Source organism: Hakea prostrata, chromosome 10 (genome assembly GCF_041222555.1).
Source record: "Hakea prostrata isolate BN-2017 chromosome 10, UWA_Hpros_2, whole genome shotgun sequence".
Lineage (NCBI taxonomy): Eukaryota > Viridiplantae > Streptophyta > Magnoliopsida > Proteales > Proteaceae > Hakea > Hakea prostrata.
Window position 1 is genome coordinate 12,886,837 of NC_142609.1, and position 72,089 is coordinate 12,958,925.

Sequence of the window (72,089 nt, forward strand, 5' to 3'; positions counted from 1 at the left end):
CCCCCACTTAAAGTAGCCACCAATAGAAAACTCTAAAATCTATCAATTCTAGACTGGTTTGGTCCAACCCATTAGTGGCTCTTTACCTCGAACCAAATGGACCAAACCATTAACCTCGACTATATATTGGGGGGATGGGGGTGTAGTTTTATAAATATTTAAATATACGACTATGGGCGGAGCTATATTAGGGACAAATTTTTAACAACTAAAATAATAGGTGAAAATTCATTGTGGTTTATGTAAAATATCAACACTTGGTCCCTCCCGAGGTTAAATCCTAGCCCCACCCTTGTATATGACAATGCTTTGTTTGGGCTTGAAAGAAATTTAAACTTTTGATATCATACCATGAGACATTAGTTTTTGTCAACTGACCCAAACATTCACATCACCGATTTTTGATAACTGAGAAATTGATTTAATCTTCACAAGCACAATGAGATTGTTCCATAAAGAAAGAAAGAAGGGAAGGAAGGAAGAAGATGAAGAAGAAGATGAAGAAGAAGAAGAAAGAAATAAAAATGTAAAAAGAAAAGCTGCTTGAAGCAAGCGCAAGATAGATCAAGAGAGATCATTCTACATTTTTCTAAATTTAATTCTTCTGGTTAATGATCATTAGAAATTCAGAAACCATGCTTGCATAAAGTCTAAAGCTGAGGATTGAATCTCTCCATGCCAGAACTTTTGCAGTACCAAGCATATCTAATACAATAATGAATCCACTATAGCAGTTAATAAAGGGTAAATTTGCAGAACAAAAACATTTCATTTCAATGAATTTAAGGATCCTTAAGCAAATAATTCACACACAAAAAAAAAACAAAATGAAATTATCATTCTTACTAGTTTCTCGAGGCCTTTGAATCTGAAGCTCTCTCTGTTGAACTTAAGATTCATCAAAACAATTCTGAAAGTCTGGATATCTCAACTTCAACTCTGCATTCATCTGAAGTGAAATTGGAAGAAGTCGAGAGATTTTAAAGAACACAACAAGAAGTGCCCTTCTTTCCTGTTTCGATCAAAGATGTATGTTAGTTGGCACTTGGCAGTTGAAGTATTTCTTTGATGTAACCGTTTGTTTGTCAACCAAGTTTTCTATTGATACCACGTCCTCCATTAGTTGGGCAGCTGACCATATTTTTATTAGAATACAAAAATATATGATGAATGCATCAATTTTAAAAGAAGTTTTCTCTACGTGATCATCTAGTTTTGCACCACCTTCATTAATCCATTGCTTTAACCACCTTTCACCTGTCAATTTGGAGATCTCATAGGTGTGGAATGATGTGTTCAGTTTTATTTGTTTGATTCAGGTTTTGGATTTGTCACCTATTGTTATTTATTGAGTGAATTCACGGATTCACATCGTCTGTAATTCCTTTCCTTACAATTCCCTGTAATTCTCTCATAGGATTGTGCCATCTGGCATTTAAGTAATCCAATGGTTATCCAATTTAAACTAAATTTGTATTTTATTTAAACTCACCCATAAATTTGAATTTTATTTCAACTCTAGTTTGTTGGATAACATTTGGATTACTTAAATACCACATGGCACAATCCTATGAGAGAATTACAGGGAATTGCAGGGAAAGGAATTACAGACTATGTAAATCCGTGAATTCACATTCGATTCTCTCAAAAAATTTAAATTTTTATCTTTTCTTCGCCCTTAATGTTTTTAGTTACCCAAGTTACCTCTTCATTCTTTTAATTTAGTTGGTTTTTCTCTTTTTTATTTTTGAGTCTGATTAATATTATTTGATTCAAAATTATTACTTGAACCATCAAAACTATCTTTCTAGTGTAAAGAGTGGGAATTGTATGCTAGAACACGCTAATGATGTAATGGATAACCTGAATTCTTGTTTCCGTCTTTGAACCAAATAATGTGAACCAACTGAATTTAAGAGAGAAACCCACCTGGTTAAAAAAGTTTAAGGGTAATTAGGTATTTACAAATTAGCGGAGAAGCCGAAAAGGAGAGGTGAAAATTTGATTTTTTTTTTTGGGGTTGGGAGAATTATTAGATGTGAAAGTTTGTATATGGGAGTTTTAGTAAATAGTCAATGGGAGTGATAAAAATTTTCTTGACTATTTTGTTGGACTTTAATCACAATATTTTTAAGGAAAAATTTCAGGACATCTTAACATAATTGACAAAAAGCATAAATGTGAAAAACTATGCCAAAATTGGCAGTCATCTCCATTTCCATTAGAACCCTTAGTTGATTAGAGAAAATGATGAAGATGCCCTTAGTCGGGGTAAAAATCGTCTGCGGCCTAACTTCCAACGGCCATCCAGCGACCGTGCTGGATGACCGCCATGCTGGATAACCGCCATGTGTCAGCGGCTGAAATCTCAGCCGCTAACACCTAATTGGTGGTTTATGTCAGTTAAATGAGAAAACCATCATTGGATCAGTTTGGTTCGGTCCATTGTTTTTTTAATTTTTCAAAATAAAATAAAATATAAAACCTAAATCAGCGTTTCTATTCATTCGACTAAACGGAACCGAACTTTCTGAATCATCTTCTCCGGTCATCTTTTCCATTGAACGACTGAGACCAAGACGGCACGAAGATACTTCTCTACATTGTCTCCGGCGAAGGATTGCAATCAAATCGATTTCTTCTCTACATCGTCTTCCATCGAATATAAATCGATTTCTTCTTCAATCTAACCTGAGATCTAAGTTCTCTGCGTCTTTTTCTATACTCCATTGTTCTATTTAAACCCACAGCTGTCGACAAAGACTCAACGAAGGAGATTGCGACCAAGACAGCACGATTGAATTTTTTGTTCGAGCTTACCTTTGCTAAACTTATTGACTTTGTCTAGCTCTAGGCAAACAAGACGGCAAGAACCGATTGAATTGTTTGCTCGAAGGTACTTCTCGATTGAATTTTTTCTTTGACCTTATCTTTGCTAAAGTTATTGAGTGGTAAAATTTCCCCATATGATTTCTTTTGATGCTCAACTGAATTTGGTGATTTTTCTTCTATCTTGAATATGACGATTTTTCTTCTAGCTTGAGTATTTAAAATTTAAGATTCACCTTGTTAAATTATCATGTTCCATGGCTAATTGCATCCATAAACATACAAGGACGACGATTCAGAAAGTTCGGTTTTTTACTTCTGTTCCGTCGAATGAATAGAAACGCTGATTTAGGTTTTATATTTTATTTTGAAATTTTTTTAAGAAACAATGGACCGAACCAAATCGGTCCAATGATGATTTTCACATTTAAGCAACCTAAACCACCAATTAAGTGTCAGTGGCTGAGATTTCAGCCGCTGGATGGCCGCTGGAAGTTAGGCCGCAGACGATTTAATTCCCCTTAGTCGGACTATTCTTTCGTATAATATAAAATAACAAATGGAGGAATAAAAATAAATTCATGGAGAAGTTAAAAATATGAAATTTAGAATATATTTCACTAATGTTAACACTGTAAATTCACAGGAGATTTAAGGGCCTGTTTGGTTACATGAGTCTGGAGATTTCAAATCTATGGAGTTATAATTTATAAAATTAGATGTTTGGTTGTGGAATGAAATATGTGGATTCATCCTAAAAAAGTATTTGATCGACGTGATTTTTGTGAATGTGCGAATGTATAGCTTTTTTGAAATCTCTGGATTTCACCCCTTACCTATAAATCTACAGATTCATATTTTTAGTGTAAAAAGGTGAATCTCTAGATTTCATGAATCTAGAGATTTTTACAACCAAACGGGTATAATTCTCAGATTCATGAATCCAGAGATTTCAATTCAGAGATTTGAAATCTCTGGATTCATGTAACCAAACAGGCCCTAAGGCACTTTAAAAAATTATGAAAATATCTAACAATGACTAAGCTTTACGAAGTATGCTATTGTACAAATCTAAGAAATACTCTTGGGAGTGATTGTCGATTTAACATTGTTATAGAAGATTTATACTCTTTCCTATTATCTCCGTATTATCGTTGACTTTTTTTTCTTCCTATTTTTTAAGATATTGGAAGTTACCCTAATTTGATGTTATTGTGAATTGATTACTTTAAACATATTTGATTGGACAGATTTTTTTATTAAATGATGATGTAGATAATATGTTCATCATTTTTATACATCAACAAAACTTCCAGGGATGGATTTTTGGACTGATTCAAGATTAGACTCTCTCAACAAACCAACATATGAAATACATATTATGAAATTTAAATTAATTAACATTTTTTTTTTTGATTAATAACTTCTTATGTATCGGGATGTGAATGAGAATATTAATGCCGCAAATTGGGTGTGAATCCAAGACCTCCTCGTGAGAGATTGGACCTTTAACCGCTTTACTAACCTACCATTGACAAATTAATTAACATTTTCAAGCTAATATTTGTTAAACTTCTAACTTGAGGTGTTTTTTCTTTTTTTCTTTTAAAATATATTATTAGAAGGATCCCTAAATTTTAATCCTTATAATAATCAAAATTACCAGTGCATCATCTAACTTGCTGCCATTCTAATGTGCAAAGTGAGAATTGCATATTGAAACACACTAATGATGTTATGTGTAATTTGAATTTTTGTGCCCAATTTGAATATGAATCTGCATAATTTGATGGAATGACCCATGTTTGAAATCTGTGATAGAAACAAAGGTTTGTGCGAAGCACATCATTGATCTTGTCTTTAATGGGGGCGTTGACCTATGGAATGGTACAACCCGGCCGACTGATTTTGGGTGAGATTTTTTGTAACGCTATTTTGGCAATTTGGTTGAGAGATTTTCTTATCTTCTTCTTACATGGTAATACTTCATTTTTTTTTGGGCCTATGGACTTAACATCATATTGATATATAAACCATGAATCTCTGCATTATTTTTTATTTGTTTGAATTTTTCACCTATGCCCGCCTTAAGTGGGGAGTCCAGATCCTCACCCCGTCGGGGGAGCACAGACTGCTTCCCGACGGCTTCCCAACCACACAAACACGTGGTGCCCACATGTGAAAATTTGAAATTTTTTTTAATTTTTTTCTTTCAAAAAGTGTTTTTCACCTGTGGGCCCCACATATTTGTGTGGTTGGGAAGCGGTCGGGGAGCAGTCTGTGCTCCCCCGACGGGGTGAGGATCCGGACTCTTAATTGGGGGGGGTGAAGCTCTGGTCTCCCTCCTTAAGTGGGAAGAATTATTAATGATCCACTTTTGAAATTTGAAGTTTTTTTTTTTTTTACTAATGATCCACTTTTTAAAAAAATCAGCCCAGATGTTTTCTAACTTAGCAATATGCTTTTGCTTGGGCTGCTAATCTCATGCCCATATTTTCCCTATGCGACCTCCCCTATTAGTAGATTCATCCCAAGAATCTATCAGTGAAATCTGAAACACATTATTTATCCCTTGATGCTCCATTTGCTTGTTGGTTTAGCTCATGTTGCTGAATTGGTGTATTAAGTCTATGCATTGAATCCTGCTCAGCCGAATGTGGTTCCTCTTTGCTTTGTTGTAATGAATCCATGGACACCTAATAAATTAGAAAATTGTGTCAATTATCTGTGAAGAAATGAGTATTTCCCTTAAAAAATAAATTCATTTCTTGCTCTCTCTCCATATTACCCAACTCATGCCTGAGTGAATCCATCATATATATATTACTATCTGTGAATTGGTTTGCATCCAAACCAAATGGGAAAGCTTTCCAGCATTGTTGAGCATGACTACACTTGAAAGAATGTGCACCACAGATTCACAAGAAGCGATGCATAACTGTTATCGAATGTTAGTCTTTCAGTACAACATGAAGACTAACAGTCTTAAGCATTGTAAAGTAAGCATGCATTTTCTTAGTGGCTGTAGAGGTCCTCACCGCACTGTCTGCCCTTTCTTTTGGTCATGTGGCAAGATCTGGTGTGACTCAGAAAAAAGTTCAAGAACAAAATGAGAAGAGAGAAGTGAAGAACTGCTGAATATTTTAGAGAGAAGAAAATCACAAGTACATTTTTTTTAGGCATTTCTTACAAATTCACCTTATAGTACTGGAAATCTGTTTGCATGGGGAGATTACCAAGTATGGTCCAAAAACAGCTAGGCTGTATGGTTTATTAAGAAATCAGTGTTACATAAATTTACAAATTCACCTTATAAATAGTACTTGAATGCTCTCACCAGGCTTCTCCAGGAACAGCTTTTATCCTTCATGAGACCATAGAATCCAGGCTTGTTTGCCCTGCATGGTTTTATTGGCTCTATTGTTTCCTTTATGTCTTGGTAAGAGTATCTTCGCTGTTAGATCATTTAGAATTGCTATGATTTTCCCCAGCACAAATATTATTTTCATAAAAAAAAAAAGAATTCATCCTGCATAGGTAGCTATATCTTGTACAAGGCATTGTAAGACAATGTGTGGAATTTTAAGTACAATTCTTGGGAGAAAGTACTGTACATAATCAATATTTGAAAAATCAGAGATACAAATACAGATTTCGTATGCATTTAGTCTGATTTTTTTCAGTTTTATCAAAAGGAAATTTGTTTTATGTTCTCTAAGGAAACTCTCTAGAAGGCAGTGAAAGAGTGAGTGGTCTACAAGAAAGAAAGCAAAAAAGAGAAGGGGGTTGGAGGTTGGGTACAGCTACTAGACTTTAGAAATAGAAAATTTGAGAGGCACTGTAGCTGAAAAGTCTGAATAGAGATTGCAAGACCTATTACATGGAAATTGCTTCAGTCTTGTGCATTTGTCATGCGAAATTTTGGTCAAGATTTTGATCCGACAGCCAAAAATGTTTGGTTTGACAGTCCTGCGCATTCGCAAGGTCTGTCTGTGACGAGATCCCGAGCGGCATTAGTGGTGATCCTGTAGTGAGAAGAGGGAAGGGAATGAGAGCTGGGATTAGCAGATGATAATTGAAATGGAGGGATTTCTGCTGGTGAATCTGTGTCAGCAGTATGTTGTATTTGCTGAATTTCAACCATTAACCTGAAAATGTATTCATGGTTTTTGGCAGAGTGAGGGCAGAGCAGTGCCGAATTCCTGTTCTTCCAGTTCTTCCAAATGATCCAACAAAGTGCACTAGACATTTGAGTCCACAAGATCCAATCCATCATAGCTATTAAGTAAAGAATGTATAAAGTCAATCCAATCCAACACAGAGTCAGTCATCTGCAAAAGAACTAACATTGACCCTCAATGGGGAGCCTCTCAATGCTCCTGAGCATGCACACAAGTAAATAGGGCATGGCAGAAAGACTCAGACACCATTTGGTAATGCATTATGAAGAGCTCTCCATGTTGATTTTGGTTAAGAGTTCGGATTTTCCAAAATGGGGAGTATGTGGAAGCTTTGTTCCTCTGTCACCTTGCATCAGATAAGTTCAGTAGAGAATAGTGGGCTGATTTGAATTTACCGTTCTTCTTCGTGACAGACAAGATTCAAGAATCCTTTGTTAATGGTAGCCAAGTTTTCAGGGTAAATCCTCGTGGTGACACCATTCTCTATCACTTCTGTTACTGCAGTTAGAAGAACATCTCTACCTGCAAGGATGCTCCTCCATCCCCATGAAGCACCTCTAGTTAATTGGATTTGCAATAAGGACTAGTTGTGCAGATATCTCTCATGCATGATCTTGCCTCACAAAGAATTTGGGTTAGATATTAACCTCCAACATTGCTTTACTAGAAGGGCCCCCTCTTGAAGATATGCAAGTTCCTGAAACTCAAACCATCTGATTTTAGTTAATCCCACTTCCTTTCCACCAGATTTTCTAATTTGCTTGTTTAATTTATTGTAGATCTCTTTAGGAAATAAAAAACTTGACATGGCATAAGAGAGCATGGCAGTGGTAACTGCCCTGTTTAGTACTTCCTTAGAATGCATCTAGTTTGATTGATAGTGCATTTGATCAGCACCACATCACTAAAATCTTCTCATTTCAGAACCAGATGCAAATTTGGAGACAGAAAAGAGTCACTACTGGGCTGCAACATGACCAAATTGGGCTGGGCTCTTTAAAACCCTGACCTCGGACCATAATCCTACAAGGCCGAGCCAAGACGATCAGGTTAGGTGAGACAGGACATGACGTTGAACCAAATCTTAACCACAAAACAATAAAACCACGTGTAACTCCATATTGTTATTCATTTTATCAAAAATAACCTACAATGTGGTAGGGTCAGCCTAGCCTAACCTTAGGGGCAAAAACTCAACCTTGACTATATGCTATTTAAGCTTAAGATGAATTTGAGACATTAAAGTCAAACTTGCATCTTCAGTATAACATATACATAAATATTTTGTACAATTTTTACCCAAAAAAAAGAAGTTTGTATGATATTGAGGTGCATAATAAAACAAAGACATTGAATAAACATTTTCGGTTTTTACTTTTTTGGGTTAAAATTCTTTAGAGCCTTGGGCAAGGTTTTAAAGTATTGATGTCAAGTGTCATATCCGTCTAGTAATCTTAAAGAGATGTACCGTTTCATATTGAGTATTGTATCATAATAGTAGGGTGTCAACGATGTGGTTTGGGACGGTTTTGGGCTGAAAAACATCTAGCCCAAACACGGCCCATTAGAAAAATAACAGTTTCGGGCCGGTTTCGGTTTGGTGCGGTTTGGGTTCGGACTAATTAACAGTTTGGATTAACAGTTTAGATTTGGGTTGACTAACGGTTTATGGTGTGTAAGAAAAAGAACAAGAATAAACAATTGAGCATCCTACACCAAAAGCAAAAATTATATGAAAAACAAAGTTACTATTGGTCAATTTAAATTAAAAAAAAGTCCACCCATCTTAGGTAGTAAAATGACTATTTGATCTTTGAATTCATGTCTAATTTTTTTAATTGTCTATACCAACTATCTAATGGTAATATAATGATTCAAATACTATTTAAGTAAAATTACAAATGGGTTGTAAAACGGGTTATAACGGGTTGTGGTTTGGTTTCGGGTTGGTGCGGGCTCTACAACCCTTAGCCCAATTACGGCCCATTAAGGTTCGGTTCGGGCTATAACGGGCTGGTGCAGTTCTGTTTTAACGGTTCGGGCTATAAATTGACACCCCCTACATAATAGTCCATACATTCTGGTATAATTCAACAAGTGTTTTTATTTTTTTTCATATTAAAACTAAAAATGTGCCTTTTAAGAATTAATAAAGAAAGAGTAAGACGTATCAATTTGTATGGCTAAAGTGTAGCTAAAGGGACGTGTGAATAGGTTAGCTTGAATGACTCTTAATATTTACTGATCGATTTGTTAAATTAAATTTGAATCGTCCAATAAAATTCATATTTTTCCTCCTATTATTTATGGGTCAATTATTTAACCTAATATCACTAGTTGTCGATTCTCTTTGGCGGTAACATCTCTTTCTTCTTCTTCTGTTCGTTCTATGATATAGCTCTTCTAGAGCTTCAACCCAACTGATTTTCTGGAGAGACTTAGAGGAAAAATGCTAGGTTTTGTGGGAGATTCACTTAATAGAAATATGTGGAAATTTCTTCTTTGTATCCTTCAAAATAGAATTAGAAACAACAAAAGAGTTTATGAGATCTCAGAGAAGATTAAATTTTTTTTTCACTTCTTCAAGAGAATAACAAAAGAACTACTGCAATCAAAGGGTTCAAACTAATGAATGCAAATGAAAAAGTTTTCACTGAAGCCGATTGAGATGGAACAGAAGAAGGAAGAGAGGAAGAAGAAAGAGACATTACTATAACCGCAAATTTAATCGGTGATAAAAGATTATCTTAACTAACCCATAAATAGATTCGATTTAATTAATAGATCCGATTTGTAGAAATTCTGATCGTTCACACGTCCATTCATCTAATGCCTTCCCGCCAATGGAGGGGTAGTAGGATGGTTAGGAACCTGACTTCTCAGTGGAGAGATCATGGGTTCAACCATTACTGGCGTCATATGTAATATCCCTATCCCCAATTTCCCTATATATAAAAAGCGAATTTGTATCGAAAAAAATCTAACGCCTTCCCAATTTATATTATTATTATTTTAGAATAGACGTGTTGGAATTTTCTGGTAATTCAATTCAAGAATGGATGACTTTTATTCATACTCGATTTCGAAGTTCTTCTAATATGAAATGGGTGGACACATTATGGTCTTCCTTATGCTGGTTCATCTGGAAAAGCAGGAACATCTTCATATTTCAAGGGGAAATCCCCTATTTTAATAAAACTCTAATCCAATTTTCAAGTTTAATTGCGGGAATGCTCTGGTGTTTTCTTCTTCACCCTCCCCCTCCCCCTCTAGTCAGGTTTCTTCTACAACTGTGGAGGATGTTCACTCTCACCTCATTTTCACCGATGCTGCTTGGGATGCCCACGCTTCTCAAGGAGGTCGAGGCTGCATTATTTAGACTCCATCTGGTTCTTTTATAATGGCAAAATCTGTTGCCTGCTACAGTACTTCTGCTGCCCGCTTGAATTAGAAGTTATTAGGGATGCAATTCTGCTTGCTGTGAACCTTGGAATTCAACGAGTTCGTATTCACACTGATTTCAAGCCTGTGGTTTTTGCACTTGCTGAAGGAAATTACAGTTTTGATTGGTTATGCATAGGTCTTTTTCATGAAATTTCAGTCCTTAGTACCTATTTTGATCTGTTTAAAGTTGTATATATTAATAGACAGCAAAATTACCTTGCTGATTTCCTTGCTTTAGGTGCAAAGAAACTATCTTTGTCACGAGTCTGGTGGTCGTCCCCACCCTTCTTCATTATCGACCAATCGCTTGTTCTGACCAGATCTCCTGGAACTCTTTTATATGATATGATATTTCATTTGGTTAATAAAATTTTTAAAAAATAATTATTTTAAATAATAAATAATTTTTTATAATTAGCTAATATATATTATATCGATTGTATTGACTAGTGTCATATCGTACATTCGTAACTGAGATACTTTAAAGTTCAAACCCATGGGCCATGGCATCAGGCGCATAGCGGGCCAGGTGCGACGCGTTAGGGACTCAGCGCTGAAGTTTCGTTTTCAGGCACACCATCATTCAATGAACAACAATTTAACAACTGGGGCAAGTCTGAAAGCAGTTTTGATAAAATCGAAAAAAAGGTAATAACTGGTAACACTGCGCCGTCAGCATTGGTTGTTGCCGTCGTCAGCGTTAGTTGTCGCCGTCGCACTTTTTTTAATTGCTGGTAGATGAGTAGATCTTCCCATTTGTCAAATCTCTTGGCAAAGCCCGTTTTCTAAATCATCTCTCTTGTCTTCTACTTTCTTTACTCTTTCTTGTTTCACACTTCCAATTATTGTTCAAAGAGTTTGATCGGATTTGTTTTAGCCTATACGCAAATCGCAACCCTCGTCATCTTTTCTGCAGTTTGAATTCAAGAATCTCGGCGTCTCCTCCTTCTCCTCCTCAAAAGCTCCAATTAGGGATTGCAGAGAGATTCCGTAGATAGATGGTTTTGCTGTTTTCAGGTTGTTTTCGAAGTTTGAACATTGAATCTCAATTTTCTCAGCTTCAAACCTCTGGTTTTACATAAGAATTGAATCTGTGAAGGACTTACCAAAAAAAAGAATCTGTGGAGGAGCGTTAATGGAAGTGAAGCAGAGAACGGCTCAATCTCTGGTGAAGAGACTAACTTCGGCTTCAGAGGAAACCAGAATCTCAGCTCTTTGTGAACTCCGCCTCATGTCCAAGCACGATCCAGATAGCCGTTCCTTCATAGCCGAAGCAGGTGCGGTTCCTCACCTCATCGAAACCCTATATTCCTCGTCAAAATTCGCTCAAGAAAACGCCGTGGCTACGCTTCTCAACATCTCAATCGCCAATCGCGAGTTCCTGATGTTGAATCACGGCCTCCTCGATGCTCTCTCCCACCTCCTCCGCCTCCCCTGGGCAACCGCCGCCACCATCCAAAACACCGCTGCAACCATCTACAGCCTCCTTCTCGACGAAGACAACAGACCCATCATCGGATCCAAACTCGACATCGTCGAATCCCTGATTAACATCGTTCGTGACCCTTCCGCTTCTGCAAGATCCGTCAAAGATGCCCTCAAAGCCCTCTTTGGCATCACACTTTGTCCTCTCAACCGTCCAACCATAATCGAATTGGGTGCAATACCTGCACTCTTCTCGCTCGTAGTGAAGGATGGGCGAACTGGGCTTGTGGAGGATGCAACAGCGGTGATTGCGCAGGTCGCTGGGTGTGGTGAGAGTGGAGATGCCTTCAGGAAGGTGTCTGGTGTTAGGGTTTTGGTGGATTCTTTTTACCCATCGACGGTATCGAGTGTTAGGGTGAGAGAGAATGCCGTTTCGGCGTTGCTGAATTTGGTGCAGAATGGAGGAGAGAGGACTGTTTCAGAAGTTAAAGAGATGTGTTCGGGAGTTGTTCATGGGATTATGGATGTTGCAGAGACAGGGAGTGCCAAAGCCAAGAGTAAAGCGACTGAGCTTTTGAGATTTCTTGAAGAAGGAAATGAAGATGAAGAAGAAGCAGAAGAGAGTAATCCAAGATTTGATTTTATCTTGGATAGGTAGCCCAAGTCACCTTAACTTTAAACTGTACAGAGATTTCAAATTCTTTTGTTAGGGTGTTCTTGGTATTGTATTCAGATTTGAGCTTGAGAACCTCTACAAATCAATGATGTCTGCCTTCAATTTTGAGAAAAAAATTGTATATCAGTGATTCTGGCATTTGATTCATTCCCCTTTTCAATCTCCCTTTGTAAAGACTCATCACTGAGATATTTAACAGATGAATTATCCTCCAAGATCAGATTCGTTTGAATGGGGTTGCCATTTTAAGATTTCTTGCCTAAGTAAGGTATCAAAGAGTTTCTTAGATTCCTTTGTACAAAGGGATTTTATTAAGCGGGATGGGATATTAATATACCTCAGCAAGAATCAAACCCACGACCTATTCACTAAGAAGTGTAGGTTTCATCACTTGAACAGCTTGCGTTGGCCTTGAACTCTAAATCTATTGAAAGCGGGATGCCAATTTTATTCAACAGAATTATTATTTATGTTGAAAATTAAATTTGGAGTCTCAATCCTTTAACTATATGGAGAGAAAAATTTTCAAACATATGCTTGACTTCTCGAAACACGTCTAATTTTAAAGTAATATTTTAAAAAATAATATTAAACTCATCAAGTTTTATTTTAGCTAATTTATTGTTAGAAAATTAGAGATTTTTTTTCAAGTTACCCATTATAATCCGGGTGAAATTCTAGATATCTCATTTTAGTGACCTAAATTACTGGTTGTTTGTTGAACTTTTATCTAATTATATTGATTGAAAAATTTACTCTTTCATGTGAATAAATTTTTTTTTTTTTTTGGATAAAACGTAAATGAAAGATTCAAACTCATGAATTTTCTGTAATTTGTATTCAATATGACTATCAAAAATCTTAATGCCGTAGAGGACAAGAAACTACTAAGACCATTTTTATTTTTAAGGTAAACTACAAGACTTTCAGGCAAGTCACATTGAAAGACTTTCAGGCAAGTCATATTGAAGTTCATCCACTTTTAAGTCTCTTTATTTTCAAAACATATGATTCCAGATTTGTATAAATTCTGCTGGTGGAACACCAACTCTGCCACTAGTAGAACACAAGTCAAATAAAGGGCACTACAATATTGGAGACCTGGTCCTTGCATAAACTTTAAGCCGTAAGAAATGGCAAGAACTCAAAAGAGACAACATATCCAGGAGAACGAGGTTGAGTATGATTTGCTTCAACAAATACAAATAGAGAGACCAATAAATGTTGACTTTAAGTAGACTTGAAAACGGATCGGATTCGGTTTGGATACACCGATATTCGAATCCAAATCCGATTAGCAAAACAAATTTAGAGAAGGCATCCGAATTCGAATCCGGAATTTTATCCGATATTCGATAATAATTCGATCCGAGAAGACATCCGAATTCGAATCCGGAATTTTATCCGATATTCGATAATAATTCAATCCGAGAAGACATCCGAATTCGAATCCGGAATTTTATCCGATATTCGATAATAATCCGATCCGATAAAATATCCGATTATTGATTGATGATTGTCATATATATATATATATATATATATATATAATATATATATATATATATATATATATATATTATTTATTTACAATTTCCGGTTACTGATTACCTGTATCCGAATCCGATTATCAACCATTTTTTGTGAAAAATGTTTAATACTTTACTTTAACGGGATAATTTTTTATTTCTGATTATCGAATACCGGTTTCCGAATTCGATTATCATCCATTTTTAGAAAAAAAAATGTTGAATACTTTACTCTATCCGAATATTATCCGATCTGATTAGCAATTATCCGAATCTGCTTAATGGACGGATACAAATATTTTCCTATAAGAAAAAATTTCGGAAATGAACACCCTTAAACCAATACGAATGCGAATTCGAGGCGGATTTCGGCTATCCATTTACGGGTCTAACTTTAAGAATGGATGTGCAGTAAATTCTAGCTTCTAAGATTAATCGAGGATAGAGTTAATTATGGTGGATCTGAATTTGAATTTGAATTTAGAGACTTATCCTTTACATACCCATCATCGTTTGAGAGGATAATTTATCAACCTGATCAATCATTATCAATGATTCAACTGTTGGTGAATTTGAGTGTAGACTCTCTACCCATCTCTTAGTACTGACAAAATAAATTAAAAATGGAATACCATGTGAACCCCCACCACTATTATAAGGTGAAGACGTGTGAAGGGACCATAGACCTTCTCTAATGGATAGAGGATTTGGACCTGATGGATTGCATCACAATAAATAAATGTAAAAATATTGAACTTCGAAAAAAACACTCATATGTTTCCAATCCTCCAAATTACAACTTTGATATGACAACTGATAGCATAGTTGCTTCATGCTTTATCAATAAAATACAAAGTTTATAAACTCTTAGATGTCATAGGTGTTAGAAAAGCGACATTGAAGCACACACAAAATGAGATCTACGTGGTTCATCTGAAGGCAATGTCCATGATCATGCTGAAATGGAATTTCACAATGAGAAGAAAAAGAACAGAGCACAATTTTAGCTGTTTTTCTATCCTCCTTAACTTTTTTTTTTTTGGGTAAACATACTTTTAGTTAGTATAAGGGCAAGAAAAACCCAAGACATCCTGATTATAAGCTTCAAGAAGCCAAGGAATAGAATTAGACCAGACAGTCCTACTTGCCATGGACCAGGCCTTCCTAGCTAGGGAATCGGCTATAAAATTAGCCCACCTAGAGACATATTGAACCGACCAAGTTGGTTCAAGAGAAAGCAACCTTCTCACATCCTCTACCACACGAATAGCATCCTTTTGAGGGTTTACATATAAGAATAGGTGAGAACTCTACTTCAAGGGAAAAAAGACCAAAATGTCCCATTTCCTTATCATGTAGGACTAAATGGGAACTCTCCTCCGCTTGGTTAACTTTATATACTTTTGACAACTTTAACTGTTCTTCTTCTTCTAATACATAGACCTTTTTTATTAAAAAAAAAGAAAATCTATTTTAATTTGTATTGATATTGTTTTGGCTCAAACATAGGTTTTCTTTGGCATAATTTATATTTATATTTATGACTTACTTATGAATAATTGATTATAATAATAGGGTGTGAATTATAAATAACAGTGGTTTGGCTACTAGCAGATATAATAGGTTAAATTATGAAAGATAGGTTTGGTATATTAATTACACAAATTGTTCATATATGTGTGTTTTTTTTTTTTTGTGCCAGTTGAAAACCTTTCAAATACTGTTTATTATAGGGATATTTTTTAAAATAAACAGTAATTTAACTGTTTTTAGTGATAAATTTGATAAATATATTCAATGAAAATCCAATTTTGAGATTTCTGTTTTTTAAACATAAAATATTAAAATGGGGTGTCAGTGCTTTAAGGCCTCCATTTTAGGGTGCCAGTGCAATTTGCTCTAATTAATAAATAAAAAGCCCAAAATAGCGAGGTGTCTCTTTTAAAAAAAAGTTAATTGGTGTCTCTTTTAAAAAAAGTTAATTTAGCATAAAACAAATAAAGCGTTGTGTATCGTTACATTAACTCTTGAACAATACGACACATGAGACATCCCTTTTATGTTAAAAGAAATTTATGGAACCCCTTTGATAATTTTAGGGGTGTAAATGAATAATCAATATTCGCTTCGGAATTCACATCTGCATTGTTTAGGGATATTTGAATCCGTCTGATTACTAATAGGATGTGGATATGTTTTACCCATTTCTTATCAATTATTATTCGTGTGATAAAATTATTACTTCTCCATGATGTGGATATATGATTTTTTCCAGATTTTTTTACTAAAATAACTAACAAAGTTGCTAAATTCTTAACTTTCAAACTTATTCGTCACAAATAAATTGCTAAAGATGTCAATAGGTAATTGAAAACTCGTGTTCAGTTTGTATTCATACAAATTTAGAAGAATCTACTTAGAGAAAATAACTATCCGACTAAAATCCGAATCCAACTAAATCTGTCCGATAACCAATAGGATATTATTCGAAGCCGTCCGAATATATGGTATTACCACTATCCTATCCATTTACACCCCTAGATAATTTACTGGAAAACAGTTTTTCGTGTATTTTTTTTATTCGAAAGCAGATAAATTAGCTAAAAATCATTCGATAAAATCGCTCTGTTTCACATGATTTTTACAACATAAATAAATAAAAATAATTAGAAGTTAGAAAAAATAAAAATAAAAATAATTAGAAGTTAAAACCCGAAAACCCTCCTCCACCTTCTCCGTCTACATCCTCAGTTACTGCAGCGGCGGTCGGCATGTCTGCATGAAAGGGTATTAAGACCCTCCCTGTTCATCTTCCCCGTCTCCGTTCTAATCGTTACCAGCGCCGAGTCCCTTCTCTGTAAGTATCTCCCCTCTTCCCTAGTTACCTAGAAAAGCTTGCCATGTTTGGGCGTCCTGTTCTCAAGCAATATATGATCATTTTCCCACTCTCACCCCTCATTTCACGAGAAACCTTCACAATTATGTTCATTTGGGTGAAATTTCCAGTTGAGATAGAGATTGGTTTGCAAATCTTTTACTTTATGGAGTGTCGTTTGTTAATTTCAAGGAGAATATCATGGTTAGTTCTATGAAATTCATGCGTAGTTTAAATCTATGTTTTTCAATTGGTCACAAACCAAACTCTTCAACACTGCGGCAGGATTGTGATGTTCTGATCCGTTTGCTGACAGTAGACTGTCATACTTTTAGGATTGTATAAGGGGGGGGGGGGGGCGCTTGATCTCGCCAGGTTAGAGTCTTGGTAACATGTTTGGGAGTTCTTAGTTCTAATTAAGCATCTTGTGTTCTTCATGGAATACTCTCAAAAGTGGTTCCTCTATATATAGAATTTAAGACAATCTAGGTGTAGTGATCTCATAGCTGGGAAATCTGAATCAGGCATCTGTAAGTCTTGGATAGGGCTGTCATGTTCCTAATGACATAATGCAGCATTCTTAGAATTCAATATTAATGTCTGTTTTGTATGGTTTCCTTTAATTTTACCCATTTGGTGATTCTTTTGTCATCCATCCACATAAATTTTCCCGACTTGTAAAATTTCATATTCTGTAATTTTGTATTTCTCCAGGCCAAGAGATCTCTGCCTCATTGTGCAGTAGTATAATGTGGGATTTTTTTAAAATTTTTTTATTTCATGGGACAGATTTGTAATTTTGCATGCTCTTGTGTCCAGACCGCCGTCTGCCATTGTATCCATATTTAATCCCCCTGGCTCTCCTGTTTACCTCTCAGTAGGATTGCAAATTGCACCATCACTAATGACAAAGTCATTGCCTCAGGTTCTTAACCAAGTAGGAACCTCCAAATCATTACTCAACCATCTGCTGCTATCATCTCCAAATCCAGCCATTTCCCAATTATACCAGGGAAAGCCTAATTTTAACCTATTCAAACCTGTGATGGATCCATAGGTGATCCCCTTCAATCTAGGGCTACATTGGAGGAAATATGGGAGTGAAATATTTTCAGAAATTTGATTATTTTCCCTCTGGGTATTGTATTTAATAGACCCTAAAGGTCAGAATATGTGTAGCTGGAATCCAAATATTTCCTATAATCTCATCCATGTGTGATTTAAAGAATGCAGATTGAAAACCACTATCAATCGTATGACACATTCTCAAACACTTCCACAATCACATTAAAAGCACTGCTTGGAATTTGAAGAGGGCAAGGAAATTTTTTTTTGCAGTTATTCTGGTAAAATATTCAAACTGAGTTGAACATTTGTTGTAGAGGGAACTTATAACTTTTCAGGGTTGATTTGGCCAAAGAGTTATATGGGGCTTGACAATGTGATATTTAACCAGAAGAAGCTTTATCCCAACTAAATGGGGTTAGCTGCATGGATCCTTACCTTCCGATCAACTCTTTAAGGCCATACAAGATACAAGGCCTAAGCTATGCATATCCCTTCTCACCACTCCTCGTAAGTTTATCTTAGGTTTGCCCCTTTGCTCGTCTAGTACCTTCAATCTGAACTAAATCACTTCTCCACACACGATCATCTAAGGCCTCCTTTGAACGCAGTCGTGGCACCTCAATCGACTTGTCGTAGCTTATCATTTATTAGAGCTACTTGCAGACCAGCTTTAATATGATCATTCCTAACCTTATTTATCCTAGTCTTGTCATTCATCTATAGCGTCCTCCTTTTTGCTACACTTAGTTTATCTATATGATGCTTCTTTAGCATGGTTTGAGATCTTGATTGCAATAGGGATTTTAGTTCCTATAAAAATTGACATCTTGTGTGATTTCGGCCAAGATTTGGTAAAAATCCTTGGTCAACTTGCCCTAACTCGAGGGCCCATCTGGATGGGTATTGGGGCTCAATTTGGGCTAGAATTTGGTATTGATCCTATTTTAGGCTTCTAGACACATTAGTGGCCTTAGATTTGTGAGGAAACAATTGTATATATGAGTTCTTACGATTCTAACTTTGAAACTGGTACATTGAAGGAGTGAACATGCAAACTTGTAAAACATTAAATAACAACCGTTACTTGATATGAATGAAAATATAAAGGTCTAAAGTCAAATAATACATTAAACGTGTTTCATTGTTCGCATTTTCACATATAACATTGGTGTACTTTTAAGTTATACAACAAGAGTACTAGAGTTAAATCGATGACTAAGCAACTCCTCCAACTTTTGCTCCACTAGCATCAACAACATCTTCATCAGTGTAGAACGTAGTTTTTGAAAAAAATGAAGCTTGGGAAAAACTCACTTTGCTTTAAGTTTGGCTTCAAAATCAGTATATCTTTGTTCTAGAGCTAAATAGTTTGTTAATGTAGCCTAGGTAGATACAACCAATTTTTGGTAAAAAATTTGGTCAAAACACCAAAACTAGCAAAGGCAGAAGGAGTGTTAAGACATGTTGAGATCGAGATATCTTGACTCGTCACGATTGAAGTGTGGTTTTTTTAAAAATTGGGTAGAACCGAGATCTTATGAAATACATTCGAGGTCTTGATTCAATTGAGATCCTAGCCAAGATCTTGTATTTTTTGTGATCATCTTGATTTGCATAAGGTCTCGTCTCGAGGTCTCAAAAAAAGGAGATCTTGGGTCGAGATCTTAGCAAGATCTCATGATACCTCAAACTATGTTCTTAACAACCTAACACCCTAGACCATACATCATAGCTGGTTGTATGACAGTCTATAGAATTTTTATTTGAGCTTTAATAGCGTCGATCACATAAGACCCCAGAAGCAGCTCTCTACTTCATCCACCTATTGTAATTCTTTGAGAAATGTCATTCTTTGTATCTCCTCCTTTATTTATTTATGATGGACTAAGGTACTACTTTATGGAATCTCCTTCTCATCAAGCTTCACCAACTCATCGTCCGTCCAAGCACGACCAAGGTTATAAACTAAATGTTTTTTCTTTGTTCTGCTTAGTTCAAAGCCTTTTGATTCCAAAGTTGTTCCTCATGATTATAACTTGGTATTAACCCTTATGTCTTATCTATCAAAACAATATCATCAGCAAGAAGCATACACCAAGGAACCTCGTCTTGAATGTCTTGGTTAAATCATCCATCATAAGTGCAAATAGATGTGGACTTAAAGTTGATCCTTGATGTAGCCCAACTGTAATTGGGATGATGAATTCACGTTTGTCCCCAAATCCACTTTGCTGATAATGCCAGTATGCAGAAACCTTTCTTATGTGCATCTCCATCAACAGGCTTTCCAGTTTTTCTTATCTCAATATTTTACTTTGGACTTGGTTTTTTTGAACATACTAATCTGAACGTTGACAGCAGTTTAGTTGGACCTCCAATAAAAAAAAATTATGTGATCTCCATGAACTGGCTTTCCGGTTTTTCTTCAGCAGTGTTAAAAATTTTAGAGTTTAGCATAAGCGAAGGACATATTTAAGTTTCTACCGTTTATAGGGAAAGAGCATTTTGATAAATCCACTCGGCTGATATACCAGTATGCAGAAACCTATGTTACCTGGATACATCATGAACACATCAATCTGAGGTTTCCAGTAGGAATTTTGCTTTAGACAGTACTCATGACCCATTTGAGGTACTTTTGGTGATGTGAGGACAAATGAAATTACATTCATTTTCCATGCAGAGCATAAGAAAAAGCCTCCTATATGAGGCAAATTCAGAGAAGGCACCAATTACTGCTGTTTATGGGTTATCAAAGCATAAAAGAAATGAAAATAAAGGAGAAAGGTGTCAGCCTAATCAGGATGCGAGTTAGAAACTCTGCCGATAGTTGCCAGGTTTTATTATTCAATCATGCCTTTCCCTTGATGCAGCCTGGAATTCTCAATTTGAAACTCTGCCGATAGTTGCCAGGTTTTATTATTCAATCATGCCTTTCCCTTGATGCAGCCTGGAATTCTCAATTTGAATCTCAGATGCAAGCAGGCCCACCAAATCAAATCTATGAGCAGATTTGAGATAAGGGAAGCAACTGCATCTTGCTTTGGATTCTAAACATGTTTAAGCTGGTTCAGCAATAGTTGATATACATCAGGAAGTCAACTAGTCTCCTTTGGTTTCCTGGTACATGTGTGTTTGTGTATTTTTCACAAACGAGGAAGCACCAACTTTTGCTATTGATGTTTCACATGATGGTCTCTCAGTCAACAAGTAGGCACACTGAGGGTGATGCATAATATTTAGTTGTTTGTATTCCCACTGCTTTTATGTTTTCAATTTTCTTTCCTCTATTTTGGTTCATAATTCCCCCCCTCTCTTTCTTTTCTAGTGCAAGGTGGTGTTCCCAACATATTTTTCTTGTTTTATATTTTTGTTGCTACCTGACTGTTTCCTTCATTCTATATGTCAACTATTTGCCCTTGACAGGCTAGTTGAGAGAGCAGATTTCATTAAGCTTCTTTCGTCATGATGGGGTGGCAGAGGCATTTGCAGTCTATAATTCGTCATGTTGGCAGAAGAAAGGCGCAAGAGAGTACATCCTTAAGTTTATCTGGTGCCCGTAAAATTTCCTCCTATTTATCAGGTAAATGAACTTACGTTCTTTTTGTAAAAAAAGTCAATGATGGGTATTTATGAGAAAGTGATTCCTTTCATGCATGCCAGTCATTAGGTATTGAAATTTGTTAGTTGTAAATGGACTTCTTTTGCAGGTGAATTTCCATATCAACCAAGAATGTTACAATACACAAATATTCCAAGACCTCTTCATCAATATTTACAGCAGTTGGTAATGGCAATATGTTTGTTCTGTATCAAGATTTGAATTGGTCAATATTACCAACCTAATGTTTTTTAGCTTCTCTGTTACTGATCTTTTACGAATAATTACTTCTTTTGTTGGTGTTCGAAGCATTTACATGAGGTTCGTCTTTCTCAGGGAAACCTCTCCCTGCTGCGAACCTGTGTACTAAAACTTACAAACTATCAAGCAGTTGTCTTCTTGTTTGAGGCAGAGCCCCAATAGCAGACCGGGGGGGGGGGTGCATTCATCTATTGTTTCACCTGGTTTTTCATCTGTTTTATATACCTTGTATATTTAGGTTAGAATGATGAATTTTCAATCACTCAAATATTTTCTCCTGGCATGTCAGTTGAATAGCAAAGCCAATAGAATTGGTTAGACATTGCAGGTTATAGGGCATGTCGAGGTAATGATCCTCAGGTCTATCGAATACTCCCTATGTCATGTTCCCAATCAAATGAACATATGGAGTACATTCCTAAATCAATTGTTCTTAGGTTTCAGGGTTGGTTTCTTTTCTGCATTCATCTATTGCTTAGGTGTTAAGATTGGTTTATGTCTGTCACTGTTGTTGCAGGGCATCTCAAGTACGAGGAAGTTACTTGCAGATTCATCATCTGATACAACACCCGTTTCTTCGCCATTGATACCCATCTCAGCACCAAACAGTGGGAACACTGAAACCCAGGCTGTTGTTTCCAAGCCTTCAAAAGTTCAAGCAGTTTTGAAGGGCATTAAACAGGTTCGTTGACATCTCTAATTGCATCATTGTTCTTATCTATGTATGCAAAGGACAATCACGTACATAGATATTAGCCCTTCACTTTCTGCACGTACCATATCGGTTTATCTTTATTATTTCAAAGTTTTATGTCCTGTGGTTCTCTTTCAAGGGCATTTAGTTGGTGGGGTGCCAGTTAGATATGTTGATATATACATTTATGTTGTCCTTCCCTAACACTTCAAGCTTTTAGTTGAAGCGTAGTGATCATGATGTCGTAGTAGGGAGGTCATGTGTTTGACCTGTGGGAGATGCATCCAAATTCTTTATTCCCCAATATTTCTTCTCTTTGGGTGCCATAGAATCTTGGCCATGTGCAAGGACCATGTGATCTTGGCATGCAAGTGCGGAGGAGTGTTGATGCTTTTTACTAACAATTCAAACTTTTAGGCGAAGCAGTAGCAGACAAAGAGAACGGAAAAACCTAGAAGAAATTAGAGTTGCAAGGGAGGAGAACGACGCATAAGAAGAGGCGTAGTGGGAAGGGGGAAGAAGAGTACACAGGCATATCCACGTAGGCTCTCAAATCATAGTACTTAATTCATCTTTTCTAGTCTGTCTTTAATGATGGGGGAATCATATAATTTATGAAGAGAAACAAAAGGCTTCTTAGAATAAGATTAACCCTCTAGCTAAGAAACTAGAACTGGGAACCTTGGAGACATTTTTTTCTCAAATAATATAAATTCCTAAAAGCCTAGGAGATCCAAAAACTCAAACTGAATCCCTTTCATCTTGTTTATCTGCATCAATTCTCTTGCTGTCGATTCTCTTTCATGAGTTTTCTAATATAAGAAGATCAGTACCATTTGATTGATGTCCACAGATATGGACTTTAATGGGGGCAATAATGTAGTCTATCTCATGATCATCCATCAGGATCTTCTGATTGTTTTTACCAAAGATTGCCTCTTCAATGGGGAATCTTATTGTGGGGTTTCACAGTTGAAATTGGACCAGTGAACAATTCTTCAATTGCAACCTTGATCAAACCATCAATTTCAGTTTGCTTCTACTGAAAAGATAAACTCTATTTCGGTTTTGATCATTACTTTCATTGTTCATAGTTTCTTCCACAGTTGATCCTCCTTTTGACTTTTATCATGGTTGAAATCCTGTCACAGGAGAAGTTGTTAAAAGTTGGTTATCAAACCAGAAACTTCTGTCTGCTGTTTATGGAACCCATCACTAATTGGAAGGAGTAAATTGCATTCATTGATCTTCATGATGTAGTAGGTTTATATATAGTGGCAGAATTGTAAATAAAATTAATTTAAGTTAGAGAAGGGAACAAATTCTACGAGTGTTAATCAGAGGGTACACTTGGAAAAACTTGAGTTCAAATGGAATAGAGAGTGGGTACAGAGGCACTATGGTAAATAAAATAACTGAAGGACCCTAAGGGGCTAAGGTTAGGGGCAATGTTTTTCCCCTTCTTTTTTTTTTTTTTTGGGGGGGGGGGGGGGTTGTTTGAGGCAGGAGTGCGTTGGAGGAGAGGAAGGAGTGAGGAAAGTCTTAAAAGAGGATAATTTGTCGTGAGAGCAATGAAGCAGTGGACAGGTAGGGGTAATCAGAGAAGAAAACAGCAACAGATGCTGTGTGTTATGACAGCAGGGAAAGGTGGACCAGGACTTTGACTGCGATGGAGGGTGCCAATATGGGGAATCAACGGCAGTGATGAGTCTTGAACCAGTTACTGGAGTTTTTTTCTCTCCCCTCCTCTTCCTTCTTTTTAATCTGTTCTGTCTCACCCAGCTTTTCTTCATTCTTCTTTTGATTCTGGCTTTCTATCCCTTAATATCTATATTCTTCTTCACTCCTTTCCTCTCTCTCTCTCTCTCTTTTTGGTTGGGGGGGGGGGAGAAAATTGCATTTAACCTCCCCCTTTACCTAGACTAATACCAGTTACCTTCGTTCTTAGCTGGAAAATACTATTTTATCTCCCCTCTTACCTTCAAAACATTGCAACCGTACCCGAACTGTTAAGTTTTCTTTAATGAAAAAACACTACCAGAATTTTAGAAACCCCAGAATGCCCTCACGTTGAGTGCTGAAGAATTGAATCAACAGAAGGCTCCTTCTTCGGCTCTTCTGTTTCACCAGAGAAATTTCTTGGCATTTCCTGTAGAAGAACTTGAATGCCTTCTTGATTTGGTTTACCATTGCTGAGTGAAGCACTCAATGTCATCACATAACAACAAATACATCATCTACGACCCTCTAGCTGAGACTAGGAAAAATAATCTTGAAATCAGCCTCCATCCGAGTTTTTGAGTGTTTTGTTGAGGAATACACAAGGACACCAAGGAGGACTTTGGGAATCAAGGTTTATTCCAGATTTCTTGACATGAGGCTTAGCTTGGTGCCAAAAAAAAAAGAACACATGAGGCTTACGGCTTTACTGCTGCTTCTTTAAGCTTTGTGGGCATTTGGACCTGTGCTGGTCATGGGCCTTAGGTCTTATGTATAACGTGAATTCTCACCTCAAGCGACCTTGTTCATCTTTCCAGTATTCCTGATGTTAGAACCCTCTTTTCTCAAGAGGTATTCCCCGAGAGAAGATGAATAAGATTTCATTTACATAATCAAGATGAAGAAGAAGAATTGGAAGGAAAGTTTATTAACTGGTTCTCTATTATAATTTTCTGTTTTCCTACACTATAATTTGGTTGAGTTGGATAGTTTCTTTCTATTGATTCCTATATGGAATTTTCATTCATTAGAGATTCAAGAAAAAAGAAAAAAAAGAGATGAAATTCAGCACCTAGTTCGCATATTTCCTGTTGCAACAATCTTAGGGTTGATAGATATAGGTGTTGGCCTTCGTTTGTTATGTTCATGCAATCATGTGCATACTCTACACTCTACAAAAGTTCAGCATCTAGTCCAAGTATGAAAATAAGTTTATTAGTTTAATTGGTCTGGTTATGTAAATTCTGCCCAATATAAGTTATAAGGGCAGAATAGTTTTTTTCTTATTTTTTATTTCAGTTTTTACAGTATAAGTCAGTCAATTTCAATTTTCCTAGTTTAAGTTAGTTTCTAAGTCCTAATTTGACGAGGACTTCTTATGTAATGCTATAAATAGCCCCCCCAACCTATTAGATTAGACTTGAGTTCAAAATTTCAGATTATTAACAAAATCAACTATTGCAGCCTGTGTGGTTGTTATCTGAGAAGAACATGCTCCAGCATTGGTAAGGTATCTCCAGGTACTCGAGCAAAAGGATCTCTAGTCAAGTCAGGCTGTGATTTGCATACAGCTGTGGATTTAGCCTGCCTTTAGTTTTGTTCACCATCATCACAGCTCTCCACAAGGCTTTGTTTTTTCAAAAGATTTGGTAAGCTAGCAATCTCCCATCCCCCTTCCATCTTGTATTTTTATTTTATATTTCCGGAATTTTTGGATTCGCTTGGACACCAAAATTACAAGTCAAATCTATGCCAATCTGACTCTTGGAATTGACTCAAACTTGGAGGAACCTCTATCCTGTATTAGGTCTCCCCAAGTTACAGCTCCATTCAAATCCTTCAGACCCATTAATCATAGAAGTCCTATTAACTACCAAATTTAGGACTCTCAAATCAGCGATCGGATTTAGCCAATTTTCACACCATATCCTCTTTAGGACATGCTAACCAATCCCTTACTAGTTTTATTTAAATCCAACTGTTAGAAATACCCAATATTCCTCTCTACAGCCTAGTTCGATGATTTTGGGTTGATTCATTGAAGATCTTGAAAGAACTGGCCTCGTTCAATTGAGGCTACATCAAGGAGATCCCTTTCCCCTGATAAGTTTGACCTTCATGAGCGTTGCCGCCTTGACTGTACCAATGATATAATTTTTTGAGGGGTACATAAACGTGGTTAGGGAGCCGAAGAAAGAACAACTAAGCAGTGGCAGAGCCTGGATAATCTGCCTGAAGGGTCTCCTCTAACTCAAGTGGGGGATCTATAAAGAAAGTCAAAGAACTTCACATCATCAGAGGCAACGTCAACATCCAATCAGTGGCGGCGTTCTTGTCTCTATGGATGTGATTTATTTGGATATGCCCATTAGAATTCAAGAACAATCTAATGTCGTCTACTATCCTGGTTGGCCTATCATGAAGTGCACAACCAGTGGAGAGTTGTGATACCTCCTCTAGCAAGTCTGGCTCCACATATAGAGGACCAAGACCCTTCTCTATGGCCAATAAAATACCTTCCTTGATGCCAAGTAGTTTTGCTTCCAGGATCCAGCACATGTTTATCCTTTTCGCAAGTCCTCCTTTAAAGGAACCTAAATGGTCCCTATATACTCCTCCAGCTGAGTGAAGTTGTTTTGTTCATTGACTGCAGCATCCACTTTGAGCTTAATGCTCCCTTTTGAAGGTGCTATCTAGGCTGGCTTCCCCAAACTTCTCACAGGCCAAGCTGTCACCACAGAATATGTCGACCAACTTTTATCACCAAAGCCACATACTTTCTGACTAATACCCCACCATCCCCAAGCTTGCTCTAATCCTCCCCCATGTGGATCCTTATTCCTCCACTGTCACAACAAATATATAGAACATGCAAAGATCACTGGCCAATGGTTCACTCCTACCAATTGATGATCAAAGATTTGCTTGCACCCACTCCGTAAATTTTCTAGCATTAAACCAAGCTCGACAATGAGGAGGCACCACTTTGTATCAAATGCCTTTGGTATGGTTGCACTCCCTCACATGGCTTTGATCTTCATGTCTAGTGAGACAAAAGCTGCAAAACTTGTGCTTCATGAGATGCAACTTCTTCCGGGAGTTTGTCAACAACCTGTCATGACATTCCAACCATAGGAAGTGGCAAATGCGACGAGAAACTTTGAGTTTCCATATGGATTTCCACAATATTGTATCACCCACCTCATCCAGTTGATTAGTCAAATCATTCGATTGCTCCTCATAGGCCGAATGGAGAACGTGCCATCCTTATTAAGGTAACCAAAACAAAACATTTCTGCCACCAAGCAGTGAAGGTGGGCTACACCTTGCAATTCTCAAACAAGCTTCATGGGGAAAGAATAAGCTGAAATGGTGCCACCACCTTTCCCTACTTGAGTGACATAGTTACTAACCTTCTGCAACCTCATGTTGCTTGCAATAGGGAGGACTGCCACTGAGGCAAGCTCATTAGTTTGGAGGAATTATCAAGCCAGAAGAGAGTCGAATTCCCATCTCCAGTTTACACCCTGCAATTAAAAATCACCCTTGGGGCTACATAAAATAAAGCCTTCTACAGTGGAGAAACTGAATTGCAAGCATGAGAAGTTGTTTGCCTTCTCGATGGTCTATATTTACTTCTAACTCGGCCAAAATATGCTTTTAGTACAGAATCCCCCAAAGCAATTTCCATCATGAAAGCCTTATTCAACTTGGCTAAGCCTCTGAAACCCAAACCCCCATGCTCCTTGGCTTGCAAAAAAATCTCTAACCAAATGCATCTTCTTCTTGGTTATGGTGTCTCCCCAAATAAAGTATCTACATGCTTCCTCCACTTCAAAAAGCAGTTTGTGTAGAGTAAAGGGGGATACTCATGATGACATATTTGGCCAATGTGGCTCTACCAGCTAAAGAGAGGGAGTTTGCCTTCCAACTAGCTATCTGATCTTTCACCTTGGTAACAATATAACCATAGGTACTCTTCTTAACTCTCGCACTCCAAATAGGGACACTAAGGAAGTGCCCTATTTCCATGGTTTTCGCAAAGCCACTAGCCTAGGTAATCACTCTCCTTTTTGCCAATCAACATTCTTGGAAAAGAAGATTTTAGTTTGCTCTGTACTCCCTTTGCCTCCAGAAGCACCACAAAAAATTATTCATCTAGTCTAACATTGTGCTCATCTGTTCCAACGAGGATTCTGCAAACAAAACCACGTCATCTGCAAAAGATTAGAGAATAGCCACTCCACTCCTTCCAACTCAAATAGGTTTCCCAGTCCCTGTTGGTAATTGTGTCTTGGATGCAATGGGATAACCTCTCCATACAGAGCATAAAGATATAGGGAGAGAGGGGATCTCCTTGTCAAACAACTCTCGAAAGATGAAAGCTCTCAGTGACCTCCCCATTCCAAAGGATGCTCAAGCTAGAAGTTGTAATACACAACATGATCACATTAATCAAAGAGTGTAAGGTACCTATTAAATGGAGAGTTTCACTGATCAACTCCCCATTTCACTCTTTTTAAGCCTTCTCCAAGTCAATTTTAATTGTCATGAGCCCTTTCTTCCCTGTTTTCCTTCTCATTGAATGGAATACCTCTTGTGCTATGATTATGATCTCTTAGATATGGCGGCCTGGCACAAAACTGACCTGATTGGGCGATGCTAAACTGGGCATGATCTCTTTGAGCCTGTTAGTGATCACCTTCATGATGATCTTAAAACTGACATTGCAGAGGGTTAAAACTGTGACATGTGGACTGGCTTCTTCACTTCACGAATTAAGTAGATAAGAGTATCATTCAACTTCTTATCCATCTCCCCTGAAAAAGCTTCCTGGACCTTTCTTATAAGTAAGCTTCCTCTGATGCCCCAAGAGTGCTGACAAAAGGTTGCAGGGAACCCATCTGAACCTGGGGCCTTTCAAGGACTAAACTACTTGATAACCATGTGTACCTCCTCTTCTCTAACTCCATCTGTAACAGGAGACAGCCTACTAGAATCCAGAACAGGGAAACTATGAGAAGATACAAGCATACCAGTAGAAGGTTCAGAATCTGTGAACATGGCTTTAGAAAAAGCTAGTTATGTGCTCCTTTAAAGCTTCCCTGTTGGTCAACCAGCTCCCGTTTGCATCTGAAAGACTTCAATTCTATTCCCAATTCTATTCTCAATTCTATTCCTTCTCCTTGCTATAGTGTAGAGGTGAAAACATTTAGTATTATGGTTCCTGGGTCATCCTCTCCTTCCTTGATTTCTGAGCGCATAGGATCTCCTCCTTCATAAAAACTTCTCTAATTCATCCTCAATTCTTGATCCAATTTGGCAAGAAAGGCATTATAAGTGGCAAGCCTCTTCTAGGTGCTACCCAATCTAGTATACAACCCTCTTTTGTACACTACAAAGTGACCAAAGCAAGCTCTATTCCACTGAACCGGTTGATCTTGAAGCATTCTCAGAGCCGTCAGAAGCTTCAGATTTCCATTCCACCCATTCTTTGGTCCTTACAGTGATCTGAAACTCGTTATGTCTAAACCACATAGCCTCCATCCTATACGGTCCTTTGCAAGGAGATAAGTCAACAAGGAGATTGGTGATTCAGCTTCAAGCAAGTAACGATCCTCACCACCACATCAGGGAGCATAGTGATATAATTTATTTATTTATTATGAGTTTACCTTTTGAGGATTGTGTTTTCTCCTTCGATTTTTGGGCTTGCTGTCACTAGAGAACATGTGATCCCTAGAAGGTAACCAAAACCCACCCACTGGTGAAGTTGGGCTACTCCCTACAATACTCAAACAATGCTTCATGTGGAAAGAATAAGTTGAAACAGTCGCACCACCAATCCCCACTTTGATTGACATAGTTACTAACCTTCTGCAACCTATGTTGCTCAAAGTAGGGAGGACCACCTCTGAGGCGAGGTTATAATCTGGAGCAATCTAATTATAAAGCCAGAAGTGTCATGAATTTCCATCTCCAATGGAAACCTTGCATTTAGAAGTCACCCTAGGGCTACATGGCATAAAGCCCTTCCATAGAGGATAATCCAAACTGCATGCATGAAAAGTCATTTGCCCCCTCGATGACCCGTATTTACTTCTTAAGTAATTCTGCTTAAGATGCTTTTGTTACATAATTCCCAAGCAGTTATATCATGAAGCCTCATTCACCTTGTCTAAGCATCTGAAATCTAAACCACCATGCTCCTTGGCCTTGCACAAGATGCTCCAACTAACCAGGTGCATCTTCTTCTTGGTTATCATGTCTCCTCAAATAAAGGATCTACATGCTTTCTCGTCTTCAGAAGGGTCACCTCTGGGAATAGCAGTTTGCGTAAACGGGGATGTTCATGATGACATATTTGGTCTAAGTGGCTGATGCAAACCCAGGTTTAGGGTTATCTTCAGGGTCTTCTAATTAAAATCCAACACTTAACTGAGGTCTCTGGAGCCTTTGGTTGATGGGCTTAGGGGTCTAAAACCCTACTGGAATGGGTAAACAGAACAGAAGTTTGGTGGATTTCAAGTTTCAATTTGAATTTTGAAACTTAGGGTTTCGGCTATGGTTCTGAAGAGGCTAGACTTGCTGGTTCTGTGGCTGTCAAGGCTGTTTGATGGTTTTCTGTAGTCCAGAATTGATCTAAGAAGAAAGGGGTGGAAATTGGGAAGTTCCAGTGTTTTCCAAATTTCGAAATTTCTGCAACTTATCAACAAAGAAGATGAAGTGCAGAAATTCCCAAACTCAGAAAAGAAGGGCTGGTTGGGGAAGAAGAGGTTAGGACTGACTTCTACAGGCTATTGCGACGTTAGAGAGGGAAGTAAGGAAGGTTTGGGGTTGGGGATTAGCTTATCCTAAGTGGGTTAGGATTTGCTGTCGCAAGGAAGAAGGGTAGCAGGAAATTCTGGTTTTATACTTTTATGTTTCAGATTTAGGACAAAGGGTTTTAGAAAGGTTAATGGGGTTTGGAAGGTCTGACTTAGGGTCTAATGAAGCTTCTAAAAATTCTGCAGCTCCTCTCAAAGAAGAAGATGAGGTGCAGAAATTCTGAACACCAGAATTAGGGCTGCTTTGAGGTTTTTAAGATTAGGACTAGGTTCTATAGGCTTAGGCGATCCTAATGAGGGTACAATGGGTGGTTTTGGGGCTGGGGTTGAGGGAATCCTAGTGGGGTTAGGACTGAAAACATGGGAAGAAGAAAAGGGGGAAAGGGGCTACAGTGGTTAGGGTTTGGGGTGGGGAATGGCTGCAACTAAGGGGGATGGGGTGGGGTCTTGACTTACTTGAATGTTGGTGAGCTTGCTGGAATTCTGCAAATGAGCTTGAAGATGATGATGAAGGAATCTCAGAATTGAAACAAAAGGACTCTATTCCAGCCGCAGGGTTCCAGGGGAAATCCCACGACTTTCCCAAAGCCAAATTCTCAAACTCAAATCAGTTCATTAATCCAAACTGAAAAATTACATCAAATAACTAGGGTATTTATAGCCTCCACTGACCTTCCTAGACTCAACCAAGGAATCCCTACTAAATTGGGTTCCAGTTACCTACTTGAATAGAACATAACTAAATAGAACTCCTTTTAAGATAAGATCCCCACAATTAGGGAACCCTATCCTCACATACTAACAACTCCAACTAACAATCAAAGACCAACATTCACTCAACAATTAGGGCTCCAAAACAGGAAATAAAAACAGAATTACTTTCCTAAAATAATATTGGACTTGGTCAACCAAATATGACTCGATCCAGGGGTAGGAAAATGATCATTCTACCAGTGTTGTCATAGCGTCCGCCTAGGCAGTTTTTCAACCGCCTTGTTTTGAACCGCTTAATTGGCTTGCTGTTTTTTTCTACTTTTTCGCCTAATCGCTACCGCTTTGTCGTCTTGTGCGCCATATTACCACCTAGACACTAAAGCAACTGCTTTTTTGACTTTTGTACATAATATTTTTTTTAATCAAAATTTATTCTATAAAGCCGTATATAAATTTAATAGCTTAGTTATTCGAGGCACAAATTGCAAAGGAACTCCGAATGGGACCCCTGTGCCTGTCGGCAAAAGAATGTGAGGCATGTGCCATACTCAACATCGAGAATCAATGAATCATTAAATGGACAATGACTGGAAATAGGAATAATGAGATCTATTAATTTATCGTGTTGGCCCTGATAGTACATAGTCATTGTTATGATGCTTGATGAGATGAATTTATGTTTGTGTTATTTTTTTGGATAATTTTTCATCTATGATTCTTTAATGTTTTTATTTATTTATTTTTTATTTATTGAATGTGACTATTTAATGTTTGTTTAGCTTATTTTAGAAAGTAGTTATATTAAAAAGTAGTTGTATTGAAATTTTTTTATTCAACCGCTTCGGTCACCTTATTGCCACCTTGGCGCTGCTTTGTCACCTAATCGCCTAGGTGGAGCCGCAATCGCTTTGGTTGCCTTGCTGCCTTGACAACCTTGCATTCTACCCTTGGATAGAAGTCGGCCCCCTTTTGTTTAGCCCAACTTCCGAATGGACTTGGGCCCCTTTCTTGGCTCTTTTGGGCTGGCTGAGGGCTGGATGCATTAGTGGCGCTACCAGCTAAAAGGAGAGGGAGTTCGCCTTCCAACTAGCTAATTGATCCTTCACCTTGGTAGTAGTATAACCATTGTTAACTCTCCCACTCCAAAAGGGACACTAAGGTAGTTCCCTATTCATGGTTTCTGCAAAGCCACTAGCTTGGGTAATCTCTCTCCTTTTTTGCCGATCAAGAGTCTTTGAGAGAAGATTTTTGTTTTTGCTGTACTCAATTGGCCGTTAGAAGCACCACAAAAATATTCATGTTGTCCCACGCCATGGTCATTTGTTCCAACGAGGCTTCTGCAAACAAAAACACTTCATTTGCAAACATAAGATGAAGGATGCTTGGTACACTCCTTCCAACTCGAATAGGTTTCTGATCCCTACTGGTAACCTGCATCCTAGATGCAATACTCATACAGAGCACATAAATATAGGGAGAGAGGGGGGGCCCTGTTGAATACCTCTCAAAGGGCGAAAGCTCTCAGTCACCTCCCCATTGCAAAGAATGCTCAAGGTAGAAGTTGTAATACACAATCTCATCATCACATTAATCAAAAGGTCTGGAATACCTACTAAGTGGAGAGTTTCACTGATGAACTCCCATTTAACTCTGTCATACACCTTCTCCAAGTCAATTTTGATTGCCATGAATCCTTTTTCCCCGTTGTCCTTCTCATTGAATGTAATACCTCCTGTGCTATGATGATGTTCTCCTGGATGTGAGGGCCTAGCACAAAACTGACCTGATTGGGCGATACTAAACTGGGCATGATCCCCTTGAGCCTGTTAGTGATCACCTTCATGATGATCTTAAAGTTGACATTGTAGAGAGAAATCGGTTGAAACTGTGTGATGCGGTCTGGCTCTTCCACTCTAGGAATTAAGGAGATAAGAGTATCATTCAACTTCTCATCCATCAGCCTTGAAAAAGCTTGCTGGACCATTCTCATGATTAAGCTTCCTGTGATGTCCCAAGAGTGCTGATAGAAGGCTGCAGGGAACCCATCCAGACCCGGTGCCTTCCGAGGACCAAAACTGCTTGATAACCTTGTGTACCTCCTCTTTGTAACTCCAACTGTAAGAGAAGACAACCAACTAGAATCCAAACAATGAAACTATGAGAAGATACAGCATACTAGTAGAAGTTTCAGAATCAGTGAACAAGGCTTTAAAAAAGCTAGTCATGTGCTTTAAATCTTCTCGATTGTTCAACCAGCTCCCATTTGCATCCCGAAGGCCTTCAATTCTATTCCTCCTCTTTGTTGCAATGGTGGAGAGGTGAAAATGTTTAATATTATGGTCCCTCTGGGTCATCCACTCCTTCCTTGATTTCTGAGTCCATTGGATCTTCTCTCTCATATGAATTTTCTCCAATTCCACCCTCTAGTCCTGCTCCAATTGGGTAAGGGATTATAAGTGCCAGAAGCAAGGCTCTTCTGGATGCCACCTAATCTAGCATATAACCTTCTTTTGGAAACTTCCAAGTGACCAAAGCAGGCTCTATTTCACTGAACCAGTTGATCCTAAAGCATGCTCAGAGCCATCAAAAGCTTCAGATTTCCATTCCACCCATTCTTTAGTACTTAACAGTGATCTGAAGCTTGTTTTGTCTAAACCACATAGCCTCCATCCTAAATGGATGCTTCCTATACACTCCTATGCAAGGAGATAAGTCAATAAGGAGTGGGTGCTGATCCAACTTCAATCGAGGAACGATTCTCACCACCACATAGGGAGCATAGTGATAATTTTTTTATTTATGGGTTTACTTTTGGAGGATTGTTTTTCTCCTTTGATTTTTGGGTTTGCTGTCACTGGAGGCTCTTGATGCTATTTGAAATTAGGTTATGGTGGGGAGAAGGTTATAGCCAGGACGTTCAAAGTCAAGGCCGCTGGGTGAGGATGTACTTCTAGAATACCATGACTCACCAACTGGACTAGGCTGTTTCATTTTTTCTTTTGGGTGGCAGTTGTTGCTTTTGATAGTTTTCATATGGCATAGAAGATTAAAATAAATCAGATACTATGTTGATTGGAATGCTTGTTTGGCTGCTTCCTGATATTCACTGTTGTTTGGTTTAGAGTCCCAAGAAGGTTAATTTGGTAGCTGCATTGGTTCGTGGGATGCGTGTTGAAGATGCATTGTTGCAGTTGCAAGTAACAATCAAACGTGCTACACAGACTGTGTATCAAGTATAGCAACGGCTTTCACATTCTTCTTTTACCCTTGATTTTTTGGGGTGGGGGGTGGGGTGGGGTTAACTGTTAAGTGCTCTTCCTTCATACGTGTTCCTTCTCTGACTTTGTTTTGTTGTGGTGTAGGTTATCCACTCAGCCCGTGCAAATGCAACCCATAATCATGGATTAGACCCAGACCGTCTTCTTGTTGGTAACTATTAACTAATCCAAATCTTCTTCTATAGATATAGGACTAGGGTACTGATTCTTGTGTTTCTTTTCGCAGCTGAGGCATTTGTTGGGAAGGGATTCTTTAAAAAGAGAGTGTCATACCATTCAAAAGGCAGATCTGGAATTAAAGTCAGACCGGAGTGTAGGTTGACAGTGGTAGTGAGGGAGATGACTCCTGAAGAGGAGGCTGAGATAGCCAGATTGAGGGTCAGCAATTTCCGCAAACTCTCAAAGAGGGAACGTCGGCTTGTACCACATACACTTATTGAGACCACTCCAATATGGAACCGGAAAAGCAAAGCTAGTCAACCAAGCACGATGGCTTGATCAAGTGTGTACCCTATCTCAGTTTTATGCTATTTGGAAAAGAATTTTGTGGCTTGATTTCCAAGTTTGCGTTTCAGGTTCAACTAGTAAGAGCATTTATTTAACTTGCTTGGGCTTCTCCTCCAGAGTTTTTATTATGACAGAACTCATGCCCAAACTAAATTGGCATCTGCAAACCTGACAAAAGCTGCTGGAAGCATTCTATTTTACAGTTGTAGTTTTTCTTTTTACCTTAACCTTAAAAGTCCTTATTTCACAGAGCACAACTCAACAAGATTAATGGGGTTGATACTTGTTAGTATGGGGCAGAGGATTTTACATGGTGTCAAAAGGAAAAGGAAAATGTTGGATCTTTGAATGTGGAAAGAGAGGGTGATACATGAAAGAATGATTATGTCACTATGTTTTTTCTTTTTTCTCAGATACCAAACATTGCCAAAATGGGAGCTTTCAGTAATTATCAAACTTGGGGCTTTTGGTTTGAGATCTCTCATGGTTAGACCTCATATTAGTTAGTTGTTGAATTATGTTTTAAGGTGATTAAAAAGAAAGATAGAGGTGAGCTGCCATTGATGAATAACCTGGTGTCATTTAGACCAGGTTAAAGTGAGACTAAGTCATTGATGTCCAGATCAAATAAGAGTTTGGTATTTTGTTGGTAAATTTAGGGTGACTATATTGAATTTATGAATTGTTTTACTGTTTTGTGGTTAAGGTCAAGGTCATGATTGAATATTTGCTCTGGTCTGCCCTGATTTAACCCACTAAGGTTAGGGTTAAATTCATCCAAAAATAATGGTCATAGCGAGTTAGGCTAACATTCAAGGTTAAGGTCAAGATCAAGAAGCCCAGCAACCCAACCCTATTGCAGTCCTAATTGCAATCACTGGTTGCACAATATATAAAAATGGTAAAAAATGTTATTGATAGTAAGACATGCCAATTTACAAAACCCCTTTCCCTTTGGTGTTTTTCTGTCCTGGCGAGTGGAAGTTGAAACTCCTTTAGGTGGACTTGGTGGCTTGCTCGGTTCAGTTTCTTTGGGTTGTTTGTGGGTCTCTTGGCCCTGTTTTTGTAAAAAAACATCTTTTTCTTTTTGGGTAAATATCACTTACCTCCCCTCTTAGCTGAACAAATAGCATTTACACCCCCTCTTAGTTGGATAATATCACTTACCTCCCCTCTTACCTAGCAAATATATCAAACACTTCCCCTCTGCTAACTTTTTCGGTTAAATTTAACTTTTACCGTTAAATATTTTTCTAAAACCCCAAAATACCCTTGGCTAAAAAGTTAAACTACTAAATTACTCTTAATTAAAATAATTATTAAAAACCAAAACACTATAGTTAAAACTTAAATTATCTTTAATTATTAAAAGCCCAACATACCCTTTTAAAAAAATAATAAAATTATGAAACAATTTAAAAACATGTATTAGAATCAAGTAAAATTAAAAATGCAATTAAAAAACAAAGGGTATATTGATAAAATTAAACGCATACTACTATTTTGGGTTTTTTTAATTGTTTGATAATTTTTTTAAAAAAAAAAAGGTATGTTGGGCTTTTAGTAATTAAAGATAATTTAGGTTTTTGCTATGATGTTTTGATTTCTAACAATTATTTTAATTGAGGGTAATTTAATATTTTAACTACTAGGGTGATTAAGGTAATATAGGGTTTAAAATAAAAAATATTTTTTTAACCAAGGATATTTTGGGGTGTTAGAAAAATATTTAATGGTACAAGTTTAATTTAACCGAGAAAGTTAACAAAGGGGAGGTGTTTGATATGTTTGCTAGGTAAGAGGGGAGGTAAGTGATATTATCCAATTAAGAGGGGGTGTAAGTGCTATTTGTCCAGCTAAGAGGGGAGGTAAGTGATATTTACCCTTTTCTTTTTGGGTCAATATCTTCTATATAAAGGTAAAGTATTTGTATTTTCCTCACCTTTCCATTACATCTTTAGGAGGGGGTCTTTAGATGTAGATCTATTCTAAAATATGTTGTGAATTATAAGGCGAGCACACGAGTAGAGGATCCTAATTCTTCATTTTCTCGTGTTGGGTGAAAAAAAAGGTGTTCCTTGGTAATGATCATAACTTTCAAGTGAAACCCCCTTACATAGGAAGCAGTTCTTATACAAAACCTACCAATGATAATAAGACTTTAGACTTATCACAACTAATTGAATTGAAAATGCTATAGAGCAACTTTAGAGAAAGAGGTAATTGACAGAATACCTCCCCTCTTGGCTAGCTGAATGACATTTAAATCTCTTATGTTAATGAAACTTACACCCTCTTGGCTCTTTACCTGAAAAAAAGTGACAAGACAATTCCCTTAGTGCAACTTTCTTTTCTTTTGGATCTGGCAGTGTTATATATATAGGGGATGGGGAGAGTGGAGGAGGGCTAGTACATGTACGACCAAAGAGAATCGAATACTGACCTTTTCACTAAGAGGCATTGGTCATTGTCAACCGCCCAGCTATTTGTCAGTACCGATGAGTCTCTTCTGTCAACTTCCATTATCATGTCTTATCATGTCAGTAAGGTTTGAACTACTACCAATGAAGTGCCATGTGACCTATAAAGCAATAAAAAACACACACCTAAGGATATCTTGTCTCTTCTTAGTAGTCATGAACCATGCAGCTATGTGGGACTAAAAATGGTACGAAAGAAACTGAACCATCAAACAAACAAACAAATAAAAAATTTAAGATAAAACTTGTATTGTAATCAGGCAAAGCTGGAGCATATATATTCCAAAACTACCAAGACCGTAGCTATGCACATCAAAGTTGCATTTTATTTTCCTTTTAACCAATTGAAGCACTAATATTCTCTTGGTAGGTAAGTAGGAGCAATCATGAGTAGACATGTAAACAAAAGTGGAAAAAAGAAAGAAAAAAAAAAGAACTTGAAATTAAAGGAAATCCTCCATCAAAAACTCTTTCCAATCAAAACAGAGTTTCTAGACTTGCCATGAGGTCCATGACTAGGGTTATCTGCTAAGGGAATGCTTTAGAGAATAGGGTTTTAATGGATGCTTAGTGTCAACTAAATAATTCACAAGTTAATAATAATTCTTATGAGTGTGTATTCAATTATTGTTCTTTTCATTAATTCTGTGGACCACTGGAGAAGTACTTTATCATTTGGGATCCATAGATGCTCCCACCAATTGGTTTCTGAAAGGAAATAAACTTTATCTTTGTTGGGGGTAGGAAGGCATCCTTTCATTTTGATTCTACACATGGAAAGAGATGGTGGGGAGATAAAGAGTGAGTGGTTCATATGTAAAACCCTCTTCTTATCATCTCTAAAATGTTGCAGTTGTAGAAACCCTAATTGGGTTCTATTTGTCCTTTCATACATAAGCATTTGAGATCACATCACTAACCATTAAGGAGAGAATGTCCAAGTACCTATAAACCACCTATATTTTTTCGCTAATCAAAATTTGAGTTCTTCTATCGCCATTAGTGGAGACCGACCGACATCAAAATAAAGAGCACTTTCAGAACTTTCAACCTTAAATTATAAGGAGGATCATTTACGATTTTCAGATAGAGATTTTTCTTCTTCCACCATGGAGGAAAATTTTCACCGAAAGTTACTTCTTTTCCGTATGTTTATTGCATAGAGGACTGTACTCTCTTATTCACATATCTAGAAGAGGGATCTGTCTCTGGTCCAATTGTCAGTATTTAGAGGTGGGTTTCTCTTCTTAATGTGTGATGAAAAACGTGTAAGGAAATCACGATCTTCTACACTTACGAGTAGAGAATCAAAATTGACGTTAACACCATATTACAGTGTAAAAGGAATTTTTTCTTCTAAATTATTTTACACATCATTAATAGAGTTTAATTGGATTCCTCTACAGATGCCTTTTTTTCACCAAACAAACAGTTTAGTTGGCTCTAGAATTCATTAACATTTATGAAAAAGGCTCTATGAGTAAATCCATAGATGGGGCACATCAATCATCAATGTATCTGATATGATAGAGTGATCAATCCTGCTAGCATATCCTCCACTGGTGGTTCAGAGAACCTTTTTTGCATATCCTCCACTCTACCAATTTCTATTCAATTTCAGCAATTATAGGGCAACTCGAATAAGAACAGAAATTCTACTCTTCTTGAGTCCAACCAATTAATCAGAATAAAATCAATTCCTAGTTGTTTTCAAACAAATCGAACAATTGGAATCAGAATCATATTTGAAAAATTGATCGGTAGTTAGCATTGTTTCCCCATTTTTCTAATAGACATTTGACCTCTGAAAGTAAAAGAATCAAATCAGAACTCCCTTGAGAAGGCACCTGATTAGATTAGTTCCCTATCCAAAGGATATACTCTCAATGAAAGAAACAATAATAACCCTAAAAAAAATCCATTCACCTTACATGTGAAGAAGCATTGGCATTTGTTCTTTTTGGACTTAGATGCTTTCCTTATAAGCCTCTCATCTGTCCTGTCCATCTCATTTGGACGGAGAAGATGATAGTTGTTAAATGAAGAGGAATCACACCTTTTGAAAACGGACTGATTTTGTTTCAATGATTTCATCTCCATCCACGCGTCCGCGGTTTAATAATTTGACGGACAAAACGAAAGGCAATGCGAGACGGAGAGGATTCGAATTCTTTGCATTTACTACCTGTAGGATCAAGCTCTTGTCGTTGCTCCAACAGTCCGGACCTGTGGATATGTCACTAATTTTCCTTATATCGTAGCCAGTAATTACTCCTGTTAGAGCCTGGATTTGGGCAGGACTTTGGACAACCTCAGCACAACATGACAAAGTTCCAACACTAACTAAAAGTTACAGTTGAAAAAGGCTTGACCCTTAGGGGTCAGGAATCCAAACAGAGAAAGGAGGAGTAAAAAGGTGAAGAGAAAAAGAGAGAAAATAAAAAGGAGAGAAGAGAGAGAGAGGGCAGCTAAGTTGAGTGACGGCAGCGTTTTTGGGTGGTGGAGATCAGTGGGGGTGGGTGGCAGCTCCACGTGACCGACCACCGTGGTGGACGTCTTGATTAGCTTCATATCCACGCTAACGGCCAAATACCCAACCACAAAAAACCAAACCCAAACCCTAAGAAACACCATCAGAGGACAACAACAAATAGCAACATCTAAACATTTAGAGAGAGAGAGGAGAGAGAGAGATTAAAATCATTAACTCATTGACAAAGAGTCCACCATGGTTGGCCACTATCAATAGTGTCAGCGTGTGTGTTTTTGTGTGGGAGAGCTCTTTTTCTCTCTTGCTTGTAATGCTAATGCTAGTGGTTACCTTTTCTTTTTGTTTTGGTTCAGCTTCATTTATTAGAGTTACCCAGTTACCATTTCTCTTCTCCGTGCCATCATCTTCTTTAAGCTTTCTTTGGAGTTTGAATATCTTATCCATGTTAGCTGCAAACAGGTAGATTTTATAGAATGGGGAGTGATGGAAAAACAACCTAACCAAGTTACACCATCTCTCCCCTCTTCTAACAATAACTTCATCAAGGAAGAACCCTTGAGATCAAAACCACCTCTTCTTGCTTCTAGTGTTTCTCCTGCTGGTGTTGCTGCTGGTGCTGGTGCTGGTGCTGGTGCTGGTGCTGTTGGTGGTGGTTCTGGTGGTGTTGATAGGTTGAAGAGAGATGAATGGAGCGAAGGCGCCGTCTCCAGTCTTCTTGATGCTTATGAATCGAAATGGGTTCTTCGAAATCGAGCTAAGCTCAAGGGTCAAGATTGGGAAGATGTTGCTCGTCATGTCTCAGAAAGAGCTAATTCAACTAAGACACCAAAGACACAAACACAGTGTAAGAACAAAATTGAGTCCATGAAGAAACGATATAGATCGGAATCAGCCACTGTAGAAACTTCTTCATGGCCTCTTTTCCATCGTCTTGATCTCTTACTTCGTGGTGGTACTCATCAAACTCCTCGTTCTCCTCCTAATCCTCCTCATCCTCTGCTACTAATTGAACAACTTCCACCACCACCTTCTCCGGCACCGGCACCTCCGGCACCACCACCTCATCCTCCTCCACCACCTCTTGGCACCCAACAAGAAGACTCTCATGAATCCAATGGGCTTGAACCAGGCTCCAAGGTTTGTCAGACCCCTTATCATTAAAGATTTCAATTGTTTGATTTTGATCTTCTTCATGTTCATTAATTCTTGTTTTTCCTTGACAGGAAGATGGGGTTGGAGTTAAGTTAATGGAGCATGGATCAGACAAGACTCCTATGGAGATGGATAGCAGCACACCACCAGTCTCTAATGATCAAAGGGAGAAGATGAGATCCAAGAAATTGAAGATGAGAATGAAGAGGAAGAAGAGCAGAATGAGAGGAGACTGGGAGGTGGCTCAGAGTGTCAGGTGGTTGGCTGAAGTGGTAGTGAGGTCAGAGCAGGCAAGGATGGAAACAATGAAAGAACTAGAAAGAATGAGAGCTGAAGTTGAAGCCAAGAAGGGAGAGATGGATCTCAAGCGAACTGAGATTATTGCAAATACCCAGTTGCAGATTGCAAGGCTCCTTGCTGGTGATGCCAAAGGCATTGATTCTTCATTGAGAATTGGAAGGCCTTGATGAATCACAGTGGTTGAGTTGAGTTGGGTTTAATTTTAATTGATCATAGCAGCCGGTCTTTATTTGTAAAATAAAATTATTGCTACCATCACCTTATGTTTTTATGTTTTGAGTCACTGGCTCTATGGCACTTATTACATCATATTTAATAGTCTCCATCTTGATTACAAGGAAAGGAAGGCAATGGAAGCAAAATTGATTTAGAAAGGAAAATGACTTTTTCTTTTTTTGGTGATTATGGTTGTGTGATGTTTAAAATTCAATTCTAAGATGTAATTTTTTTTTTGAATTTTGCCCCTTCCATTTTCTTTAGAAATTCGGCACCCCTTCAAAATGGAAACCTTACAAAACACCTCTCCACATTTAACTCCATTAGGTTTCTATTAGTTTTAACTTTGATTTTACAACTTTATCCACATTTAATAAATTTATTTAATATGTTTTATATGAGCCTTATCAATTTCTATTGGAAACACTCCACACCTTTCTAAAATCAAAATGACCATCTACTATTGCCTCATAAATTACATGGCACTTACATGTAAATTACAAGTTACCCATATTTAATATTGTTATTAAAATATATTATGAAATTACCCAGATGCCTTTACTTTTATTTGAAGTATTTAAAATTTGTCATTTTGGTATAATGACCAATCTACCCATATTTAAATTCTCTAATAACCAACCCTTAGGTGGGTGAAGGGATTCTTCCATCTTCTACCTACACCTCACTGGACCACCACCGTCGGAAACCAACCCAGCCCTCCCTTGCCGGCAACACCACCCTCACTGTCCCTGCCAGAAAATCCCTCTCTCTCTCCCCCCCACAAAGAGTGGCGGCAAGCCTCTGTGCCGAAATGGGCTGTGGCTTCCCTTTACCTCTTTCTCTATTAATTATCTTGAAGTTTTTTGAGTCTTTTCAACACAATTTTTTTTTGAATTTTATTATCTGCTATCAGAGCAATTGTTTTCCTAAACATGGCACCATTTCCTTCTTTGAGATTGTAAAAAGCCTGCAAGTGCACCTGTGATAATAATAATAATAATAATAATACTTCACCACTGAAGGGTAAATGGTTGTACCTAGCCCCTCGTGCGGTGCTTAATCAAAATGCCCTTAATTTTGCAGGTAAAATTTCTAAAATCAACCTTCGTCTTTTGAGGTGCATTTATGTCTTCTGTAGGTATCCATACTTTTTTTTTTGGAATGAGGTTCATCTAGGTATCCATACTTTGTGAAGCAAAAATTGAGTCTGCATACCATAGGTAACCAACGACACAATTCTAAACTTTCAGGACAAACCTTCCCAGGGTGCTTTAATTCTCTTTGAACCCAATAGTTGATCAAGAAAGGCTGTTGGGCCGATAAGGAGGAGAACACCAGAAACATTGCGCTTTAGCCATTTAACTAAAACTCTCACTGAACCCTCACCAGAAAGAGGTAGAAGATGGGTGAAGGGATTGTTGGGTTGGATCATTAAAGGCATTTGGATAATTTCATAATTTATTTTAACAGTAAAGTTAACTGTGAGTAACTTGTAATTATTTGTGGGTTCCATGTAATTTATGAGGCAATAATGGGTGGTCAAGAGTTTGGCCCCAAATATAGTGGGTGCCGTGTAATTTGCTCTAATATTTTTAATATTTATTTAAAAATACTAAAAGTATTACTAATATCACCACATTACTTTAGATTAAATGACTGAAATTTCCTCCAATTAAAAAAAACTCTTGCATGATCATTTTATCACTTTAGGTCAATATGATCATATTAACAAATTAATTTGACTTTCATTAGTTAACTACATACATTCACTGATGGTGAGAAGTGTGAAGGGTGCTTTTTAAGGTTTTGATTTTGGAAGAGTGCGTCATATTTCCATTGAAAACAAAGGGAGGCTCATGTAAAAAAATTCTTACAAATATTATTTAGGATTTCAAATAAATTTATCAAGTGAGAGTAAAATTGTTTTGAAACTAATGGAAACCTGAAAGTGGTAAATTTGGAGGAGGGCTTTATAAGGTTTCAATTTTGAGGGGGGGTGCGCCGAATTTCCAATTGAAACAAAGGGGGTTCATGTAAAAAAATCTTATATTCCTTCTCAAATCAAAAGGTTTTAACTTTTGATTGTAAATCAAGGTAAAACTGAATAACTAAGGATAGAATTTGTATAATTTCTCTATATATAGTTACTCAAGTCCATCTATTCAAAGATTAATTTTCAGATATTCCCTCAAAGTTGTGGACTGTCACCTAGCTCTCTTCTCATGAAATTTTAAAATTCTTCAAATGTGGAAATATTTGAAATCTAAAAAATAAATCTCATATATTCCCTCAAAGTAGTGGACTATCACCTAGCTCTTCCTCTCATGAAATTTCAAAATTCTTGAAATGCAAAATTATGTGAAATCTAAAGAAAAAATCCTAAGTACAAGGTGGTCATTGATTGAAAAGTTCATATTTTTCGCTTTTAAAAGGGAGAATGTGGCAACATAGGGCGTAACTAATGAAACAAGAAACACCAGGGTCAAGAACACGAGCTTCATAAAACCAATTACATATTGGTTTTAACATTGTCAATGTTCTCGTTAATGGATGTGCTTCTAGTATAGTGGTGGCAGCCTCTTATGTAGAGGCAGTAAGACCAAAAAAGTCTTAGGTTCGAACTTCGATTTGTCCTTCCACATCTCCTCCTCCCCCCTCCCATCCTTGGCCTATGTCCTTGTAACTGATTCAATGATAACCAAAAAAAATGTTTTCATCTGAGGCTCCATTGATCACTTTATCGTCTACTATATGAATGCTAGTGGGGGTACTTTAATCCTCCCACTCCCTTTCTTTTAAACAAAACTGTTTTGCACCCCTAGCTATGTAATCAACAAAACTATTGTGAGATCTAGAAATCTATTTAAAAACTATAGAGTTAAAAGGGTGTTCCATCTTTTGAACTTCCTTAAGCAAATTGAAGAGAGCCAATCTAGTTGCTAGCCTATATTTAGAAGAGCAAAAATCATGATTTGATGTCAGAGTGAATCATGATTTTTGAGGTTTGGAGACATCAAGGCAGCTTCAACCCATCCCTAATTGCTTGTATTTCCATTGCCGTCATTGAAGAGCCCCAACTATATGAAGCTTGAGCAGCAATGAATGTGCCTAAGAAATCCCATGATAAGCATCCCCTACCACCTTTGCTGTCACCAACACTCCATGCACCATCTATATGGAGCATAAATTGTCCTTGTCCAATGAAGATGTTGTCACTCCAAGAGGGGTATATTGACCTTGGTCATTAGGGGTTGATCAATAGATTGTATCTCACCAATTAATAAAAATGAAAAGTTCAAAAATACTCTTAAAATAATGAGATAAACCCAGAAGAGAGCATCATTTTGTGCTTTCCAAATACAATAAAGCAGAGAGCTCCATAGAATATGTACATATTTACATGGTTTTTGAAAAAACATTTAAGAAAGTTATCCAATCAAATAAGGTTTCTCCTATCAAATGTGATGTATTAATTCTAAGGGGGGAATATGTCCAACACTCTTATGCATATTTACAATAGAAAAATGTACAAATAAATGATTCATTTCTTAAAGCACAAATAAGATAAAGAGACGAAAATGCACATTTTCTAAAAAATAAAATATCCCCTAATCTAAGAGCTTCATGCGTAGTTCTCCATAACAAATAAGCTTAGCATGTAGGATTTTGCATTATATAAAATGATCATTCATTTACCACAAAAAAATGATCATTTTCCCCTTGTAATGATTGAATGTTTCAAATACTTGCAAAAATAGCTGAAAATTTTCATATAATATTACATGAATTATCTCTTGGTAGTTGGGGGCAAATCAAACACAATTTGGTCATCATTTCACTAAATCTTGACTTTGTTGGTGTTGCATGCCCTTGTGACATAGATTTGATTGTGTTCTTAATAAAATCTATTAGATGATTATTAGATCATCATTAAATAGTATGTTCAAATTCGATTTAAACTTTGAAGTCCAATGTACATTATGTCGTCGAAATGTCGCAACATTTCGGCGAAAAAACGTCATGTCGTTCATAGGCGATATGAAACCTATAGTCGAAACGACATCAACTAAAAGTCGGTGAAAACTCACCGAAAAATCGACAAACCAACGAAATATCGGGAAAAAATCGACGATTTCTTCACCGGTGGCAACTGCTACTGCTGTTGGATGCCGGAAGAGAAGAAGAGAACGCATCATGCAGGATGCCTCCGGCTCCCTCTGATCCCTCTCTCTCTCGCTTTCTCTGTCTTCTTTCTCTCTCGCAGGACCCCCTGCCCCCTCTCTTTTTTTTTTTTTTTTTTTTTTTTTTTTCTCTTCTCTCTTTTCTCCTTTTCTTTTTTTTTTTTTTTTTTTTTTTTTTTTTCTCTCTCTCTTTTTAAAAAATCCCCCTTCCTCCTCCCCACACACGGGAAAAAAAAAAAAAAAAAAAAGGGGGAGGTTTATTTTTTTTATTTTTTATAAATAAAAATATTTTTTTTTTAAAAAAAAAAAATTTTTTGGGGCTCCCTCTTACACAACGCCGGCGGGAGAAAAAAAAAAATTATAAAATATATATTTTTTTTTTTTTTTTTTTTTTTTTTATTATTTTTTTTTAAAAAACAAAAACTTTTTTTTTATTTTTTTTTAGTTAGGAAAATTTCACCGCACTCTTGTTGTTTTTTTGGTTTTTTCCCCCCCCCCCCCCCCTTTATAATTGATATTTTTGTTGTATTATTTTTAATATAATAAAATATGTTTCATTTTATTGGATCTGTAAGTGCGGAAAACTTTCCTTTATTTATTTTAGGAAAGTGTATTATTATATAGTCCCACATTGGAAACCGAGGTGTCGGAATCCAGGGTTAATTAATAGGTACCACCTATTAACTCTAACTTATAATAATGAGACACGCCAGTGTGTGTGCAATGTATGAGTGAGGACGGTATACCGTCCGAGCGCGCACGTGCACGCGCGGCGTGGGCTGTGGACGTTTGTGGCGCACGCACTTAGCACTTAGCACTTAGCACGCTTCGAGCGAGATCAGATCAGATCTAAACCGTGTGTCGTGATCAACGGTAGATCTAGGGCGATGGAAGTAGATCCATAAATATTGTTTTGATGGTTCAATATGGACTGTTAGATCGTGCGGCCGAACGATCCGACGGCTCATATCTGAACGTCAGCATTCGTATCCCTACAGAGAGGTGCACCCATACGAACAGAGTCATGAACTATTCAGTAGAGGCACCTCAATGCCTATATATACGTCTAGCTTCACAACAGCAGAACAAGAGAGAAAATCCCGAAGTCTTCTCTGTTCTTAAGTTTTGCGAGTGCTCAGCAAAACTCAAGAGATTCAACTCGAAGTTGGGCTTCTTTGTATCCTGGGGGACGATTCGCAATACCTCATAGCACCTTGGTGTGAGGGCGAATTACGTCTTAAGGAAAGCGACGTTGTAACGCGCCTAGAAGTTCCAGCTCAAATACTGTGATCATTTTTCATTTCTTTAACAATCTTAAGACGTAATTTCTTGTTTGAGATGGCACAATCACTGAAGCAACTTGCGATGGATATCATCAAGTTGGATCGTTTTGATGGAACTAACTTCAAGCGCTGGCAGAAGAAGATGCATTTCCTGTTGAGTCAATTAAGTGTGGTGTATGTACTGACGACACCCAAACCAGAAGAGAAGGAGAATGAAACGGTCGCAGAGACGCGAAACAGGCAGAAGTGGGAGACTGATGACTACTGTTGCAAAGGTCATATTTGCAATTCGCTGTCTGACACTCAGTTTGACATGCACCATGAGAAGCAGTCTGCAAAAGAAATATGGGATGCTTTGTAGAACACCTATCTAGTGGAAGATGCAACAAGCAAGAAGTTCCTTGCAAGTAAGTTCTTTCGATACACTATGGTAGATAATAGAAAAGTGATGGAACAATTTTTTGAAATAAAACAAATCCTCAATCAATTTTCCCAACATGGTATGAAAATGGATGAAAGCATTGTTGTCTCAGCCATTTTAGACAAGCTGCCTCCCTCCTGGAAAGACTATAGGAAAAGTCTGAAGCACAAGAAGGAAGATGTCACTCTTGCAGAACTAGAGAGTGATATGCAAATTGAAGAAGAGGACAGAATCCGTGATGGAACTGATACCTCTAAAGTTCTTGTAGTGGAGGAAGGCAAAGACCCTAAAGAGAAGAAAGACTCTGACAAAGGTAAAATGAAGAGGAAGGGGAGCTCAAGTTCTAATTCTTACAAGAAGCAGAAGTTTGATCCGAAGAAAAAGGGTCCTTGTTATCATTGTGGCAAAATGGGTCATATCAAGAAGGAATGTCGGCTTCTGAAAAAGAAGTCAGATAAATCAGATGACAAGAACAACCATAAGGAGAACCTGGTGGCTATGATTTCTGAAGCCAATGTTCTTGGTGTTGATACTTCCTGGTGGGTCGACTCTGGTGCTACCAGACATGTCTGTAATGACAGAAGTTTCTTTTCTGAGTATAAGTCAGAAGAAGATGGGAGTATTCTCTACATGGGAAATGCATCCACTGCTACAGTGAAAGGAAAAGGGAAAGTGAAACTTGAGTTCACTTCTGGAAAAACCCTCACTCTGACAGATGTTTATCATGTCCCAGAAGTTAGGAAGAACCTTGTGTCTGCAAGTCTTTTAAGTAAATTTGGGTTCAAACTTGTATTTGAGTCAGATAAATTTATTCTGACCAAGGGTGGTTTCTTTGTGGGGAAAGGATATATGTATGAGGGTATGTTTAAGTTAAATGTTGTTCCTATTTCAATGAATAAAGTGAATAATTCTGCTTACATGCTTGGTTCATTTTCTTTATGGCATGGTCGTTTAGGACATGTGAATTTTCATAAAATGAATGATATGGTTAAACTAGACTTGCTTCCTAGAGTTAATCATGATGTAGATAATTGCAAAACGTGCATGCTGACTAAGATTACTAGGAAGCCTTTTCCTAATGTGAATAGAGATTCTAACATTCTAGATTTTGTACATAGTGACGTTTATGATCTCCACAGTACCCCTACTCGAGGAGGAAAGAAATATTTTGTAACATTTATTGATGATTGTTCCAAATTCTGTTATGTATATCTCTTGAATACCAAAGATGAAGTTTTGAAATATTTTAAAATATTTAAAAGTGAGTCTGAGAATTTTTGTAAGACAACAATCAAATGTCTTAGAAGTGATAGGGGTGGGGAATACTATGACCCTGTATACTTTGAAACTGTGGGCATAGTACATGAGGTTACAGCACCTTATTCTCCTCAGCAAAATGGCGTGGCAGAAAGGAAAAATAGGACTTTAATGGAAATGGTGAATTCTATGATGTCCTATTCTGGTTTAAGTAGTGGTTTCTGGGGTGAAGCATTATTAATAGCCTGCCATATACTAAACAGAGTTCCTTTCAAGAAGAGCCCAAAGATCCCATATGAACTTTGGAAGAAGCGAAAACCAAATTTGGTGTACCTTAGGATTTGGGGCTGTAGAGCTATTGTGAAAATCCCAGAACCAAAAAGGAAGAAACTAGGTGAAAGAGGTGTTGAGTGCATTTTCTTAGGATAGCATATAGGTTCATGGTTATTGAACCTAATGACTCAATAGAGTTGAACACTATTATTGAGTCAAGAGATGCTATTTTTGATGAAACCAGATTCTCTTCTATCCCTAGGACCACTAGTTCTTTAACTGTGAGAGATATAAATGAAGAGTCTCAAACACCTAGTGTAGAACCAAGGAGAAGCAAAAGGCAAAGGACTGAAAAATCTTTTGGCCCAGATTTCTTTATGTATCTAGTTGAAGGTACTAGAGAAATTCAGAGTAATCAAACCTTATTGTCTTTAAATGTAGAGACAGATCCTAAAACATATGAGGAAGCTATGAAGTCACAGGATGCTGCTTTCTGGAAAGTGGCCATAAATGATGAAATGGACTCCATCATAGGAAATAATACTTGGAAACTAGTTGATTTACCCCCTGGATCTAAAACAATAGGGTTTAAGTGGATTTTCAAAAGGAAATTAAGGGTTGATGGAACCATTGATAAATTTAAGGCAAGGTTAGTGGCAAAAGGTTTCACACAAAAGGAGGGCATAGATTGTTTTGATACTTATGCTCCAGTGGCTAGGATTGCTACTGTTCGAGTTTTAGTTGCATTGGCATCTATATATAAATTTGTCATTCACCAAATGGATGTCAAAACAACATTTCTAAATGGTGAATTAGATGAAGACATTTATATGCAACAACCTGAAGGGTTTGTTGTGAAAGGACAAGAGCATAAGGCCTGTAAGTTAGTGAAATCACTATATGGACTCAAACAAGCACCAAAACAGTGGCATGAGAAGTTTGGACGAGGTAATTATGTCGAATGGGTTTAAAATACATGAGTCCGACAAATGTGTGTATAGCAAGTTTTCTGGAGGAAAAGGTGTGATAATTTGTTTATATGTTGATGACATGCTTATATTTGGTACTGATTTAGAACAAGTAGAAATTACTAAAAAGTATTTGTCTGCTAGTTTCGATATGTAAGATATGGGTGAAGCTGATGTCATTTTGGGCATTAGAATAGTCAAACATGATGATGGGTTAATGCTGACACAATCTCATTACATTGAGAAAGTGTTGAAGAAATTCAACCACTTAGATTGTTCACCTGTTAGTACACCTTTTGACTCCAGTGTCAAGTTAGTACCAAATGATGGAAGAGCTGTGTCTCAAACAGACTATGCTAGTGCTATTGGTTGTCTAATGTATGCAATGACCAGTACAAGACCAGATATAGCCTATGCTGTAGGAAAACTTAGTAGGTACACTAGTAACCCTAGTAACCTACATTGGAAAGTTGTCTTTAGAATTTTTAGATACCTAAAGGGAACAACTAGTTATGGCTTAAGATACAGTGGGTATCCTACTGTTCTTGAAGGGTTCACAGATGCTAGTTGGATAACAGACAGCGAAGACTACTCATCCACAAGTGGTTGGATATTCACTCTTAGTGGGGGTGCAATATCTTGGGGTTCAAAGAAACAAACCTCAGATATTCGATTCTACTATGGCAGCGAGTTCGTGGCGTTAGCTTCTGGTAGTAAAGAAGCAGAATGGCTTAGGAATTTATTGATAGAAATTCCAATATGGCCAAAACCCATGCCACCAATATCGCTTCATTGTGATAGTGAAGCAACCTTGGCTAGAGCCTATAGCCAGATTTACAATGGAAAGTCAAGACATATTGGACTTAGACATTGTTTAGTAAGGCAGTTGATAGTTGATGGAGTAATTACCATCGATTTTGTAAGATCAAGTCAAAATTTGGTAGATCCATTGACAAAAGGTCTTACAAGGGATTTGGTCAAAAATACTGCAAGAGGGATGGGTCTTAAGCCCCTTTCCTAAGATCACCAACAGAGGAAACTCGTCTCAATACTTGAGATATCAAATTTGAGTTCAATGAGTAAAGTACTGCTTGGGAGTGGTCTGCAAGCACTAATAATATACCATCCCATAAAGGAGTGCTTGGTTCCTGTAATGTAGATGGAGGATGAGCTATATGCTCTTAATAGATCTATAACAGTTCTTGTTGAGGTGTTTATTATAGGACACTTTTGATAGATCTACCTAAGTGAGTGCATGAAGTGAGGGCCGCTTCTGTTGAGTTTGGGCTTAGACTCTAAGGCACTCATGATACCGGGATAAAGACACATGGCCTTATCAGTGTCTGTTTTTGGAGAGTATTTGGAGAAGAATTCAAGTGTGTGAGATACGTCCAGCTTGTCATCATAGAATTATCAGTTCAAAGACTTGTCTACTGTATACTTCTGATTAGCTTTGATGGATTTCACTAAGTGGAGGTTCAAGTCTAAGTACACCTACCATTTAAGCATTTGGTTCCCAGTTGTTGTTGTGTATTTATTTTCATTATATTGAAAATAGTGGGGGAATATTTTTTGGGTTTGCCAACCCCGGTTTATAAACGGGTGGTTCGACCCGCGTCGCACACCTGGCTGTGGTGGGTGAGTCTCCCAGCGGGAATTTTTTGCATCCACAAGGATTAGATACCGGAACCTTGCTTAAGCGAACCAAGCTGCTTACCACTTGGACCAACCCCCGTTTTAAATAGGCGAGTTTGGATTCGATACCGGAACAATTGCGCATGTTTGCCTTGCTTTAAACAATATTACTAGTCTTTATAACAATATAACTAGTAAAAATTTAGCAAATTAGTTCATCAGAATGATAGTGTAAGGGTTTATAGGTTTAAATACATATTGCATACTAACCACAACTAAAGAACTTCTTCTATCATTTAAAAGTAGCTAGGTTCAATGCCATTGTCATGTTAAAAATCATCCTTCATATACAGGCAACATCATTTTATGTTACTTTATATAATTTAATTCTCATCTTATGTTAACATTAGAGTCTATATTAATTTAAATACCTTGGTATATCTTTCATATGTGGAGAGAGTTATAAGAATATTTGTTGACTATAGATTGGAATATTTCACATTGCTATCGTGAAACTAATACAGTGGCATATTTTTTGGCAAATTCGGCAGCTAGGACAGGAACTTCTGATATTAACATTCCTTGGTCAGCTTCAATCCTTAATGAACTTGATGTGGATGCCTCTAGACATCCTAGATTTCGATTCATAAGTTAGTGGTTTTCTAATATGAGCAGGAACCAGTGAGGAAGGGTGTATTGGGGGCAACAGTTGTTGCGGGTAAGGGAGGTTGGTTCCTTATACGGTATTAATTGATGTATTTTTAATATTTCTTCTTCGCTTAATATAATGATCCTTTTAGCGAAAAAAAGAGAGTCTATATTATGTCTTTGTATAGGAACTTCTAAGACTCTCTAGGAGCCAATCATATGAAATATATTGTGTCGAAAATGAAATCTAATGCCAAAATTGGAGTCCATATCATGTTCTTGTATATGGACGTCCAAGACACTTTAGAAACTCACCAAATGGAATCCATTATGGAGCCACAGTCATATTGAAAATTATCATTCACACTATATAGATAGCGTCATTTTATTTTATTTCGTATAATTCAAATCTCATCTTGTGTCAATATTGGAGTCCATATCATATCCTTATATAGGGACTTCCAATACCAAGGGCTGAGCTACCCTTGAGCCAAAGGGGGCCGTTGTCCCCCTAACCCCAAATTCTTTCCAATTTTTTGAATTTTATTTCCTTTGGCCCTCCAAGGAACGAAGTATCGTTCATCTCGCTCGGTTCGCTACCCAGCGAACCGGGCGATATGGCTAGATTTCGCTGCCTGGTTTAAAATTTTTCTTCAAATTTGAAAATATATTTATTAAATGTCTGCAGTCTCGGAGCGATTATCCATGTAACATAAATGTAAAATTGAAAAAGTTAATAAAAATAATATAAGAAATTCTTACAAAAGTACAAAACATCAATTAGTCATGTAAAAGTAATAATATAATAATATTTTTTAAACAAAAATCTGTGTCTTTCTAACTCTCTCTCTCCCACTTTTCATCAGTCGTCCTTCGTCTCTAACCTCTCCGGCTAGCCCTCTGCAATTATTTTTTCTCAAGCAAGCTTTCTGTCTCTCCTTTTCTCTTTCTCTCTCTAGGAATATGCACAAATGGTTGCTGCGAGCACGGTGACGCACAGTCGGAGACCACCACCGGCCCCAATAGTAGCGAAGTTTAGTGTTTATCGCTGATTTCGGTGATAAACAACAGAAAACGGCGAGATAATTGGCGAGATCTTGCCCATCTCATTTCAAAGCAACCTTTCAGTTCGGTCAGTAGCGAAACCAGCGAATTTCGGTGATATTTCGCCGAAATTAAGTTCCTTGTGGCCCTCTTTCCATGTGTGAAATATCGGCACTCCCCCCCCCCCCCAATTTTTTGAAGTTCTCCTCTAACCCTATTTACATGTATGAAATATCAGTACTTTGCCCCCCTAATTGAAGAATATTTTTAATGGTAAAATGGATGGAAAAGTCATTGTGTTTTGTGTGAAATATCAATGCTTGTCTCCCTAATATTGAACCATAACTCTGCAATTGTCGAAGACTTTTTAAGGACCAATCATATAAAATCTAATGGATTGGAAATGAAATCTTATGTCAAAATTGGAGTCCCATATCATGTGCTTGTATAAGTATGTCTAAGATACTTTAAGAACTAGTCACATAGAATCTATTATAGACCCACAGTCAACTAAATATCATCATTTACGCTATAATTGGCATCATATTTTTTTTTAAAATATATTAATTAATAGTGTAAATATTATATGTGTATACAAATTAATCTTGTAGAACAACAAGACTCCAACTCCTATTGTGCAATCAAGACCCTTCTAGAATTCAACATATTAGCTACTCTAGGATTATAACAAAAGGTATTATGCTATTGAGATTATATTGACAGCAAAAGGTAAAACACATTATATGGCCAATTATTTAGTTGGAGTGGGTAAAGGTAATCCCACTCCAAAAAGTCTGATGCTACGCATGTTACAACAAAATTTAGTGTTGTGGCCATTTGAACACTTAATATATATCTTGGACTAGTACTTTAACATATTGATGATAATGTGTACATCTTTGGCTAACAAGAAGGGTTTCTCTATTACGTACAATGCAAAAAAAGAATTAGAAATTACTATGGTAGATTAATGGGCAAATAGGGTCCAATTTAGTATGAGATAGGTTAAAGGGTTTGACTAAATGGACGCTAAATTGGGCTAGCCTAATATGAGATAGGTTAAAGGGTTTGACTAAATTCGTTCCATCAGCTTCGAAATTTTGGCGCATTAGTTAAGTATCTAATATTTGGTTCCAAAACTGTCACCACATCAAGGATTTGAATATCGGAAATGGCTACCTAAGAGAAGGGCTACCTGGAGTAGAGTGAAAACTGCCGAGAAATAGCTACCTATTCCCCTAGGAAAAAAAATGAGGAAACCGAATGTAGCCACTTGTGTTAGGTACTTAATCAGTGCACCAAAAGCTTCAAAGATGATATAACGAATTTAATCAAACTATTTAACTTATCCCATACAACGTTGGCCCAATTTGGTATATGGTTGGCCCAATTTAGTATCCATATACTAAATTGGATCCTTCTTTCAAAGTTAACCCCCAAACCCTAGCCCAAGTTGGTCCTTATTAGTTCCTACTAATAGTTTCATTACTATGGTAGATTAAGGGGCAAAAAAAAAAAAAAAAAAAAGTTCTATAACATGTGAAATTCTCATATATAACAATTAAACATTACTTAGTGTTAAGTTCTAATTTCATCAAGATATTTATAAATATAATATTTTTTATGGAAGTACAAATTAGATTGTACCTTATATTTATTATAGTATAATAGTGTATTTTTCATCATTAAGACTTTTATTGTGCGCCTAATAGGGTCCAATTTAGTATATGGATACTAGATTAGGCCAGCCATATACCAAATTGAGCCAGCGTTGTATGGGATAAGTTAAATAGTTTGATTAAATTCCTTATATCATCTTTGAAGCTTTTGGTGCACTGATTAAGTACCTAACACAAGTGGCTACATTTGGTTTCCTCATTTTTTTTTTCCTAGGGGAATAGATAGCCATTTCTCGACAGTTTTCACTCTACTCCAAGTAGCCCTTCTCTTAGGTAGCCCTTTCCGATATTCAAATCCTTAATGTGGTGATAGCTTTGGAACCAAATATTAGGTACTTAACTAATGCGCCAAAAATTTCAAAGCTGATGGAACGAATTTAGTTAAACCCTTTAACCTATCTCATATTAGGCTAGCCCAATTTAGCGTCCATATATCAAATTGGGCCTCATTAGGTATATAATAACCATTTTTTCTTACTTGGGTTCCCTTTCGACTAAAGAACACTAAAGCATTGGAGAGAAAATTCTTATTATGAAAGAATTTTTATTTATAGTAGATCAAGTTTACAAAAGAATACATACATTTCTACAAAGAGCAAATACTATTCATTATTGCTTAGAAATCTATACAGATTGTCCAAAAACTATAATACTTTTCTAAGACCAATGGACTTCTATTAATAGGCAATGGACCTTAAAATTTATAAAACATATTTATTGTCCAAAGATACACTTGTCATATTAGGACGTATGAACATGAAACAAATGACATAGGAGGACACTTCTATATTTTGAGAGACAATATTGCCCTCAGTCCTTTGATAATATTTATAAAGCTATGTCCTAAAATGTTACATCAAATAATTGCAGAGAATCTTCCCTGTGTCATCTTTTAAGCATGCAATTATGAAAAGTTTCTAATATGCTGAGTGGAATATCTTTTAGAATTTTCTCATGACATTCCACGTAGTATGATACTATTTTCTTTCACATTGATTCAGTTCAGAAATTTAACTCATATATGTTTATTACCGTTAACATTCTCAAGTTAAGGCATCGGGTTTTATACTAGCATGTCTAGTTTACCCAATATTTTGCATGTTTGATACTAGTGTGAATCATGTTGTAGCTTGGATCAAGGGTTGATGATAAGTATGTAGTTTTATATGGTTGTCTTATATACCATATCATCATTTATGAATTGACCCAAAATCCTTGTGATTTTGTTAAGGTCTACAAAAACCATCCCTACATTTTACGATATTTGGATGTGAAATGGATGATAAAGGAATCACCATTTAATTGGAATTTACATATTAAGGAGATGTTTCTCCTTGTCATTTCCTTTTTTTGTTTCTTATGATTTCAAATTTAGCATCATCTGGAGGATGTATGATGTGTGGTTATGATGAAATCTGTGAATTTTTTAGCCCACTATAGCTTCTTTGCGTATGTAGCATGGTGTGGATTTCACTTATAATTCCTTCTTTGAAATTCTGAAGAAATTGTGATAGTTTTAAAGTATTAATGTTCTACAGCTTCTATAAGTATTTTGAAGTTGATACATTAATTTGTTGAGTTTCCTCATGTTCTTTAATTTGTTGGCAGAACTCTAATTCTTTCAACGCACTTTGACCATATGGTCTCAAGCATGTTTAATAACTTTTTTTTCTCATCATTTTCTTTATTGAAATTTGAGATTCTAGTAACCCTGAAAATAAGTTCTTTAGTATATTCAGTATTTTTCTTTTCTAATCTTTCATAATGATCACATAAAAGTTTTCTTTGTGTCATTGTCGTGAACGATGGTTGAGTAGGTGGAGCAGACCTGAGCTTTGGATCAATATAATAATTTGGTCCGAGAATGAGCTTGGCTTGCATGGTTGCTTCTTCGAGAATGTCATATCCTTTAGATCGTGGAGTTGGATAATCTTGAATGGCTTGTATTACATCTACCCTGTTAAGGAAAATGTCATTTGTTTTCCCTTCAAAAACTACATAAAATCTTAACTTCCTTTCTTTGTACAAGCTTGATAAAAAAAGGAGAGCCACTGATTGAGAGCATTAACAATAATTGGTTAGAGCTTTTTGTTTCCAACACTTATATTGATGGATTGTCATAAGTTGTCCATTATAATTTTTTTCATCATTGATCCAATATTCATTTTGGTTGACAAATTTTATGTTGATATTTTTTAATAGAATATGTGGACCAACTTTGATAGTCTCAATAGGAGATTGTGATCTTGGTGAATCTGCAAACAAACTTGTATTTTGATTATGAGTCTTAGTAACAAGAGAATATGATGATGAGACATTTTAATTGCCTGTAATACTGGAGGGTAAAATCCTCTTTAGAGAAGATATGTTGTTGTACCCGAAGGTTGTAATTGATTTGTTATAAGGGGTAAGGATACAGGTGGGGACTCTTCCTGATGGTTTTGAGAGAGGGATGATCATCTCTCAAGAAAAGTTCTAAAGAATTCGTTTTCCTGCATTAATTAAGCAAAATAGTTAGTTAATTCATTTTGTCTATAACATAATAACGATTTAGTTGACATATTTTATACCTTAGATGATATATGAGAGATTGATTATTTATCCTATAAAGTTGATTATCTGGAATAATATCAATAGGTTCCGTATAATGTATTCTAGCAAATCTTCGTATCATAAAATTTAATTATGATTATTTATCTCGTAGTTTTTATTTTTTATTTTTTATTATTTATGAATAGATTGTAGTTAGTCTATCTTGCGCACTCATCATGGATCTTTAAAATTTTGATTGATCTAAGATAGTAAATCAACTATTTTATTATCATTACTTTTTATACGTTCAATTTTAATATAATATCCTCTATTATAGAAATGTGTTTTAAGTATAACCCATATTTTGTGTTGGATTTTTCATTCATTCTAATTTTTATATGTCTTAACTATAGCTTCACAGTCTATTCTAATTGTGAATGATCTATTTGTAAGAAATATTTTCATTGATTCAAGTCATTTTATAAGAGCTTCTGCTTTTTATTTGACTGCTGTTAGGAGTTTAACAGAAAATTTATCTGAATTGTATCTACGTATTTGCTTTGTAGTTTTGACATGATATTTAGATGATTTTATTTTAAGGACAACTTCCCATCCTTCTTCATATCCATCAGTCTCTAAAATTCTATAATCTTTGTTTGTAGGTAATCTTAACAATGGTATATTTTTAAATAATTCTTTTATTTTTTAGATAAATTCTTTTTTTTTTCCGGTACAAAGACGGGGCTAAACAACTCAAAGGAACAAACAGAAAACTTAACTTAAACAAAACTTTTAGATAAGTTCTATGTCTTAGTTATTCCACCTATGTTTCAGTTGAAGAAGTTTTTAATATAATAGTCTTAATATTCTTCCTAAATTAGGAATGAAGGGGTCTAGCTTGATTTGATAATCCTAAAATGACTTTATCTGAGTTATGCTGGTAAGCTTATCTGAAAATTCTAAAATTTTTGTGGCAATATAAGGTTGTAGTTTTATTGTTCCATCTTCTAATTTCATTCCTAAAAATTTAATATATGAATTTTCTATTTCTATTTTCTTTTGAAAATAATTATCCCATGGTTCATACATTCTAAGAATATGATTTGTAAATGGTTTATAAGTTCTTGCGGTGTTTTACTGTGAACCAATATATCATCAATATAAACTATGGCAAAGTTCTTATATTTCAGGGATATTTTATCTATGCGCTTTTGAAAGACAAAATGAGCATTTTAAAGGTCAAATGACATTACTAACCATTCATATGTCCTTCTGTAGTGCCTGTTTCCACTCCGTGGTTGAAAGATCTTTGTATCCTTTCTTCTTCGAGCTCTGCTCCTGAATAAAATCACTTTTAACCAAAAAAAAAAAAATATGTCCTTCTGTAGTTATGAATGTTGTCTATTCAATATATTTTGAGTACATTTTAATTTCGTAAAATCCAAATTTACAGTCAAATTTATTGAATATTTCACAATCTTGATATAGAGAGATAATCTCTATTCGGTATTTTATAAGCATCTTCGTATATATTATCATTTAATCTCTCATAATTTATGACCATTCTAAATTTTTTTTTCTGATTTATTTATCATGTTTGTTGACTATAAATGTTGCACTAGAATGTATGGAATATGATTTTCTTATCAGTTTGTATTTTATAAGTTTTGTTATATACATTTTAAGTCTATCAATGTCTTTAAAGATATATTTAGTTTTCCCAGTATCTATTCTATGTTCTAGGTTTATAATTTCCAATTTACACAAAGGTTTTTCTATTTTCTATTTTTTATTTTATAATGGATTCCCATTACTTATGAGGTCTATTTTTTCTAAATTTCTTATAACTTGTTGGTTATCTTTATTGTTTTATACTCTATAATATAATGATTCTCTTGTTATTATATTTTCAAAATCATGTAAAATTTATTTGGAAAAATAATCTTGGTGTGCTTCTAGTTGGTATTCTAAAGAAGTTTCTAATAGTTATGATAAGGGAAACTCACATTGGTTTCTTGTACAAGAGCAATTTTGTTGTAGTTGTTATTTTGATCAATATTCTTCCACCACGTTAAGCTGCGTTTATCGTTGAGAAATTGACAGAATCAGAAATTGTGGGGGATCGTAGTACAATATCAAAAGAATAGAAAGACTTCTTTGATAAGGAGTCTTGAAGTATGATATAGGAAAAAGTGAAGGCCAAGTAACATGTTAATAGTGAGTGGTAAGTCGTATTTAATATAGACAATAATAAGAGCAAAATGAGGATTATATTGTTTGCAACCATTTCAACTAGGCAAAGTGGATGATTTTAATTTATAAGTATAATAGCGAGAAATTTGGTCAATTCCATAACTAAGTATAGTTTTAGGATTTCATATTGGTTATTGGTCATCTTCAATAATGAATTTTGGGGATAATAGGTTCTTAGTACATCCTATAGCAACATAGGCTATAAGGAAGATGTGTTTATTAGAATGTAAAAGGGTAATTTGAATTTTGACTAGGAGATTTCAGGTTGTAAGTTTGGAAGAGCACTGAAAACCTTCTTGGGTTTGAGTTTTGTATTATGTCTCAGGTAAGGTTTGTTATTGTATTAATGGTGAATATGAGGTAGTTGGAGTTTCCCTATTTTATTTGTTTAAGAATCATTGAAGAATATTATAGATTTAATCTTGTTTGACTAAAAGTTATTGAAGAGTATCTTTTGTATTTCGTACTCTTCGTTATATTTCTCCATAGCGTTGGTTTTCTTGAGTAGACTTGGTATCTATTTGTTGCTCTAAAATTGTGTGTTTATTATTTATTATGGTAATATTGTTTGGATTTTGAAGGAATTTTGATTCAAATGTGGTGAGTCTAAGGTCCAAAGGAACTAATGATAGGGTTATAATAGGTGTCGAAAATATATTATTTTTGCGTAGACATTATAGAGGTGCAAGTTTGGCCCTAACGACCTTGACCCACCTTGAGCCCGAATAGGGCTTAGGCTCAAGATTTTGGCCCTAAGGATGAGTTATGACCAAAATATTCTAGCCCAAGGGCGGGCCTGGGATTATTTTTTGTCCCGTTGGACCTGTCCTGACCCATCACTGGTTTTTGGCCCCAACCCTAGCCTTGATTTTGGCCCTAATCCCTTGATGCTTGATTTCAATAAAGTAGGAACATGGATAAAGATAGGGCCAATTAGGGCCAGGGCCAAGTATAGCCAGGGCCAAGTATAAAGTCAATCAGGGTCAAGGCCAGGGCTAGGGACAGGGCCAGAGACATGGCCAATCAGAGCTAGGACGGGGCCAAGTATAGGGCCACTTAAGGCTAGGGCCAAGGATAAGGCCAATCAGGGCTAGCAATAGGGCCAATCAAAGACAAGGCCAATTAGGGTCAGGGACTAGGCCTATGACAACCCCGGTATTTCTAACCCGAGATCCGTATTGCAGGTCCGAGAACCCGAAGGTCTAGTCAGGTAAAGTTGTGGAGTGTCCGGATAGAAGTCCATGATCCATACCCTGAACCCATGGATCTGGATCCTCTGTCTGAAGAGCCTGCTTTGCTTGGCAGTTAGTCTTTTGGAAGACAAGTGTTGTTCGGAGATGTCCGGAATGAAGGTAAGATCTCCCCCCCATCTCTTCTTTAGGGCTAGGTTGTACTTGGATATCAACCCCCTAGCAAAAGCACCCTTGTATGGCAAATTACATGGGGGCGATTGCTAGTGGAGGTCGATCAAACCAAGCGACCGCCAGGTCAGCTTTCGGGGTTTTGCCCTATTTTGCCCCCTGACTTCTATAAAAGGTAACCCTCGTCCCACTTATGAATATTTTATTCGTGGTTACCGTTTTTGGAGGTTAAACGACTGCGGAGAAGTGCCGAAAGTGGATCTGAAGTGCTAGCAGTGATCTGGAGATCAGTCCTTCCCTTTTTCTGGTGTTTTGAAGTGAGGTAATGGATTCACCCTTCATCCTTTATCTCCTTTGTCTTTCAATTTTGTGTTAACCCATCCCCTCATCATGATGCTTACCCTTTTGATCAATTGTGACTCTCTTTCCAATCTACTTGAGGTGATTCATCCGAAAACGAAACCCTGCTTTCGTGAAAAGGATAATCCAGTCAAGGGGAGAGTTCTGGGTAATCTAATGATGGTAATTGTTAGGATTCCTTCACCCTTTGGCTATAGGAGTGTTAGATTTGAGACTTAGGCCATGATCTCTCGAAATATGGATTGAAAACGGATGATCAGAAGCCTGAGTTTCGGATTGAAACTCTCTGTTTTTGGGGCGGTCACTAGTGGCGGTCGCTCAACCTAAGCGACCGACACAAGCGACTGGCTGGTAAACAGTGACCAACTGACTTTGGTTTTGATCCACTTTGATTCAATTAACTTATACATTATTGTAACCCTGTGTTTAGGTATTCTCTGTTTGAAAAGAAAGTCTTGTAATAGTTTATGGATATCTTTTTACGGACAATTTACTTATATGCAGGTAAGGACATTCAAACCTATCTTTGTGAATAGACTTAAACATGCTAGTCCAATGTCTGTTAGCAATAGCCTTTCATTATATATATTGTTGTAGTCATGTTTTATATACTGATCTTGTTATACTACTGTTGTTTGTCTTGTTTACATATATACTTTGTTGATTAGAATGCTATGTATTGATTATGATTGTATGTGGTTCTAATGGATGAGGTATTCCTCTGGGATATCTTAGCTTGGGATATCAGAAGGCCTTGGAATGGGACACATGCCTGCTGATGTCTCTAGCACTATTATGACGATTGGATGACATTCTTAGGTAGAGTCTAAAATTGCATGGTTAGGTACCCCACATGCTACTACCCTTTCGGTAGGGGGATTGAAACCGAATGACCCGTGATGACAGTGATGTGACGTTGGTCCACTGTTAGTCATATAAATGGTAGGGTTGCATATGTTAGGGTTGGGCTCATGGACATCCAAGGAACGGACCAAGTGTCGTGAGGAGTCATGAGAGTATCCGCCCCAATAATATGTGGATGACCATAGGGTTAAGGAGTGGAGTCCAACAACGGTAGCTAGTCCGTGAGGGTTCTCATTCCTAGGTTGCGAAGGATACTGAACCGAGTTGGTTGTTGCCATAGGGGATGTATCTGGACTTCATGTAGACATGTTACCAGTATGACCTTGCATTGGATTAGAAACCCCGATATGCGTCATTACTCATTACCAATGGTCGTGGTAAGAGAGTGTTGACTTAACCCCAACCATGGTTTGTGAGCCAGGTGTGGACTTTCCCTTTTTGCCCAGGATCCCTACAGAGGTAACCAGTCCTTGCCGGATCAGAGTGACTAGACTTACCCAGAGGAGAGCTGGTGTATATCTTAAAGCATGTCAGCTGTTAGAGACCTACATAGTTAGAAATCATAGTATCATTCATACTTTGCACTCATTCATGTCATTTATGCATTATGCTTTATTGGATAATTGATGGGATTTGTAATTGTTCTTACTGAGTTCTCTAGAACTCACTCCTTTATTTTGTATATGTTTATTAGCCTGCACAGATGAAGGAATTGTGACGGAAGATGGACTGGTTTCCTATGAAGGAACCATCCCGTATGAAGAGGATGTGGCACCGTCAGTGGGAAATGGAGATAGCCTGTGCGGGAGCTCCTGCGAGTGCATGGAGTGCGCTTATCGCATCTATTGATGGACAGAGACGGAAAGTGGTTAGACTGTTCGCTCAGCGAATAGAGAAGAACTGGAGGACCCCTTTTCTTGAGATTCATGAAAAACATTATTTAGCCTTAGAAAAGGAAACTGGAAAGAAAATAATATAACTCTTTTGATTGCTTCCGCTGACCATTTCTTTATTAGAACCCTTCCAATGGCAAGGGGACTGACAAGGTTGGACAAGGCTTTATTTTCTATTGCACACATTTTTTTTCTCAATGTTAGCTTGTGAGATTGATCTTGATGTGAAGCAACACATCATAATTGGTTTGCACCCATAAATCTACAAATTGATCTCTTGTTTTTTAATGTGTCGACCAATTTAGGGTTGTTGAAGGCCAATTTTAATCCAATTTAGAACAAAATCATCTTGATTTTGAGTTTTAAAACATCGTTTTGTGTTCACATTTTTTTAATTGAAGTGGAATAGATATGTTAGGATTCTCTTTGTTACCTATCTCTTTAATCTTTTAAGTAAAATTTTTTCAGTAGCAAAAAGAGGGGATGTAGTAGTGGCAACCTTGTGCCTCCAAGTATTGACCTTGACCCCGTGGCCCCACCAGAGACTTAAAATAGTCCACAAAAGCTAGTAGTGATGTCATGCTCCAATCAAAAAGCACACAATTGCCCAATACAAGAAATAGAGGAATAGAGGGGATTTGAGGCTGGGATATGAAAGCTACCAAACCGCTTGAGAGTGAGCTTGGAACCGCTAAACCACCACCCCAAGTGGTTTTAAATAACTTCTTTATGGTTTATGATGGGCTTTGCAGGTACCGGCATTTGGCCCTTAGCCTCCAAGGGAGAATACTTATACTTCTTTACTCCTCAGGTAGGGGACATTTCACATTAAACCTTAACAACTTAATACAAATATGAACAACAACAAGCCTTGTCCCAACTAAATGGGGTCGGCTACATGGATTCTTGCCCTCCAATCAGTTCTGTTCGAGGTCATGCTAGATACAAGGCCTAAGCTATACATATCCTTTCTCACCACTTCTCATAAGGTTATCTTAGGTCTACCCCTAGCTCTTCTAATTCCTTCAATATGGATTATATCACTTCTCCGTACAGGAGCATTTATAGGTCTCCGTTGAACGTGACCGTGCCACCTCAAACGACTTAATACCAATATGAAGTGAGGGGACAATAATTATCACTAAATAAAATAAAAATAATGAAGTGAAAGTAAAGGAAAAAAACCCCAACTAGAGAAAGAAAAGGACTTTAAACCTTGAACCCCTGAAATCGTCCTACCTCGCGGAACTGAACCTCAGTCTATTTTTATGTTCACAGAGGCTTCTTCTCATCCATTGTCGTTGCAGATACTTAGAAAAGTACGACATGCTGGTCTCTCTAGTTCAGCCATGGCCGGGCGTCGAACGTCTCGTTTTCTTGTTAAGTTGGAAACCAAAACGTAGAATGGCAATTCCACCACTGAGGACCGGTGCTTATTTACTTCTCTGGAAGAGATAACCAGAGATTCGACGAAGCAGAGTAGGCTGGTGGTGGCGGAAGCGACTGCGACGGTGGCTCTGTTCTGGGAGCAGGGAAGATCCCATTACTGAAAAACAGGGTTTCCTTCAAACTCGCTCTCGCTGCTCTCTTTGGTTGACTCCTTCGGGTAATTCTCGTTCAGTTTTTCTATTTACTTATTGATTTCAATATGTTTGCAACTGTTGGATTGGAATTCGGAAGCCTATTTTGATGTCTGAACGTAAATTTTCGTCCCGTTAGACTGGGTCGGCGGTGTGGCGCCCCATCAGAAGAGCACGTCACCCTCTCTATTGGGCGCCTCGCGGCTGCCCCGTGCTAGTTATAAGATTAAATAATGTCAGCAAACTTGCTCCATACCTGTGGAAGTCTGGTTGCAGTTGTTCTGTTCTTTCTGTAATCCGATATTTGATATACTATATTAGCCCTTTTTTTATTCAATGTGCTTTGTGCATTTAATTCCTGATAAGATATAGTGCATGAGGCTTTCTCAGAAAGTGCGATTGGAGAAACTGGAAATAGTTTATGGTTTTGAGATGTGAGCTTCATCGTCAGGTCACGGTCATCTTCGTTTGCCGAGTTGGCAAATTAGTGATAATATTTTTAATTATTTTAATAAGTGATGGGGAAGGTAGATTTGAACTGGGAGGCTTTGAACCAAGACCTACGCACCACAAACTACATAGTGAACTAAGCACTTGTTCACAGTACTAGTGATAGTAACTACTAGTTGTAATTAATTTTTGTCATTCTGTTACTTCTTTTTTTCTGGGTAGGGAGAGGAAACTTCTCTTACTCCATAGAGTAATTTTGCAGGGGCGGAGCTTCCCCAGGCTGGCGCACCTTTCTTTCAAAAATTTCCTTTAACCTCTTCCTTTTTCTTTTTCCTCTTTCCATATGTGAAATATGTCCTCTCCCCTGCTTCCAAATATTGGAAACAAATTTCGAGGGTAAAGACAATGGGTAGATAGGTCATTGGCAATAATCATCCAATGATTACAATTAAAACCCAATCTTTTAAGGTAGAAACAATTAAAATTAGAAACTAAATATCATAAATCCCTTAAAGTTTCTCCCAATTTGTTCTCTCCTCTTTCCTCACATCTAGGTTAGGCTCATGAATCCCTAAAATTTTCCCAATTTTTTCTTCTCTCCTCCATCCTCACACATGATTTAGGGAAGAGTCAAACCACCATTAGCAGCTTCTTAGACGATATTTTTGCTAATCTGGATCTACTCCTTTGTAGGAATCACTCAATTGCAGGTTCTTTTTTTCTCTCAACTTTTATTTTGATTTTATATTGTGAATGGAACTTGTGTGTAGGGTAACTGAGTAATTACCATCATTCATTCATTTGACTTGTATCTATTGGCCTGTTATGTTCAAAGCATCTACTTTTATTTATTTATTACTATTGTGATGTTGATTTAATATATTAGCCTTTTATGTCTTTTAGTATACCAATGGGGCCTTGGTTATTATTAGGCATAGAGATAGGTTACTCATTTAATTTGATGATGCTAGAGGGGGTATATCCAATGGAGCTGTTGCTGCAAAGGAACTATCCTAGAAGAAGCTCTAAGGACCAAGGTCTTTAGTAGTCAATAGAAATAACATGAAAAGCATCCCAATTGTTGATTCATGTTGCTACCCTCAACATAATGATCTCAATCACTAATTAACCTTCCCTCTAAGTTTTGGTGATGCTATTGTAGACAATCAAAATATAACATCTAGAGCTTTGGTGGCTAACTATAATTATGTCTTTTACTTGATGAACTTTTTGAAGCTTGCTATTGATGTGAACCCAAATTCTAGGGTTTGAGACTTTGAAATGAAACCCTAAAATTGGGTCACTCCAAGATCCTCTAACTCTGAACCAGCAGTCTTCTAGGGCAGTAGAGGCTTGTAATTGAAGGGCTCTTGGAGAAATTGAGATTCGCAAGGGTTAAGGTTGGGTCTTGGAGGTTTCGGCCAGCTTGAGGGTTGAAGAAATATGAATTTTTAGTAGTTAACACTATGCTGTAATTGGGTTTCAGACCTGGAAATTGAGTATGGGATTAGTTTCAGGGTTTTAAGGCTGAATAGAAGGGAGTTGCTGTAGTTTAATTCCAGAATTGAAATTCGTGTTAGGGCTTTAAGGGATGCTGTAATAGGGTTTGGTTAGGCTTAGGAGGGGTCTGTAGTTTATGTTTTATAATTTCAGGTTCCTCCTATTGTTTATGTTTTATAATTTCAGGTTCCTCCTATTGTTTATGTTTTATAATTTCATGTTTATGTTTTATAATTTCAGGTTCCTCCTATTGTTTATGTTTTATAATTTCAGGTTAAGTCTAATAAGTGTAGGTCAGTCCTAGATGTATTAGGATGAGTTTGAAGAGTCCTAAAGGGTTTGGGATTCTTGGATTTGATTGGGACAGGTAGGAGAAGGGGTGGGGATGCTAATCCTAAAAGGGCAAGGTGATTGGAGTTGGGGTTGGAGAGATATAGGTGTTTCAAGGTTGGGTAAAATTCTGGATCTCTAGAGGTTGAAGATGAACTGCAGGAATTTTCAGGTTTAGTGCTAATGGTTTGTTCAAGGTATTAAGGGCAGGGTTAGGTTCTGGGAGATGGGACGATTCTTTTGGTGGAAGAAGGGGGGCCTAGAAGGAAGGGATGAGAGAGAATTAGGGGTTGGGTTGCTGCTGCTATCTCTGAGATGTGGAAGAGTGAAGCTCGCATTTGTTGTTGAACTTGAGTTGCTGTTGAGGTTGAATGGCTGCTGGAGCTGGAAGATTGATTGCTGAAATTGAAGAAGAATGTCTGAACTTCAAGAAGACCACCACCTTACTTGCCTCCAAACTCATAATTTTATTCATTAAATTCAACTTTTTTTAACAATGAAGTAGGGTGGGCTATTTATAACCTTACAAGTGGAGGGAAAAAGGCTTGCTCTCGAGTGAGATCTCGCCCCTTCCAAAGACTGAGATCTCGATCGAGATATGGTCTTTTTTTTGGCCAACTTGATTGCCCATCTTGGTTGGTTTTAGTGTCCAGCTTGGGCTCAAACTTGGTAGTCAGCCTAATTTAGGCCTTCTAAACACATTGGTGGCCTTGGATTTGTGAGAAAACAACCCTAAGTATGAGTTCTAAGTCTATTCATAGTGTGAAACTGAAATGTTGTAGGATTAGGAAATGCAAGGTTATACAACACGTAATATAGAACCTTTAAGGCATATAAATGAAAAGCAAGTGTATAAAATACATCAAATTACTTAAATGTCATCAAAATTCCATCCATGACTATTATACTGTTGACTCTCGAGAATAGAATAATAAAATATACAACCAGTAGAAGTTATATGTAAGTCATTAACTCATGAGTTCATAAGACATGCATAGAATGATTGATATTCCTTTGGTGTTTAATGTGTTAAGAGTGATTGCAGCTGGAATTCGCAAAAAATGGGGCAAAAATTAAGAGTTCCAGTGAGATATGGTGATATTTGGCCAGATATCGCGAGATCTCAAGATGTTTTTAAGATCTCTTGGTTGTGGAAATATCCCAATGCCCTATAGGATGACTTAGGGTTGTTAGGAAAAGGGGGGGGGGGATGAGGATTAAATGGTCAGGTTTGGGATTATTTGGAGAAAGTAATAGATAATTTGAGAGGAGAGAAATACCTACGTGAGATGGGTTAGGCACCATTTTTTTGTTGAATCTGAAGTGGGGTGGGAAAAAGTTTGAAAAAGTAAACTTCTCCATGAAATCCCAAAGTATGACTTCCTTAATTTAAGGAAACCTATTTGCTTATGTGGCATGCTAACTTTTCTACCCATCTTTTTTCAGAGTCCCACTAAATAGGTAGGATTTTATGAAAAATGTGGAAAACAACAAAAGTGGGACCCACATTTGAAAAATTTTCACAAATCCAATCCTTTCCTTTCCTGTTCCCCCACTCCACTACATATGAGTCCCACATGTTTATTTTTTCCACCCCTTTTTTCCTACTCTAACTCTGCAAACAAACAATGCCTTAGGCTGTGTTTGTTTGCAAAGGTGGGGTGGGGAAAAAACATGTGGGCCCCATGTGTAGTGGGGTGAGGGAGAAGGAAAGGAAAGGAAAGTGTGGAAAAATGTTAATTGTGGGTCCCACATTTTACTTTTCCACAAAGTCCCACACATTTTGTGGGGTTTTGAAAAGGCTTGGGGTGGGAAAGTTGGGTTGCTACCTCACCAGACAAGTTTCCTTAATTTAAGGAAACTTGTCTCTAACTTTCCCACCCCAAACAATCTATACTTTTAGAATTTAAAGGAAAAGTAGGAAAATTTTGTTTTTTTCAAGAATCTTCCCACCCCACCTTTATTCCAGCAAACAAACGCAGCCTTAGGGTTTTATCAATTAAGGAAAAGTATGGGAAAGGTTTGGGAAGTCTAGGGTTTAGGGACAAGGAAGAGGAAGCTTGCGGTTAGGTATGAGGTGGGTTCTTGGAACTTCAAAGATGTTGATATTTCTTCCTTCCTTTTTCTTTCTTTCTCCTTTCGTTTTTATTTTTTTAGAATTTTATTTTATTTTATTTTTTCCCTGCTTTTCTTTTCTGTTTTCTTTCTTCTAATCTGCCGCAAGAACCAGAAACGACAATGGAAACAGAAAAAGAGGGCAGGGGGTATCGCAAGAAAGCGCGGGGGGGGGGGTTGCTGCTGTCGAAGAAAGAAACGGGCAAGGGGTCTTTTCTTGGAATTCTGCTGTTCTCCTTTTTTGAAAATTATGCTCCCTCATTCTTGAACCTTCCGTTCAGATTCAAGAAGGAAGTGAATTGCAGAAATTCTACAGTTGTTTTTTGACTTCTGCAGACTAGAAAAGGAAAGAAGAGGGACAGAGAAGGGGAGAAAGTCCTAGGGGTGTTGCAGGTTGCGGGATGGGAATTAGGGCTGGAAGGGGCTGGGGATGTATACTTTGTTGATAGGGAAGTAGGTGGCTTCTGCTGTCATTGAATATCTTGATGATGATGAAGATGCTTGCTGAAGTTCTCTAAGAATTACCCTTCAGCCCAGGCCACAAAAGTTTCCTCCCCCACACCCTAAGCCTCTGATTTACTCAATAATTCCTACCAGTTTCATTGAATAATTAGAGGGCTATTTATAGCTTTACAACCTAAAATTTATTTAGACTCAACTTGGACTCTAGTTAACAAACTTCAACTCTAACTAGGGAATCCACTCTTTGCATTAAAATTCCCTTTAAAACTCAATACCAATCAAAAGGAATCTCTTAACAATCTTGCAAAATTAGATGAGTAATTTTCCAGAAGGATTCTTTTTAAACTTTTCCAACTTGGATTCTTGAATAGACTAGGACTCAATCACAACTCACAAAATAATAATCCAACATGACCCTTGGATCGATTGCAAAATTAGATTAGTAATTATCCAGAAGGAATCTTTTAAACTTTTCCAACTTGGATTCTTGACTAGACTAGGGCTCTATTAGAACTCACAAAATAATAATCCAAATGAAAAAAATAAAGATAATTCCATGCATAGAACAAAATTCCATCGAAACTTGCGAAATTTCCATCGAAATTTCCCATTTTGGAAAATGCGAAACGAAACTCATGAGGACTTTTGAAACTCATGAGGACCGAAAAAAAGTCCTCAGTTTCGATCAAAACTGTCGAAATTTCGTCGAAACCTCAAAACTTGGTTCAACCCAGTTGGACCAGCTGATTCATGAGGAAAAAAATTCCCAAATTTCGTGGGAAACTCGGGAAATTTCGTGGAAACTTGGGAAATTTCGTGGAAACCTGGGAAATTTCGTGGAAACTTGGGATTTATTCCTATAAATTTTGTAGCTTTACCAAATTTTCAATTTTTTTGTTTATTTCATGTTTTCCCAAATACCACGACAAATACCCCTTCCATCAGGACTTCCCTATCCAAAGTGCGTATTCCCTCAGGTTGGTTATTTTAAGCATATTGATGACCAGACTCATAAAGTTGCAGTTGTCGATTAACTTGACAACCATAGGCATAAAATGTCATGGGAGGTCTATGTTCGTTGGTTGTAGGAGAGGATGTTACAGGCATAGTACTACTCAGCTCACAAAATGAATCCACTCTTGGCACTCCTCTTAACACTAAGTTGTATTTTCCTTTTATTGTAAACTATTTTAAAGTTAGAAATTATATATATTGAATGTTATGTGCTTAAGTAGTTAAGTTTATAATGTGCTTTTTGGACAACTCTACATTGATGTTATGTACATTGAATGACATATCTACATTGATTTTTTTAGCAAAATACAACAAATGTATTCTTTATACTCTAATTAGCTTAAATACAGGATCCCACCCCAAAATACTCTCTAAAACCTGTCGAAACTTGTACGGAAAAGTCCTTGGTTTCCTCGAAATTTCCCAAGTTTCCACTTAAGTTTCCCATTTTCACCCGGTCGAAACTTGAGTTTCCCTCGAATTTTTTACCATGGTTCCATGACCCTTGGATCGAGGGGATTCCAACCTGACCCCTATTGAGTCCTAAAAAGAATGAAAATGACCAAAATACCCTTGGGTATTCGGCTAGTTTTTAGCCCAATTATGGGGGGCCAACCCTGGTTACGTCAAGTGGTTAGATCATAGTTGTCACGGCGACGAGGCGATGCAAGACGGTTTTAGCTAGTTGGGGCGATGAGTCGATGAGGCGCCCTCCGAGG

At 37.1% G+C, this 72,089-nt stretch overlaps 4 protein-coding genes across 4 annotated transcripts in view; 3 read left to right on the forward strand and 1 right to left on the reverse strand.

The window, feature by feature from the left end:
• LOC149001957 (protein SOSEKI 1-like) overlaps positions 1–936 on the reverse strand; it is a 16,801-nt gene extending 15,865 nt beyond the window's left edge. The window contains exon 1 of the mRNA XM_089138617.1: positions 847–936. The gene's annotated coding sequence lies outside the window, so the exon portion shown is untranslated. The remainder of the gene's footprint in view (positions 1–846) is intronic.
• Positions 937–11,135: 10,199 nt separating this feature from the next.
• On the forward strand, positions 11,136–12,898 carry LOC149001958 (U-box domain-containing protein 18-like). The gene has a single exon (XM_089137701.1). The coding sequence runs from the start codon at positions 11,590–11,592 to the stop codon at positions 12,535–12,537; it is 948 nt and encodes a 315-aa protein (XP_088993827.1). The 5' UTR covers positions 11,136–11,589; the 3' UTR covers positions 12,538–12,898.
• A 3,904-nt stretch (positions 12,899–16,802) lies between these two features.
• Positions 16,803–36,508, forward strand: LOC149001959 (uncharacterized). The gene is made up of 7 exons (XM_089137148.1): positions 16,803–16,941; positions 21,454–21,610; positions 21,738–21,814; positions 22,407–22,571; positions 34,966–35,076; positions 35,206–35,272; positions 35,348–36,508. Exons 2-7 carry the CDS (start codon positions 21,493–21,495, stop codon positions 35,617–35,619), a joined length of 810 nt encoding a protein of 269 aa, XP_088993274.1. The 5' UTR covers positions 16,803–16,941; positions 21,454–21,492; the 3' UTR covers positions 35,620–36,508.
• Positions 36,509–40,742: 4,234 nt separating this feature from the next.
• LOC149001960 (uncharacterized) lies at positions 40,743–42,806 on the forward strand. Its single transcript, XM_089138942.1, has 2 exons — positions 40,743–41,736; positions 41,823–42,806. The coding sequence occupies exons 1-2, from the start codon at positions 41,083–41,085 to the stop codon at positions 42,216–42,218; spliced, it is 1,050 nt and encodes a 349-aa protein (XP_088995068.1). The 5' UTR covers positions 40,743–41,082; the 3' UTR covers positions 42,219–42,806.
• The last annotated feature ends 29,283 nt before the right edge of the window (positions 42,807–72,089 follow it).

Bases quoted from the DNA above. Each gene is read 5' to 3' on its own strand.
- LOC149001960 (XM_089138942.1), top strand. From the start codon at position 41,083: ATGGAAAAACAACCTAACCAAGTTACACCATCTCTCCCCTCTTCTAAC. The intron at 41,737-41,822 runs GTTTGTCAGACC...TTTCCTTGACAG, and splicing joins GGCTTGAACCAGGCTCCAAG to GAAGATGGGGTTGGAGTTAA.
- LOC149001958 (XM_089137701.1), top strand. From the start codon at position 11,590: ATGGAAGTGAAGCAGAGAACGGCTCAATCTCTGGTGAAGAGACTAACT.
- LOC149001959 (XM_089137148.1), top strand. From the start codon at position 21,493: ATGATGGGGTGGCAGAGGCATTTGCAGTCTATAATTCGTCATGTTGGC. The intron at 21,611-21,737 runs GTAAATGAACTT...CTTCTTTTGCAG, and splicing joins AATTTCCTCCTATTTATCAG to GTGAATTTCCATATCAACCA. The intron at 21,815-22,406 runs GTAATGGCAATA...CTGTTGTTGCAG, and splicing joins ATCAATATTTACAGCAGTTG to GGCATCTCAAGTACGAGGAA.